Source organism: Poromitra crassiceps, assembly GCF_964638095.1.
Source record: "Poromitra crassiceps genome assembly, chromosome: 18".
Taxonomy (NCBI): Eukaryota; Metazoa; Chordata; class Actinopteri; order Beryciformes; family Melamphaidae; genus Poromitra; species Poromitra crassiceps.
Window position 1 is genome coordinate 301,497 of NC_139636.1, and position 72,089 is coordinate 373,585.

Below are 72,089 nucleotides of genomic sequence, written 5' to 3' on the forward strand. Positions count from 1 at the left end.
CGGGTCCAGACACGCAGCCGGCTTACCCCACAGATAAGAGTAATTTTGGTGAAAATGGTTCAGGTTATATATAGACCAGTGGTTCTCAAATGGGGGTCCGGGGACACCCAGGGGTCCTTGAGGGGGTTTCAGGGGGTCCCCATCCAAAAGGAGGGGTCATTTATTTGATCTAGAATGCCATTTATAAGTAACACAATGACTATTTTGGTCATGGGTTTTATACACTTTCTGGACCATGGGTGAAAATCCTATCAAATGGGGGTCAGTGGTCTAATTTGTGTCAGTTTAGGGGTCCTTCATATGAAAAAAATTGAGAACTACTGATATAGACTAACTACGGGGCCTTGCAAACCTAGTGGTCGGCAATTACTATACATTCTTAAGCATGTATTGTTGTAACAAGTCAAACAAAATACATTTTTCACAAATCTCTTGACCAGGGTGGGAGAATCTCTTGACCAGGGTGGGAGCTGCAGGCCACGGCCTCCGTTGCCCCTCCCTCTGGCCGTGGTGCCCTGAGATCCTTCAGGCCACCTTGGCAGTGCCCTGCTACCAGCCTGCTGCTCAAAGAGATCAACACTGACCTCTCTGCTCTAGACACTGAGGGCGTCTATGAAGCACAGCTACTATATACCATTTCTCGCTTAGGGGGCGTGCTCTGTAGGGCGTGCTCCACAATCCCACCTTATCACTAGCTATTTACTGTAGCCTACATTTCAAACTCTTATCAAATCCAAATCAATCTTAGTTTAGCTAGCTGCTAAATCAAAAGACGTGAGTGTACTACTAGGCTACTGGATGTGGAACAGTCTCCTGCCTCAGATGATATGCCTCATCCTCTGAGCTCTCTAAGTCTTCATCTTTCAAACAAGGGCCGGTGAATCCAGATGTGGGCTACAATATTTATACTGTAAAATGTATATTTTATTTATTATTATTATTATGATTATATATTTATACTGATCTGAAAACTGGATTGGGGGAAAAAATATTTACTTTTTCTCTTTTCTCAGGTGCTCATAAGCTAGACAAAACAAAGCCCTATTAAACTCACAAACACCTTAATTAAATCATTATCAGACTGACTAGGTTAAATTTCCCGCCCCAATAAAAAGGTGATAGTGAACCGGCACAGGAGGGATTGGCCTGTGTTGTTATGCGTCTTCTCAAATATTATCCAGCTCCAGCCGGGACCAGTACAGAGCACGCCCATAAGCGAATCCTTCTCTATCCAAAGAGCACCTCAAACAAACAGTAGTCCAAAGCGCTCCTTCCCAAACAAGAAAATGTCATAAATAAATAAAATATGGCATGTTTTACATATTCTCACAAAGCGATCTAGATGGATAAATAGCACTACAGGTGAGAGGAAAATGTAGCCTAAGTATGTTTGATTGGGTGAGGTGCTCCTTTTTTTAAGATGAAACACAGCTTTTACATTTGTATATGGTATATCATAATTATTACATCTTTATTATAACACTATTTTATTATCGTGTTGTTACTAAGCTGTAATGTAAAGTGCTACCAGTCCAGTAGTTCCTTGACAGCCTATTTGTATACTGCTTGTGTTTTTGCCAATGCCGTACAGGCACAACATGTAATGCTGACAGTTAATAAATGTGAAGGAAACACTGGGGGAAACAGAAGGATACTGCCTCCACAGAGAAACCAGTGACACACAGAGATTTCAGAATCACTTTAACAACAGCGCTCTCCTTAGACACATGAGAATAGTTCACTGTGAAATCAAATCATGAAAACCTGGCTCACTCATTGGTCTCAGAACTTTAGAGACTTGTCTTGATTGGTCATGGGCTGACTAGTATGAGTATGATGGGAGCTTATGATGGGGCTGATAAGGCTGCTATCCGCAACAAAAACATGGACTGTGCAATAGCAAGACGATGCACAGGCGCTCCATGGCTCTGCAGCCACACTCAAATTTTGGGGTATTGAAAAAAATCTCCCCCTCACAGAGAAGGGGAGACATTGTCAACAAAGTGCTTAGGAGAGAGAGGCTTACTGGATATTCACCCTGAACACTGTTGAGCCAATGGGACTGAATGAGCCTCTCATGTTATTTCTAATCTCATTTTGAGGAATGTATGTTGGTGTTTTATTACATCAAGACCATGTCATTTACATGGTCTGTTACTACTTGTTGAGTATTATATATTACTGTGGACGCCGGAGTACTGCTTTAACACAGCACCTCTCCCTCGATCTTTTTTCTATTTTTTCTACGGGTGCTGTCATGTTATTGGCTTATTGATTGATCACCTCCCTCCCTCTATATATGGCTCTGCACCTCCCACTCCCTTGTAACCACTGAGAAACCATTGTCTCTCTCTAGAGGACACTAGACTGGAGAGAGTGGCATCAGCGGAGGACCAAAATACGTGACTCATTAGCCAAAGAACAGCCTGGAAAGGGTCTCGCGCTACTTTTGAATGCTAAAATAAAGCTGATAATGTACGATTTGATAAAAAAAAAAAAAAAAAAAAATTCAAAGTACAACACAAACTGTCCATTTTGCTTCAACTCGACAACGCTGCTTAATCCAGGATCTTACTTCCTGGAACTCTTGAGAGTAAAAGAACTGGTCCATTGGAGTGAATGGAGATGTCGTGACTCTTCTATATACACGACTCTGGAGTGGAGGCTTTTTAAATTGTTGGAAGATTTGCCTGTTAGCTACTGTTTGACTCTGAAGAAGACGCAGTGTGGGTCGAAACATCTTTGCACCTTATAAAATGTATTTGAAGTGATTTTGTGTGCTGCAGTCCTCCCTTTGGGTTCAGTCTTTATTGAAGTGGCCCATTGAACTGTTCCATCTATTTAAGGCTATTTACTACTATGAATACAGGAGGCACAAAGAATTGTCTGGCATCATTTGTTACATTGAACTACAGATAATTTCAGTTATATTCCAGAGAAATACAGGATATGTACTGCCAGTGTGATATAAAGACACACACAAAAATAACAAGTTGCCATGCACGTTTTCTTTATTGCAGTAACTTTAGAAAGTTCCCATTGCAATGCTTAAGATAGAACTGACCAGTCCAATTGAATCACAATTTATCAAGTTTCTGTGTTGACTTTGAATTGAAAAAATTGTGAATGCAGACATCAATTGATGATCAGATGTTGTTGGCACACACAAATGACTTCTGCCCTGCGCACTCTGCGTCATTCCACTCTCTGTCTCCGTGACCTGGAAATCATGCCATGAAGAAAAACATCACATTCAGTAACAATAGGCATTGTAGCTCAAAACATAGTTACAGTGGAGGCCTACACCTTTTGGCATTTTGGTGGAAAAAAACATGATACAAAAGCTCTCCACAAAGGCAAAAGATAACTACTTGAAAAAGCTCTCCACAAAGGCAAAAGATAACTACTTGAAAAAGCTCTCCATAAAGGCAAAAGAGATAATCACATTCTTTCCTGCATTTAGTTTGTGGGTTTCATGAGCCAACTGTCTTTTGTTGTTGTTCTTCACACGTCACACACATTGTTTTTTACCATCATCGTCTCTTTCTTTAATAATATCTAATTATATTATATATCATATATTAATATCTTAATTAAGATTAATTAATATAATGCTCTTTCTTCTTCTTTGATCATCATCTCTCTTCCTGTCTCCTTATTTTCACTTACCCCAAGAGTTCATCTCCGCACATTTCTCCCGCCCCCTATAGTTGTCTGGCTGGCTAGGCCCCGCCCCCTATAGTTGTCTGGCTGGCTAGGCCCCGCCCCCTATAGTTGTCTGGCTGGCTAGGCCCCGCCCCCTATAGTTGTCTGGCTGGCTAGGCCCCGTCCCCTATAGTTGTCTGGCAGGCTAGGCCCCGCCCCCTATAGTTGTCTGGCTGGCTAGGCCCCGCCCCCTATAGTTGTCTGGCTGGCTAGGCCCCGCCCCCTATAGTTGTCTGGCTGGCTAGGCCCTGCCCCCTATAGTTGTCTGGCTGGCTAGGCCCCGCCCCCTATAGTTGTCTGGCTGGCTAGGCTTCCAATGGGAATAGTCGTATGGAGTTCCGTCGCTCCAGCCAAACTTGCCATTTTGCTGTACGAAGAAACCAGGTACAGGTCAGTGATGAACATTCATCCAGCCATCAAGTTAGCCTTCCAGTCACTCAGCTGTTTAATGATTGCTTGATTGCTCACCTGTCTTTGCAGACCGATCCAAACACGTCTGTCTGGGGCCGAGGATTTTAGTGAGTGACACCAGGTCACCACCGTGAACATCACAACAGTATTTCTGGAGAATAAACAAACAAACAAATAAATAAATAAGTGTGTGTGTGTGTGTGTGTGTGTGTGTGTGTGTGTGTGTGTATATATATATATATACAACACACACACAGTCCCAGTGATGATGTCATCAGTGATGTCATAAATTGTGAATTGTGAGTGTGGGTGTTTTGTGTTTGTGAGAACATGTATCAGTCTTCACTGCCATTTCATCGTGACTATCATGTGGTGAGGTTACTTTAGTGTCTGTATACAGTACTCTGTCTGTGTGTGTGTGCGTGCGTGTGTGTGTGTGCGTGTGTGTGTGTGTGTGCGTGCGTATGCGTGTGCGCGCGCGCGCGGGTGTGTGTATTACCCGTGCTGAATTGAAGGTGCTTGGCGCATTGAAGACAAGGAAACAGCGTTTGACATTACGGTCTTTGCCATTGATCATGTAGTAATCCCATCCCTGATGGACAGAACATTTATGGACTGGCCAATTATGACAGAAGCCCGAAGCAGCATCTGCAGAAACATCAACGGTGTGAATGAATACATGTGCTTCAACATTTACATGAGCTTTTCACATGCTCCTCCCTGCAGTTGCAAAGGATTATGGGTGTTGATCTCCACGTAGGGAACACAACTGTTCTATGGGTTGCAGCAGTTGTGTCTGCATGGTACTCACGTGCGTCACAGCGCACTGCAGCGTCCTGGATGATCAGCAGTGACAGCAGCAGGCTGGCAGCTCCTCCAACACAACGCATGGTTCACTTCTCTCCAACTCTCACAGTTCACTCTCAAACTGGAATAGCTGAGAAAGGCAGACAGTTAGTCTCTATTCACAACAGCTTTCAGCTTTCAGGCCCATAGCATTTGACATGTTAAAAGGAGGAGATCCTTTATCTCAGGTCTCTTTTCTCAAAAGTCAGTCCTGCTCTTACAGACATGCCCAAGAAGACCAGGCTAACATAGCCATTAAGTACTTTTAAATCACTTCTTAAATCACAGACAAAACCTGGGCACTTCAAAAAGACTACACTGTGACACTGGAGACACTCAATCACTTTATTCACACCTTTATCAACTGGCTTTTACATAATTGTTTTGGTTGTTAATTGTGATGTAATTAGGTGTTCTTGTTACTGTTTTTTTTCTATAATTGATATATCAATTAACATGCTTTTTAGTAATTGTATCTACCGTATTCGTCCATTAATCTTACTTGCTGACTTTTACTTACCGTACTTCTTAATAGGGCTGCACAATTAATCGTATTTTCATCGTCATCGCAATATGAACATGCGCAATAAACACATCGCAAAGACTGCCTGAAACGCAATGAATAACAAAGGTGGTTTTATTGACATGCGTCATGCATTCCCACTCAGCATCTGATCAGTTTGTCTTGTGTTGTAAATCCAGCGTACACCTTTCCCTTACAACAGTGCACTCCGCCCCTCTGCCGAAGCCCAAACACGCTGTGTGTAGTTTCAGCTAGAGTCAGTGTGTATTTCATTTCTTTATTCAGTGGGCATAGGCTATGTGTGTGGTCTATGTTAGCATTATTAAAGCAGAAAGACATAGGAACTGTATAGCTATATGCATACTTTAATATTTGTTTATTTATCGCAAGTCATATCGTCATCGATATATTGAACAATGTTATCTCACATCGCAGATTTTCCTCATATCGTGCAGGCCAGGTTGTTATATATACAGTAAATGCAATTTGTGATGGTATGACATATTCTGTGTATCATATGTACGTGGACGACATGGTCCTGTATTCGTCTGCTCCTTCCTTTTGAGGCTGCGGTTACCAACCTCTAATCTGACTGGACCTGTTTGCAGCATGCTCTCTTTAGCTCAAAGCTAAACTAAGGCTACAGTATGTTGTTGTTTGCATAAAGTAACACTGTGGCCCCCTCGCTTCTAATGAATACACTTGAAGGTGTCTCCATTGAGTTTGTTGATACGTATAAATACATAGGCTTCTGGCTGGACAGAAATCTTAATACTATTTACAGATTTGCATGTCCCCACCTCCTTGGCCAAGCTTGACCCACTCTATCATGCTGCTTTGAGATGTATGTCTAACTCAGGCTTCAGGACTCATCATTGCACACTGTACATCACAGTCTGGTCAGATGGTCCTCCCTTGCTATGTGCACGATGCAGCATTGGTATATTTTAATGTATAAGGCCATTTTGGGCAGGCTGCCTTTGTATTTATGCTCTTAAGTTTGTATCTGTTAATAACTCGTACAACCTCAGATCCAACAGTTGGTTACATTTTAAAATGCCACCTGTGCAGACTGAGGCTGGGAAAATGAGTCTTATTTTATTTTGCTCCTTGGTCTTGGATGACCTGCAGACTTGTCTCAAATTGCAATATGCCCGTGTTCTTTTTGTTGGTTTCACTTCTGCATTTAACACCATCGTTCCTGTGAAGCTGATTCACATTTTACAGGAGCTGGGTGTTCATGCATTTCTGTGTAAATGGATTTATAACTTTTTATGTGACAGAAAACAAGTTGTCAAAATCAGTAATCTTGTCTCGCTGTTTAGGCTTCTGAACACCGGCGCCCCCCAGGGTTGTGTCTTATCCCCTCTTCTGTACTCTTTATACAGAAATTACTGTCAATCACACACTAGATCTGTTTTGTTGTATAAGTTTGCGGGTGACACCTCTGTGGTGGGTCTTATTACCAACCGTGATGAATCGGGCTACTGCAGAGAAGTAGAGGAGCTGGTGAGATGGTGTAAGAACAACAACCTGATACTTAACACATTCACTGCCAGCCATTTTTTTTTTTACTGTAGGTAGGTTCTGCCAGAGGGTTTTTTTGAGGATTCTGGCTCATCTTTCAAGACCCGAGGATTCTTTTCTGCTAAGATTTTGTGAACACACAATATCTCAAAAGAACTAATAGCATGTGTGCTTTCTCTGTCTAAAAGAGTTAGTTTGTAGAGTTAGTAGTTATGTAAGCATTAGCAGTTGAATACAGCATGGTTTCAGCGTCAGAAAAATTATTTTGAGATAAACGGCTTTTTGTGAAATTCGATAGAACAGTCACTTTAACCATTCATTTTTGGCATCAGTAAGACGTCAGACATCTAAACAATAGTTTTGAACAGTAATTTCCTCCATAACAGCAGGAAACCCCCCTCTGCTTCCAACTCCTCCCTCCGTGGGCGTTCTTCTTGGCTGCAGCGGCCGTGTCACAAGCTTGTCACCAGTCTCACTGCTTTGCTGCTGCTGTCCTGTGCCTGTCTGCGCTCTTAGAGGAAGTCTGGATGGACTCGCTCGCTTCTTGGAGTTTTGGTTGAGAGCTTTGATGAAGCTTTGTGCGATTCTAGGCTTTATGCTGCGTGTTTCAAAGTGTTTTCCACCCAGTCTATTTTTGGAATCCCCCACCGCCAGCTCCCAGCGCGATAATGCGCAAAAGTGAAAGCGTTTTCGCCAATCCATTTTACAGTAGAGAATGGTTTCCTCGCGCGTTACCCTACAGTTTTGGCTCTGCGTTTCCTAGTGTGGAGAGCACTGTCGCCACTTAGTGGGTCCGTGGAATGGGTTGTACACGTTCGCTGACTCCAATATTTTTATAGGAGACGTGGGGAGCGTTGATCCACGTCCCACCGTCAAAAAAGATTTTTTTTTTTTTAAGCCGAGATAACTCGTCTTTGGCAGTGAACCGTCGGATTCTGTAACCCGAGATAACTCGTCAATGGCAGTGAACGTGTTAACATCTCAAAAAAAAAAAAAAAAAGTGTGTGTGTGTGTGTGTGTGCACTGTGCGGCAGTCTGTATTTTAGCCAGGGGAGGAATCAGATTTGAACATGTATACTAGAGATGCATCTTAACGTCCGGCCACACTACACACCTCGTCCTCCCACACCAGGTAAATGACTTCACAGTCAGCATCCCACCACGGGGAGTCAAACTCCACAAAGATTTTGTCATTCGTTCCAAAACCAATTCTCTGGATGGAGTGCAGCTTGTGTAGCGGGAGAGGCGGACGGAACACGGTTGAATGGTGCTTCTTTAGGTATCCTGAGCAAACAGAAGAGAACAGAACAGATAGAACAGAACATTAGAGAACAGAACTAGTTTCTATTCACGGTCCAGGGACGACCAGGGGTCCTTTAGTCAAGTTTAAATGTTAAACTTCACCATTATACATGGTGACTTCACTTATAGATCTATAAGGATGTATAAGGATGCATATTTTGATCATAGTTTCACTGAAAAATCTAGACAAAATTGCATGTGATAAAACTATTCTCAGATTTGTGTTTGACAAACTCTCATCAGATGGGGGTCCACGGCCTAGGCAGGGCATTCACGACAACTACTGCATTTTAGTAGTGGACTACTCCCAAAAGGTAGTTGACTAGTCACGCGAGATATCTCTTTTTCCCCCCCGACCCAATGAAAACGATCAATTCTCATCATGGTCTCAAAAACAGCCAAAGGGTTAAAGGAACACTCTGCCCATTTTCAACCAGCTTTGTATCATTAGAACATCAGTAGTATATCAGAAAACTGCAAACGGTTTTGAAGTCTGTCATTTAATTTGACAGTTATTGAGTGTTAAAGTGTGGACCAGTGACATCACTGGTCCACACTAACTCAAATTAATAACTCATTAACTCAAATCAACTCTCAATAACTGTCAAACTATTCATCATTCATCTAGTTTGACAGTTATTGACAGTATTATATGCTACAACACTTTTTGATTGATTGATAAGATTTTGTTATCAATGTCTTTATGCTAATAAATATCCCTTGTTTACACAGTGTCAGTTATGTGCTTCATCCATTCTAAGAGTTAGACTGAGACAATGAACACGTCTCACAGTACCTGACTCAAATTGAAGATGTTTATTTACAAAGGATACAGCGTTCTGGTGCCTATTTAATAAGTCAGCCTGCCATGACCACAAAAGACTGCCACACAAAGTGGGACAGAGTCAGACTACATTCCCCCTCCATGTTTGTAGCAGACGGTGTTTGGATCGTACCTGTAAGTGCTTCCAGGTTTAGGGGAAAATTGTCAAAATACCCGAATGGCTCTTTGGGTCATCTTAGTCTGAGAGTTCAGTCCAGCAGAACTTGTCCCAGCTCTCCTTTCCTGAAGGCTCTTATGAAGTGGTAAGCTGCTGCTGTGTAGTTTGGGACCGTGATGGTGATGTTGCCTGAGGGAGAAAAGGACCAGTGATCTGAGTGATCCAGTGATCTGAGAGGCCATTTACACCTGGCGCTAACATGCGTTTTCTGTGATCAGATTGCAATCAGATTGTGTTTTATCACTTGAAATGCCAGGTGTAAACACCCCCAAAACGCATTGAAGAAGGATTGCAATCTGATCGGCCAAACCACCTCCGGAGGTGGTCAGGGATGCATTGTGTACAGATTGAACACAAGTGTAAATGCAATGTGTCCTCTCAATCTGGATACAGCAACTGTATGCGGATTGAGAGGACAACCATTTCTGCCATCAGATTGCAATCTGATGGCAGAAAACGCATGTTAATGCTAGGTGTAAATGGAATCAGGTTAATGTGGTCAAGCACAATCTGATTGCAATCTGATGGCAGAAAACACATGTTAACGCCAGGTGTAAATGGCCTCTGAGTGATCCACTGATCTCATTGCCAAGCTGAAGTCCAAGTGCGTAATACTGTATGTTGTTTTACACTCATCTTGTGAAGGTAAACAACATGCTTCAGGGGCTTAGCCCTTGTTCACACAGGACGCCAAACATAGCAGAGGTGAAGCTTGAGACAGGCACAAGCTGAACTGACTCCTCACCATTCACACAAGAAGCCTTCTCTTTTCCTCTCAGCGCCTCCTCGGCGCGCCTTGAACCCGCCCACAACTCCCATTGACTTCATGCCTGGCAGCTTCAAGCTTCACGCGTCAGGCTGGGAAAATCCTGAATGATCGCTTGAGCAAGGCTTCAGCGTGGCTTCAGCGTTGCTTCAGCGTGACACGCGCGCGGGTGGTGTGAACGGCCTCGCCTGTTAACAAGGACGCCTAAATGAAAACTTGTGGGTTCAGCGTAGGTTGAGCATTGCTTCGTGCATAGTGTGAACGCGGGCTAACCCTAAGCCTAACCTAATGTAAACAGCATGCTTCAGAGGCAACGACAGTCTTGTGATGAGCTACAAACTGCATGAGAGTATCACCCAGTTCAACATGCAACATGCACTGCTTCAACTGGTTTGTCTATGGTAATATTGCAAGAATTGTCCGATTTGCTCCCTATCATTTTAGAATAGTGTTATTTTTGTTTGAAGAGCCTCCAGTTTGGAGGACACATGAGTTATTTCATGTAAATGGCTCTAGGCAGGGCTCTTTAAATCAATTAGACTGATGGATATCCAGCTACTTAGGTTGTATGTAGCACGATTATCTGATTATCTGATCATTATAATCTGATATTATTGTGATTATCTGTCGGAGTAGGGCTTTCTTACCCACTCCAGTTATGGCTTTGACCCATTGAGTCTTTCCTAGTTTGACAGCGATGCGTTTGAGGACGTGCTGGATGTCATCACTAGGCTCCTCCAACTCATACTTCTCAACGTGCTGGATGTCATCACTAGGCTCCTCCAACTCATACTTCTCAACGTGCTGGATGTCATCACTAGGCTCCTCCAACTCATACTTCTCAACGTAACTGCAAAGGCACAACAACACACAGAGAAAAATGAGTGCAGAGATCCTATAAAAGCCCAGTCAACCATAATGTAGGGGAGAGAAGTCACACCTGAACTTCTCCAGCCTGTTCAGAGAATAGAGCAAGTAGTCAGCGATGATGTCTTCCCCCACTAAATGGTCCAGTATAGTTCCTAGGAAGAGACAGAGATGGGCAACTTTGTACAAGATTTCTTGAGTGCATTATTAAAAAGAAAAAGAAAAAGAAAAAGAAATCACTCCAATAGGTTGAGGCCACGTCTCGTCATAGACAGTCCGCATGTCTGGGAACGCCCACAAAATGTTAAACGGCTGGCGCGCGAGTGGGGTAAAACCGCCCATATATCTCATGGGCTGACTCACCAAAAGACGGTGCTGCGGCTCTAAACTACAGGTTTGGGGGTTCTAGAGCAGAACACAAGACGTCTGCTCAGATGTGCATTTACTGCGCTGGTTAAATCCCCGATCGTGTCTGCCTGGGCTGGGCTATCAGCTAAATTCTAACTTTGCTGAATGGATAGAACGGGGGAATTTACCCCACCCTGACCCCACCCCCAGGCTAACCCAGCGTCTATTGTGGGCGTTCCTAGAGCCTGTATGGGCGTTCCCAGACAGGCGGACTGTCTCTATTATGTGACAGAAAGGAGATTGAATGTAGTTAGTTTCCAGCAGGTGTTGCTGAAGGATTCTCTTTCCCTTTTGCTGCAAAACAATACATTCAAATGATGCATTTCTGCTCACCACATAAAGCTAGCTTCATGCCAGTTTCAATGCTCCTGATCTTAGGAGGCAGGACACCTGGTGTGTCCAACAGGTGGATGATGGGTCTTTCACACACCTGAGGACAAGCATCACAAACATCAGAAAGTGCATTATGCACATAAACAACACCCCCATAAACACACAAATACACAACGCCCCCATAAACACACAAATACACAGAGCCAAAAATGAATTGTACACCCACCAGAATTTTGGTCAGGACTGCTTTGGTTATACCTGGCTCTCCCCCCACCCTAGAAGCACGGCCTGAAATCAGTTTATGAACCGTTTACTGATTAGAGAGGGAATGAATAATCCACATGTATCATATGAAATCAATCAATACGCAACCATTTTGCATACCTTTTTTCAAATTTGTTCTTCTTAATGAGTTGATCAGAGACGACTTCCCCACGTTTGGCACACCGATCACCATCACGCAATAATTTGTATTCTGAAAGTTACATTAATACATAACATAATTTACCCTCAATTATCCTCTAAATCTGTAACCAAACTGAAAACACATTTCTACAGAATGACAGAAATGTATCAGAAACGTCAAAGTGAAAATAAATGATTCCATAAGTCTTCACCTTCATTGAGTCAACACCTTCTGAACAGGCTTGATTCATTTTGCACTAGTGGACGTTGCAAAGAGCAAAGAGCTCAGGCTCCAGTTAACTGTTCAAGTTAGTTGGGAACCATGATGAGTGAAGTAGAAAAACCACCGTGCGGTTGTATGCCTCCGCCAACAAGTCAAGTCACAGTGCAGTCTACATCCACGTCTGTCCAGACTCACACACCTCTCTGCTATGTGGGGGAGGAGGTCTACATCCACGTCTGTCCAGACTCACACACCTCTCTGCTATGTGGGGGAGGAGGTCTACATCCACGTCTGTCCAGACTCACACACCTCTCTGCTATGTGGGGGAGGAGGACGTCTTGAACCAAATGTTCTCACAAGAGATGAGACTTGGCAACAAACCACGACAAACCAACACCTGTGTAGCCGATAAGACCCTTTCATGCACAACAGCATAAGTGTCTCATAACCCAGCTGGAACATTCCTTCTACCCTTCTATGCCACTAGATACATGTAGATATTAGATGTAGATACATTGTAGAACATCAAAACACAACAAAACAAAACAAGAAAACTGCATAAGATACACAATAATCCAAGAACAAGACTATTGGACAAACAACCAAACAAAAACAACATAAACACAAAAACAATGCATTCAGCTCCTATCCTGATAAGCCTAATGACACTGGGGTAAAACGTTCTCAAAGTCAAACTCTGTATGTGGTTGCCATATTTTGGGGATGTCTAAGAATCTGCCTTTGCTCTTGTAGTAAATGTTATCCAACGTATGGTAGCTTGAGAGTTCATTCCACCAGTGAACTACAGCTGGGGGATTGGATGCTTTCCAATTTAAAGCTATGCATTTCCTAGCTGCCAACAGGGCAAGATCTATGTATTTACTTTGAATGCATTGTTTTTGTTTGGTTGTTTGTCCAATAGTCTTGTTTGTTCTTGGATTATTGTGTATCTTATGCAGTTTTCTTGTTTTGTTTTGTTGTGTTTTGATGTTCTTTGTGGGGGATATGGGATATGGGATATGATAGTCCATGTATGTCATGTAAATACCTCATGTTCTTTCTTAAAGATAAAAAAAAAAAAAAAACACGACTAGTCGACTACTAAGCACAGTGTCGACTAGTGGTTTTACTAGTCGACTAGTCTGTGAATGCCCTAGTAGATACATGTATGTAGATAAATGTAGATAATACATGTAGATACATGTAGATACATGTAAGGCACAGATGATAAATGATAAAATTATCTGACGCAGCTCACCTCATCTCTATTAAAGCGTAGTTTGCTCTCAATCAGCTGTTTCACCATGGGCACCAACTACAACAGACACAACAGGCAGAATGTGCAGGTTAAAGTTCATAATTGTATTTCATCTCATCTGAGGACTCATTTCTGAGAAATCTCAAATGCTTAGTCTCTCACCTGTTTGACTTTATCGTCTCTCTGCTTGAGGCAGTCTGTGAAGAGAACGTTTCTTGCCCCATTTTTTTCCAGTTGCTTCAGGATTCCCTGCAGGGAAATTGTGAGATATTGTTGTCAGTAATTACAAAACGCTGTCATATTTGCTACTAACAGGTCACTACAGTATGCAGTAAGTAGCAGAGTAAAGGCTTTACAACACAGAGTCCGTATTTTTTGTCCGAAATGGTCGCACATTTAAAAAATAAATACGACCTCATGTTGTGTCACTCGCCTTTACACACTGACTCCAAACCCTTCGTCCGTCATTAAAGCTTTTGGAACAGGTTAGATTTTCTGTGTTTTTTCGTATCAGTCAAAAGCCTTTTGCGAGCTGTTTGACCCGTCTGTGTGTCTGTGTTTGGGGGACAGAGACAGAGGAGCGGCCGAGCGGGACTCCGGTCTGAGCGGAGAGGTAGCGGCTCACTCCACCTCACTGGCCCCTCTCTGCGCCCTCTCCCCGGAGAGCTCCACCTCACTGGCCCCTCTCTGCTCCCTCTCCCTGGGGAGCTCCACCTCACTGGCCCCTCTCTGCGCCCTCTCCCCGGGGAGCTCCACCTCACTGGCCCCTCTCTGCTCCCTCTCCCCGGAGAGCTCCACCTCACTGGCCCCTCTCTGCTCCCTCTCCCCGGAGAGCTCCACCTCACTGGCCCCTCTCTGCTCCCTCTCCCTGGGGAGCTCCACCTCACTGGCCCCTCTCTGCGCCCTCTCCCTGGGGAGCTCCACCTCACTGGCCCCTCTCTGCTCCCTCTTCCCGGAGAGCTCCACCTCACTGGCCCCTCTCTGCTCCCTCTCCCCGGAGAGCTCCACCTCACTGGCCCCTCTCTGCTCCCTCTCCCCGGAGAGCTCCACCTCACTGGCCCCTCTCTGCTCCCTCTCCAAGGGGAGCGGCGCTGCAGCACTCGACCACAGCGCACCACAGCCGGCTTGGCAAGGTGTCCAGTATGATACGCTTCCCCGACCTGCTGCCATCTGTCTTCTCCAGTCCACATCACCGCTGGTGCGGATCAGCCGCTGCTGCCTGTCAGTCATGTTGTAATGTGGATACAGGAGAGGACGAATATTTGTCTCGTATTGCGAATAGAACGAAGAACATAATAATAACAACGCATCGGACTCGGTGTGCAAAGTTTCTGTGCGTGATGATTTTCTTTTTGGATGACGGATTAAAAAAACGCATATGAAAAAAAACTGTGTGCAAACTCATTACGCTACAACAAAACTGACTTGCTAGAGACTACTTGTTGCAGGCGTACAGTACCTGCTTGTTTGACAGATCAGCCAGGTCCATTTTGTTGAGAATGAGCAGGTGCGGTCTGACATCTAGACTCTCCTGAAACAGAGGGTTCCTCCCAGAGAAGGGGATGTGCTCATGTTTAAGAAAAATGAAAAATCAAGTTTGACTTGATAGCTTCTGCAGATCTGACATTGTGCTGAACTGCTGTGTTTATTTGCCCAACATGCTAAACTGGATTAGCGTAAATCCGTAATAGAAAGAAATTAGGCATTTCTCCTGCTTAACCCTACAGCATTGAAAAAGGATATTCTGGCATCATGAATTTCTATGATACAGTCCACATCCTTCAGGCCGGCTCTCATCTGCTTCAGTCCTGCAAACAGTGATGATATATTATGTACAGTATATGTATGCAAAGTCACAGCTTGGTTTGGTTTTCGTCATTGTCTTTCTCTTTGTATGAACAACATAAATAAATCAATAATTAAAAATATCAGCTCAGCAAGGTCTCAAAGTGGCAAATAGCAGTTTCAGGGTTCAGTAATAAGTAAAGTGAAAACTTGTAAAAATCTTGGTTATGCTACATTTTCAAAGCTTTATGATGCATGTGTGTCACCAGTTTTGTTTTATGCAGCTGGAGTTTGGGGAAGAAAGGAATTTTCTAAGGTGCCATCCAAAACCGTACAATCCGATGTTTTCTGGGCGTGCATAAATTTACACCTGTGTTGGCTTTTCAAGGGGATATGGGTTGGGAGCCTTGTTTGATCAAACAAAAAGGTGAAATGTTGAGATTGTGGAACCGTCTATCTAATATGCCAGAGAGTAGAGTTGCAAAACAAGTGTTTCACTGGGATAAAGCACATAACTATCCATGGTGTAATGATATCAATGATGTGTTCAGGGAAGCTGACCGGCAATTTATTTTCAGAAACAGTTTACGTTGTAGTGTTCGCTATATTAAACATAGGCTATTTCTTGACTATAAAGAAAATGGGCTAATGACATCTGGCTCAAACTCAAAAAAACTCAGAACATAATATGTTCAAATTAAAAATATGTTTACTCCAGAACCCTATGTTACTTTACCCCTGGATAGATCCAGAAGATCTTTATGTGCCCAGTTGAGAACGGGTACCCTCCCTTTGGCTATTGAGGTTGGCAGGTTCAATTCTATTGCTAAGGAGGAGAGACTTTGTACTGTATGTGAATTAGGTGTTGTGGAAGATGAATTTCATTTTTTGTTTCATTGTACGCTATATGAGGAACCAAGATTGTCTCTATTTCAGTTAATGCAAAATAAGAAACCTGGACTATTTTGGTCAGGAGATGATGCTAAGTTGGAATGGCTATTCAGAGATGAAGTCTTCAGTTTGGCCAGGTTTATTAGGAGTGCTTGGAAACTCAGAATGGAGAAGTTGTTCATCTGAATATACAACTCTGTCTTGTCTTGTTTATGTTTGAGCTTTTTGTAGCTTGTTTGTTGATTTGTTTGTATTGTTGAACTTGAATGATTTGTGTCTTGTAAGCCCAGACGGGTTGGGCACCATGAATATGGTGCATGACACAGAAATAAAAATGTATCTATCTATCTATCTATCTAGCAGATTATTCGGTTTCACTGGAATTCTGTTGCTAGGGAACAGTTTGGACCCTTGTTTATTTCCACTCAGCTAATGGTATTGTATTAGGCTAATACTATTAGCACACACTGCAACAGGAAGTACACTTTGGTACATGTATTATTAATGCTGTCAAATGGTCTTATTGTGTGTGTGTGTTGGGGGGTGGAGTGTAACTTTGAATGATAGCTAATGTCCAATTTATCCATTTATCTATCCCATTTGGGAAGTGTCATTTTAACTGGTAACTCCGTTAGTTAAATAACAGTTCAAAAATGAACTGATAAGGTTAATGACTGACGTGACGTTGTTGGGAATTTGACACAACTTCGTCTCCATTAGCCTAATACAGTTAAAGCTATCATATCCGGGTAGCATACAGGCACTAGTCAGTTTCACATATTGTGTAGTCTCGCTGGCCAGCATTCTGTGGATAAGACTGAAATGAAAACGTATTCCATCAACATTGAAACAAGGCGACCTTTAACGTGAAACATGAGCTCCTCACCTTTAGCTATGTGTCCGGGGAACCAGTGGGCAACTTCGCGTTCAGCAAAGTCGAAAACTGGTCGAAACCTCCCGACATTGCAGAGTGCGTGGTACAGCTTCATTGTTATAGTTTATTATAAAAACTAGAGCGGATTAAACTTGAGGTTGATCTGGCAACAGTCAATGCTCCTCAGATCTTCTGCACAAGCCAGCCATGTTGTTGTGTTACAATGTTTACATGCCGACCCGAATCTGGCGTCAAACAACTTGGTTCCTACCCTTTGTGTGCAGTTACCGTTACAGCTGCATGATAGTGTTCTATAAACGTTTACACTATTCATTGAAAATAGCATGGCATTGTAGTACTGTAGTCAAATAAGATACAAATAAAAGTGAAAGCCTGAATTGTGAGGAATCAAAATCCTCAAGCTTTCAGTCTCATTCTTGATTGATTTTATAACTTAAAATAGCCTATATCAGCTGTAAGTTCAATTTACATTACAATATTTATAAAACAATTATTGTGATATTTCATCAATTAAGAAACTTAATTTAAATCCATTTGCACAATTCATCTCACTGCTTAACTTAATTTTATTAGATGTTGGTGTTATGCACCCAATCTGGGAACCCAGAGATTCACAGATTGTGCACCCAGTGTCTCTTTACTGGCAACAGATGCTGTAATGTTATGTTACAGACCATGGCGAGTGTGTTCAATTTAGAGGCTAGATTCTCTGCCTGAACCCCAGACTGGCCCGAATTTCTCCTCTATTCCTCAGGCACGGGTCAGTCTCGTGGTCAGATATAATAATAATTATACTGAAAGCTGAAAACTCAGGTCATAAGCAGTGTTGTAAGCAGTGTTATATATACGTATATATATATATATTAGGGCTGTCAGCGTTAACGCGCGCCGATCATAACGCGTTATTTTGTTTTAATCGCGTTAATCGCATGCCGCTATTTTGTCCCTTCGCGCACCCGTACTTGTAGTCAAGCAGTTCGGTTTCCTGTCTCCTGCTTGTGCAGGCGAGAACGACAGCAATACGCTTTTAAATGGCTCGTTTTACTTCCCAGATGGCACAGTGGATAAGTCGAGAGCCGTAGTTTGCGCCTTGTGTAAAACGGAATTAAAATATCACCGAAGTATCGAGTTTGAGGCGAGCGATCACCTAAAAGTAGCTAGCGGCCAGCTAGCAGTCAGCTAGTTAGCGCGAGACTCGTCACTCATTCTTCCTTCAGAGTCTCGGATGCGCGGGTCCTAACCACTGGGAGGTCGGCTCCAATGGCTTCACGCGATATACACGTTATCAATACACAGTTTCCAATATCGAGCCATTATTCACATGGAAGTGCCAAAGTTTTTAGCTCAGATACAGCCTTCTTCGGCTGTGTCATTTTGGGTTTCGACTGCTCCACAGCGCCGCCGCCGGAAGTATCGGTTCTGGAGCGTTCTGGAGTGTTTACAATTATTGTGCATTTATTTTCTATTCAAGATGCATTTTGTAGACATTTTGTGACCTCCTGTCTACATTGCACTTCTATTGAATTGAAAATAAATCTAAAATTCAAGATCACAAAGTACATTTCTTTGCATTCATTTGATTCCCAATCACGACACACTGGTAATAATGATTAATATCTAATTAAAAATGCTTTGCAATGCAAAATATAGCATTTTAAACATGCGATACAAAGATGCGATTAATCGTGATTAATTATAATTAATCGCGATTAAGAAAATTAATCGTTTGACAGCCCTAATATATATATATATATATATATATACAACACTGCTTACAACACTGCTATATATATGTATATATATATATATATATATATATATACATACAGTATATATGTATACGTATATATAACACTGCTTACAACACTGCTTATGACCTGAGTTTTCAGCTTTCAGTGCTCTTGATAACTAATGTAATTCACTGAGCCGCCCCTGAAACTGTTTGGAGAGTGTGGTCATAGTCAACTAAATTACTTGCCATACTTCATAAACACCACAAAAGTTAATTGAATTACAAATAACTGAAATATTTTGGTAATTCTCTGGATGTGATTTATCTGATTGTGAGTGAGCAGAAATGAACACTTCATTCCCCTCTGGAGTCTGTAACATAGGGCAACTTTGAAGTTGTTGTGTGAGCTCTCAGTGTGGAAAACCATGGCAGCCACAGTCTAACAGGTTTCAGTGGAACAACCATGCCACCAAGAGGAAAGCTGGATACTAGCAAGCATTGTGATTCTCATTTGCAATGTGATGTTAAAGGTGTTGCTGCTGGATGTTGAGTTGGTATGAATTGGAACGTACAACGCAAATGCAATTCAATGAACACTGAGATATCCTAAAGTGATTTTGTCATGTTACTAGAACTGGAAACACAAATGATTGGTGTCAGCTCCATGATGAGAAGCCCTTTTGAGCCTTTGCGGCGACGATTTAACTCATGAAAACCTAACAGTATAGATTGTTATTTTATCCAGCATAGACAATCAACAATTGAGCCAAGATCGCCTGATATTGCTGTTTGACATACTAAATACATACAAAAGGTTGGTCTGAAGGCATTTATAGTTTCTGACTCGGGGGATGTGGGAATAACTGTAAAATTCCACAAAACTGTATCTCTGAACTATCTCTTTATCCAAATCGCACACATTTAGGCTATTATGTGATCTCCTTTTGTTAACTAACGTAATATGTTTTCACTTCCATTCACTGAGCCTTCCCTGAAACTGTTTTTGGAGCCCCCCTGGGGAGGCCAGCCTCCCACTTTGAAAAGCTCCGTCCTAAACAATTTGCTGTGAATGGTGACCAACTTTCAAACCTATATTAAAAAAAAATCCCCAGAAGCAGGGTGGGAATTACACGGAGGCCATCAGGCCATGGCCTGCATTGCTCCTCCCTCTGGCTGTGATGCCCTGAGATCCCTAAGGCCACCTTGGCAGTGCCCTGCTAGCTGCCTGCTACTGTCAGTTGCTTTAAAAGCATCAGTGGTCTCAGTTTAATGTAGCTGCTCTATGCAAAGTATGTGTCATTAGCTCATTTGAACACACACATTTCAGAAAAATCCATCTTCATGATGTCAATAGATCTTTGTCTTTGTGCCCTGGCATGTGGCCTGGCATGTGGCCTTGCATGTGGCCTTGTGCCCTAAAAAAAACATTGTGATGCTGATGCCCCTAAAATGATGAAATTCTCACCCTGCCCTGAAGCCCTGAGATGAGATGCCCAGTTGACTTGAAAAGACATCAAGTTATGCTCAGTTTATAGCTGAACATTTCACCCACTTTCAGCTTCATGTAAGTGGACATCAAGAAAGAATAAGAATATATGGAAAATCCACAATCCCACCTTATCACTACTTATTTACTGTAGCCTACATTTCAAACTCTTATCAAATCTTTATCATGATCTCTACAGATTTTCACAGGAGTCCCTCAGGGGCTTTTAGGGAACTTAATTTTGCAGCCTTCAATGCCTCATTTAACAAAGGCACCTGTCTACTTATCCTCCTGCCTATTTCCCTATGACAGGTACATTTGATTAAAATAACATGGGTGTATGCTACATGTCATAACTCCCCACTTTTGCTCTTACACCCTTCCTGAAATGATCAATACTGTGGCCTTTGAGACTTCCTGTCAAATGCTCTCTGTAATGAAGCAGCATCCAAGGATGAAATAATCTTAAAGTCATTTAGGACAGAAACAGAACATTTTATTGAAATACTGTACTTCCTCATAGGGTGGCTCTTCTCCCCGAAGATCTGCACCAGGAGGACCTTGGTCTCCACGTTGGGCATGATAGCCTACCTGCTCACACACACAAACAGAATTAACTAAGGAGGATGTGTGGTTTCCAGTCAATGTGTACATTTTGAAGAGCATTGTATTTATGGTAAATGGTCAGCCTTTTATAGTGTTTTTATCCAAAGCGCATTGTAATCAGTATGTACATTCACCCATTCACATAGACATTCATATATCGATGGCGACAAGCTGCCATGCAGGGTGCTGGCAGAGTCATCGGGAGCAATTTGGGGTTCAGTATCTTGCCCGAGGACACTTCAACATGCGGACTGGAGGAGGCGGGGATCGAACCACGGACCACTTTTATCCAAAGGGATAAAAGTGACAACCCACTGTACCTCTAGAAAGAGCTGGTCATTATGTCTGCCAGTGGGCCATTCTGATAAGAGCAGGTATAATAATGTGTTAATGACACTACAGGAGAGACGATGTTCTCTGACATTAGGTGTGTGGGGGGGGGGATGTGCACACTATATATATATATATATACTGTGTATATATATATATATATATATATATATATATATATATATATATATATATATAGATGATGAGAGATGAGATGAGATAAACTTTATTGTCCCAGAAGGGAAATTTGTCTTGGGCAAAAAGTGTGCATAGCCACATCCGGCGTTACAAAAACACAAGTAAACACAAACAGGACAGACACAGCATTGCACTAGGACACAGTGGGGAGATGCCAACTGAGACATGAAATTGCACAGCCCTATTGCACAATTTGTTTAAATCAAACATACCCGTAGGTAGAAGAATATAAAATCAACAATAAACAAAACCAGCAGCGGGATAATGGATAAAAGAATAAAAGAGTAAAAGAATAAAAGAATAAAACATTAAAATAAGATCAAATGAAAAATCAAAGAAATAAAATAGGAAGGTAAAACATGGGGCTAAGATTACCGTTCCTACTTAAAATGCCTCCACCTACAAACTATGGGTTTCTACAGCCTGGGGGAAGAGCAGGCTGTTTGTTAAGAAATGCAATCGAGGTGGGGAGGAAGGAGAGCTTGTAGCGGTTGCTCCTGTATCTGCTCGCTCTGAATCTTCTGCCAGAAGGTAACAACTCATATTCAGTAAATAAAATGTGAGAACGGTCGGTCAGAGCTCTATGAGCCAGGCTGATGACCTTTTTCTCGAAGATGGACTGGAGCGTCAGTGATCCTTTCTTGCCGATCACTTTCATGGCTGTGTTCACCATTTTTAAAATTCTAGATTTGAGCTTGACTGTGAGAGACCCAAACCATGCCGCCATGCCATATCTGATCAGGCTTTCCAGCACAGCATTGTAGAATGTTGACATGATTTTGGTGCACACTCCAAAAAGTCTGAGCCTACGTAGGAAGTGCAAACGTTGTGCCAGTTTTGCACACAGATAATCAACGTGGACGTCCCATTTTAACATGTTATCCATTTGTATTTAAAGAGCACAGGGTCATGTGCTCTCACTGTTCTCGGGTCAAAGATCATTTCTTTGGTTTTGCAGGTATTTAAAATGAGGTGGTTCCTCTCGCACCACTCTTTAAAAGTATCTATCTCCCTGTAGTAAACAGAGGGGCATTCATCACCCTGCAGCAAGCTTCAAATAATAGTGTCATCTGAAAATGTGATGACAAAGTTGCTTGGCTGACTGTTCCTGCAATCGTTGGTGTACGCAGTGAAAAGAAAGGGTGAGCTCACCCCCCCCCCCCCCCTGGGGGACACCTGTACTGCAGTGTTTAGCAGTGGAGAGGGAAGAATTGACCTTGACCTGTTGAGTCCTGTCTGTTAAAAGAGAGTAGAACCATTTAATTATGAACGGATTAACGTTCATATTAATTAGCTTCTGGACTAGTGATGTGACGTTCGCGAACGACCCGAATCTATTGAACGGCTCTTTGCTATGAACGAAGGGAACCGAGTCCTACTTGAGAGCCGTTCGTTTTAATGTTGTGCCCAAATGTCACTGCCTGCCACTCCCTACCACACACACAGTGTAGACCTCCCTCCCTCCCTCCCTCTGCTAGTCCACTGAGCAGGGAGGATAGGTGCACTCGTTACGGGCGCATGCTGTAACTGGGTGGCCTGGGTGGGCGGACTCAGCTTAATATCAAAACGGGCTATCTGCCGACTTTCTGGGCAGCGAAGTGTTGCATGAATTGCATTCAAGGAAAACCAACTTTATTTACACAACACATCATTTCATAGAAGAAGTAAATTCACTGACTAAGCAGATGATATGGCGTCACCTTGTGTCATGTTTACAATGCAGATCATTGACATGAGGTCTGGAATATGAGTAATTTAGTGCTGCTGCAGTTCACCAAAATTAAATAGTGGTGGCTCTAAGATCAAATCTGATCCAAATCATACCATATCATTATCCTAGTGATTTCGCAGATAAACAGTAGGGGTGGGGGAAAAAATCGATTCACCTAAGTATCGCGATTTTTAATGTCACGATTTTTTGAATCGATCTTTTATTCCAGAATCGATAATCGCAAAAAAAAAAAAAAAAAAAAAAAAATTTTGGTGCTTGCAGTCAGGCCACTCACTGAACAGCAGGCCAGGCGCCGCCTACTGGTTTACTAGTGGTTTTATTACTTTATTAGTTAGTCTGAAGTAATAATTACACTTCAGGGTTAAAGTGGGTGCATCTCATTGTAAAATTGGACTTCAAACGGCCCAAATCCGGCTTCAAACGGCCCAAATTGGGCTTCAAACGGCCCAAATTTCACACACGTCGGCCCATATCGTCCTGGCCTGCTTGGTATCTAATGCCCGGCCTGAATTATGATCCCAGTCCGCCCCTGTTTTTAACTATATCGCCCAGCCCTACTCATGATAAATAATATACAGTCTCTAGTGTATGATTCAACTTTTCCCATGTTCTAATCTAGTGTAAAAAAGCAAACAAACTGAAAAAATAAAAGAAAAAAATAAACAAAAATCGCAATAAATCGTAATATCGAATCGCAATAATCGTAGAATCGCAATACTTAAGAATCGCAATATAAATCGAATCGGCACCCAAGAATCGTGATAGTATCGAATCGGGAGATAAGTGAATCGCCACAGCCCTAATAAACAGTAGTGCACGCCCCCTAAAAAAAGAAGAAGAAAATAAAAGAACGAGGATCCGCTATTTTGAACGGCTCTCGGAAAGGAACGGAGCCATAAGATCCGGCTCCCTTCAAAGAGCCGTAATTCCCATCACTATTCTGGACAAGCAGCTGAGGTCGGAGAGTGTCAAATGCCGAACTAAAATCGGCAAATAAGACGCGTGCATAGGCTTTGGGGTCTGAGTCTAAGTGTTTACTGATCAAGTGAGTCACACAGTCTGCTGTATATATATATATATATATATATCCCATATATATATGGGAGGCTCAGGCTGGCTCCCATAGTTGGACTCCTCCTCTGTTACATCCTCCTGTTGTAGAGGCAAAAAAAAAACATATACACCGAACATGCAAGAAAATCACAAAAAGTAACACATGACAATTGCACAAATAAAAGGTTCCTTAGTCTCCTGTGGAAGGCAGGTAAATAACCATATAACCTAGAAAGTACTGTGTTACACTAGTAGCTTAAGCTCACACTCCCCACCCAGACTCCTACCTTCCTGTAGGAAGGCGGCTGATCATCTTCAGTCTGCCAGTCTCCAAACAGAGGCAGGTCGTTCTCTTCCTTCTGCTCATCCAGCCCTTACGGAAACCCCTCACCCTCTGACAGGCAGAGAGAGAGAGTAGAGAGAGAGAGAGAGAGAGAGAGAGAGAGAGAGAGAGAGAGAGAGAGAGAGTTACAAAAGGATATAAAACCACCACATTTCCACCACCAAAAAAAACAAGAGAGGGACACTTAGTGAGAGAAGGGTGAAGGATGTCTCTCTCATTTTGTACGGCTCCTCTCCCAGTCCGACAGTCCCAGGTTCTTCCAGCCAGGTGTCTCTGGAGAGCAGCGTGTGAATACAGTCTCTGCAGACAGGATGTGACATCATATATTCAACTATTAAAAAACGTAGAAATGCCAAGTCCAAAGACAAGTCAGATGATCAGATTTGGGTGATGATCTGGATCGGGGATTTCTGCCATTAGTTAGACAAGTATATTTTCTCTCTCTCTCCCCCCTCTCTGTCTCTCTGTCTGTCTCTCTCTCTATAACTGAGATAGAAAGAAATCAGTGTCACTTCAAATGTGTGTGGGTGTAACAGCAGATGTTGTTGGAGGTTTGCACTCTCTCAGGGCCTCCGTTTTTAATCAGGATATCATGTAAGATGGCAAATTGGTATCAGCAAAATATATCAGTATGGAGGAGACAGACAGACATGTCAACCCAAACCAAAAGGCAACTGTGGACAGCGTGGGTTGCTTTCTGGTTTTCCATAGAGCGTTTTCGTTGAGGCTCACAGTAACCAGTTGTGCTACGTCGGTAACCCTTTATTTTACAGGTACCCTAGTTACATATGAACTATTTGTAATTACACATGAACACCAAATGTAATTACACAGTAATTACCAATAGTCTCCCCGGAGAGCTCCACCTCACTGGCCCCTCTCTGCTCCCTCTCCAAGGGGAGCGGTGCTGCAGCACTCGACCACAGCGCACCACAGCCGGCTTGGCAAGGTGTCCAGTATGATACGCTTCCCCGACCTGCTGCCATCTGTCTTCTCCAGTCCACATCACCGCTGGTGCGGATCAGCTGCTGCTGCCTGTCAGTCATGTTGTAATGTGGATACAGGAGAGGACGAATATTTGTCTCGTATTGCGAATAGAACGAAGAACATAATAATAACAACGCATCGGACTCGGTGTGCAAAGTTTCTGTGCGTGATGATTTTCTTTTTGGATGACGGATTAAAAAAACGCATATGAAAAAAAAACAGTGTGCAAACTCCTTACGCTACAACAAAACTGACTTGCTAGAGACTACTTGTTGCAGGCGTACAGTACCTGCTTGTTTGACAGATCAGCCAGGTCCATTTTGTTGAGAATGAGCAGGTGCGGTCTGACATCTAGACTCTCCTGAAACAGAGGGTTCCTCCCAGAGAAGGGGATGTGCTCATGTTTAAGAAAAATGAAAAATCAAGTTTGACTTGATAGCTTCTGCAGATCTGACATTGTGCTGAACTGCTGTGTTTATTTGCCCAACATGCTAAACTGGATTAGCGTAAATCCGTAATAGAAAGAAATGAGGCATTTCTCCTGCTTAACCCTACAGCATTGAAAAAGGATATTCTGGCATCATGAATTTCTATGATACAGTCCACATCCTTCAGGCCGGCTCTCATCTGCTTCAGTCCTGCAAACAGTGATGATATATTACGTATATGTATGTATGCAAAGTCACAGCTTGGTTTGGTTTTCGTCATTGTCTTTCTCTTTGTATGAACAACATCAATAAATCAATAATTAAAAATATCAGCTCAGCAAGGTCTCAAAGTGGCAAATAGCAGTTTCAGGGTTCAGTAATAAGTAAAGTGAAAACTTGTAAAAATCTTGGTTATGCTACATTTTCAAAGCTTTATGATGCATGTGTGTCACCAGTGTTGTTTTATGCAGCTGGAGTTTGGGGAAGTAAGGAATTTTCCAAGGTGAATGCCATCCAAAACCGTGCAATCCGATGTTTTCTGGGCGTGCATAAATTTACACCTGTGTTGGCTTTTCAAGGGGATATGGGTTGGGAGCCTTGTTTGATCAAACAAAAAGGTGAAATGTTGAGATTGTGGAACCGTCTATCTAATATGCCAGAGAGTAGAGTAGCAAAACAAGTGTTTCACTGGGATAAAGCACATAACTATCCATGGTGTAATGATATGAATGCTGTGTTCAGGGAAGCTGACCGGCAATTTATTTTCAGAAACAGTTTACGTTGTAGTGTTCGCTATATTAAACATAGGCTATTTCTTGACTATAAAGAAAATGGGCTAATGACATCTGGCTCAAACTCAAAAAAACTCAGAACATAATATGTTCAAATTAAAAATATGTTTACTCCAGAACCCTATGTTACTTTACCCCTGGATAGATCCAGAAGATCTTTATGTGCACAGTTGAGAATGGGTACGGTCCTTTGGCTATTGAGGTTGGCAGGTTCAATTCTATTGCTGAGGAGGAGAGACTTTGTACTGTATGTGAATTAGGTGTTGTGGAAGATGAATTTCATTTTTTGTTTCATTGTACGCTATATGAGGAACCAAGATTGTCTCTATTTCAGTTAATGCACAATAAGAAACCTGAACTATTTTGGTCAGGAGATGATGCTAAGTTGGAATGGCTATTCAGAGATGAAGTCTTCAGTTTGGCCAGGTTTATTAGGAGTGCTTGGAAACTCAGAATGGAGAAGTTGTTCATCTGAATATATGACTCTGTCTTGTCTTGTTTATGTTTGAGCTTTTTGTAGCTTGTTTGTTGATTTGTTTGTATTGTTGAACTTGAATGATTTGTGTCTTGTAAGCCCAGACGGGTTGGGCACCATGAATATGGTGCATGACACAGAAATAAAAATGTATCTATCTATCTATCTATCTATCTATCTAGCAGATTATTCGGTTTCACTGGAATTCTGTTGCTAGGGAACAGTTTGGACCCTTGTTTATTTCCACTCAGCTAATGGTATTGTATTAGGCTAATACTATTAGCACACACTGCAACAGGAAGTACACTTTGGTACATGTATTATTAATGCTGTCAAATTGTCTTATTGTGTGTGTGTTGGGGGTGGAGTGTAACTTTGAATGATAGCTAATGTCCAATTTATCCATTTATCTAGCCCATTTGGGAAGTGTCATTTTAACTGGTAACTCCGTTAGTTAAATAACAGTTCAAAAATGAACTGATAAGGTTGCTGGCCAGCATTCTGTGGATAAGACTGAAATGAAAACGTATTCCATCAACATTGAAACAAGGCGACCTTTAACGTGAAACATGAGCTCCTCACCTTTAGCCATGTGTCCGGGGAACCAGTGGGCAACTTCGCGTTCAGCAAAGTCGAAAACTGGTCGAAACCTCCCGACATTGCAGAGTGCGTGGTACAGCTTCATTGTTATAGTTTATTATAAAAACTAGGGCGGATTAAACTTGAGGTTGATCTGGCAACAGTCAATGCTCCTCAGATCTTCTGCACAAGCCAGCCATGTTGTTGTGTTACAATGTTTACATGCCGACCCGAATCTGGCGTCAAACAACTTGGTTCCTACCCTTTGTGTGCAGTTACCGTTACAGCTGCATGATAGTGTTCTATACACTTTTACACTATTCACTGAAAATAGCATGGCATTGTAGTACTGTAGTCAAATAACATACAAATAAAAGTGAAAGCCTGAATTGTGAGGAACCAAAATCCTCAAGCTTTCAGTGTCATTCTTGATTGATTTTATAACTTAAAATAGCCTATATGAGCTGTAAATTAAATTTACATTACAATATTTATAAAACAATTATTGTGGTATTTCATCAATTAAGAAACTTAATTTAAATCCATTTGCACAATTCATCTCACTGCTTAACTTCACTTTATTAGATGTTGGTGTTATGCACCCAGCAATCTGGGAACCGAGAGATTGACAGATCGTGCACCCAGTGTCTCTTACTGACAACAGATCCTGTAATGTTATTATGTTACAGACCATGGCGAGTGTGTTCAATTTAGAGGCTAGATTATCTGCCTGAACCCCAGACTGGCCCGAATTTCCTCTCTATTCCTCAGTCTCGTGGTCAGATATAATAATTATATATATATATATATATATATATATATATATATATATATATATATATATATATATATATATATATATATATATATATATATATATATATATATACAATACAATATATATATTCAAGATTATTTGTATTTGTCCCCAGGGAAATTGGTCTTGGACATACATACAGACTGCCACATACAAAGCTTTGGACAAATTCCTGGATGCCTATATATTGGATCACGATTGTTATTTTATCCGGCATAGACAATCAACAATTGAGCCAAGATAGCCTGATATTGTTTGACATACTAAATACATACAAAAGGTTGATCTGAAGGCATTTATAGTTTCTGACTCAGGGGATGTGGGAATAACTGTAAAATTCCACAAAACTAACTGTATCTCTGAACTATCTCTTTATACAAATCGCACATATTTAGGCTATTATGTGATCTCCTTTTGTTAACTAACGTAATATGTTTTCACTTCCATTCACTGAGCCTTCCCTGAAACTGTTTTTGGAGCCCCCCTGGGGAGGCCAGCCTCCCACTTTGAAAAGCTCCGTCCTAAACAATTTGCTGTGAATGGTGACCAACTTTCAAACCTATATTAAAAAAAAATCCCCAGAAGCAGGGTGGGAATTACACGGAGGCCATCAGGCCATGGCCTGCATTGCTCCTCCCTCTGGCTGTGATGCCCTGAGATCCCTAAGGCCACCTTGGCAGTGCCCTGCTAGCTGCCTGCTACTGTCAGTTGCTTTAAAAGCATCAGTGGTCTCAGTTTAATGTAGCTGCTCTATGCAAAGTATGTGTCATTAGCTCATTTGAACACACACATTTCAGAAAAATCCCTCTTCATGATGTCAATAGATCTTTGTCTTTGTGCCAGCTGGCATGTGGCCTTGTGATGCTGATGCCCCTAAAATGATGAAATTCTCACCCTGCCCAGAAGCCCTGAGATGAGATGCCCAGTTGACTTGAAAAGACATCAAGTTATGCTCAGTTTATAGCTGAACATTTCACCCACTTTCAGCTTCATGTAAGTGGACATCAAGAAAGAATAAGAATATATGGAAAATCCACAATCCCACCTTATCACTAGTTATTTACTGTAGCCTACATTTCAAACTCTTATCAAATCTTTATCATGATCTCTACAGATTTTCACAGGAGTCCCTCAGGGGCTTTTAGGGAACTTAATTTTGCAGCCTTCAATGCCTCATTTAACAAAGGCACCTGTCTACTTATCCTCCTGCCTATTTCCCTATGACAGGTACATTTGATTAAAATAACATGGGTGTATGCTACATGTCATAACTCCCCACTTTTGCTCTTACACCCTTCCTGAAATGATCAATACTGTGGCCTTTGAGACTTCCTGTCAAATGCTCTCTGTAATGAAGCAGCATCCAAGGATGAAATAATCTTAAAGTCATTTAGGACAGAAACAGAACATTTTATTGAAATACTGTACTTCCTCATAGGGTGGCTCTTCTCCCCGAAGATCTGCACCAGGAGGACCTTGGTCTCCACGTTGGGCATGATAGCCTACCTGCTCACACACACAAACAGAATTAACAAAGGATGTGTGGTTTCCAGTCAATGTGTACATTTTGAAGAGCATTGTATTTATGGTAAATGGTCAGCCTTTTATAGTGTTTTTATCCAAAGCGCATTGTAATCAGTATGTACATTCACCCATTCACATAGACATTCATATATCGATGGCGACAAGCTGCCATGCAGGGTGCTGGCAGAGTCATCGGGAGCAATTTGGGGTTCAGTATCTTGCCCGAGGACACTTCAACATGCGGACTGGAGGAGGCGGGGATCGAACCACGGACCACTTTTATCCAAAGGGATAAAAGTGACAACCCACTGTACCTCTAGAAAGAGCTGGTCATTATGTCTGCCAGTGGGCCATTCTGATAAGAGCAGGTATAATAATGTGTTAATGACACTACAGGAGAGACGATGTTCTCTGACATTAGGTGTGTGGGGGGGGGGATGTGCACACTATATATATATATATATACTGTGTATATATATATATATATATATATATATATATATATATATATATATATATATATATATATATATATATATATATATAATATATATATAGATGATGAGAGATGAGATGAGATAAACTTTATTGTCCCAGAAGGGAAATTTGTCTTGGGCAAAAAGTGTGCATAGCCACATCCTGTGTTACAAAAACACAAGTAAACACAAACAGGACAGACACAGCATTGCACTAGGACACAGTGGGGAGATGCCAACTGAGACATGAAATTGCACAGCCCTATTGCACAATTTGTTTAAATCAAACATACCCGTAGGTAGAAGAATATAAAATCAACAATAAACAAAACCAGCAGCGGGATAATGGATAAAAGAATAAAAGAGTAAAAGAATAAAAGAATAAAACATTAAAATAAGATCAAATGAAAAATCAAAGAAATAAAATAGGAAGGTAAAACATGGGGCTAAGATTACCGTTCCTACTTAAAATGCCTCCACCTACAAACTATGGGTTTCTACAGCCTGGGGGAAGAGCAGGCTGTTTGTTAAGAAATGCAATCGAGGTGGGGAGGAAGGAGAGCTTGTAGCGGTTGCTCCTGTATCTGCTGGCTCTGAATCTTCTGCCAGAAGGTAACAACTCATATTCAGTAAATAAAATGTGAGAACGGTCGGTCAGAGCTCTATGAGCCAGGCTGATGACCTTTTTCTCGAAGATGGACTGGAGCGTCAGTGATTCTTTCTTGCCGATCACTTTCATGGCTGTGTTCACCATTTTTAAAATTCTAGATTTGAGCTTGACTGTGAGAGACCCAAACCATGCCGCCATGCCATATCTGATCAGGCTTTCCAGCACAGCATTGTAGAATGTTGACATGATTTTGGTGCACACTCCAAAAAGTCTGAGCCTACGTAGGAAGTGCAAACGTTGTGCCAGTTTTGCACACAGATAATCAACGTGGACGTCCCATTTTAACATGTTATCCATTTGTATTTAAAGAGCACAGGGTCATGTGCTCTCACTGTTCTCGGGTCAAAGATCATTTCTTTGGTTTTGCAGGTATTTAAAATGAGGTGGTTCCTCTCGCACCACTCTTTAAAAGTATCTATCTCCCTGTAGTAAACAGAGGGGCATTCATCACCCTGCAGCAAGCTTCAAATAATAGTGTCATCTGAAAATGTGATGACAAAGTTGCTTGGCTGACTGTTCCTGCAATCGTTGGTGTACGCAGTGAAAAGAAAGGGTGAGCTCACCCCCCCCCCCCCCCCCCGGGGGACACCTGTACTGCAGTGTTTAGCAGTGGAGAGGGAAGAATTGACCTTGACCTGTTGAGTCCTGTCTGTTAAAAGAGAGTAGAACCATTTAATTATGAACGGATTAACGTTCATATTAATTAGCTTCTGGACTAGTGATGTGACGTTCGCGAACGACCCGAATCTATTGAACGGCTCTTTGCTATGAACGAAGGGAACCGAGTCCTACTTGAGAGCCGTTCGTTTTAATGTTGTGCCCAAATGTCACTGCCTGCCACTCCCTACCACACACACAGTGTAGACCTCCCTCCCTCCCTCCCTCTGCTAGTCCACTGAGCAGGGAGGATAGGTGCACTCGTTACGGGCGCATGCTGTAACTGGGTGGCCTGGGTGGGCGGACTCAGCTTAATATCAAAACGGGCTATCTGCCGACTTTCTGGGCAGCGAAGTGTTGCATGAATTGCATTCAAGGAAAACCAACTTTATTTACACAACACATCATTTCATAGAAGAAGTAAATTCACTGACTAAGCAGATGATATGGCGTCACCTTGTGTCATGTTTACAATGCAGATCATTGACATGAGGTCTGGAATATGAGTAATTTAGTGCTGCTGCAGTTCACCAAAATTAAATAGTGGTGGCTCTAAGATCAAATCTGATCCAAATCATACCATATCATTATCCTAGTGATTTCGCAGATAAACAGTAGGGGTGGGGGAAAAAATCGATTCACCTAAGTATCGCGATTTTTAATGTCACGATTTTTTGAATCGATCTTTTATTCCAGAATCGATAATCGCAAAAAAAAAAAAAAAAAAAAAAAAAAAAGATTTTTTTTGGTGCTTGCAGTCAGGCCACTCACTGAACAGCAGGCCAGGCGCCGCCTACTGGTTTACTAGTGGTTTTATTACTTTATTAGTTAGTCTGAAGTAATAATTACACTTCAGGGTTAAAGTGGGTGCATCTCATTGTAAAATTGGACTTCAAACGGCCCAAATCCGGCTTCAAACGGCCCAAATTGGGCTTCAAACGGCCCAAATTTCACACACGTCGGCCCATATCGTCCTGGCCTGCTTGGTATCTAATGCCCGGCCTGAATTATGATCCCAGTCCGCCCCTGTTTTTAACTATATCGCCCAGCCCTACTCATGATAAATAATATACAGTCTCTAGTGTATGATTCAACTTTTCCCATGTTCTAATCTAGTGTAAAAAAGCAAACAAACTGAAAAAATAAAAGAAAAAAATAAACAAAAATCGCAATAAATCGTAATATCGAATCGCAATAATCGTAGAATCGCAATACTTAAGAATCGCAATATAAATCGAATCGGCACCCAAGAATCGTGATAGTATCGAATCGGGAGATAAGTGAATCGCCACAGCCCTAATAAACAGTAGTGCACGCCCCCTAAAAAAAAGAAGAAGAAAATAAAAGAACGAGGATCCGCTATTTTGAACGGCTCTCGGAAAGGAACGGAGCCATAAGATCCGGCTCCCTTCAAAGAGCCGTAATTCCCATCACTATTCTGGACAAGCAGCTGAGGTCGGAGAGTGTCAAATGCCGAACTAAAATCGGCAAATAAGACGCGTGCATAGGCTTTGGGGTCTGAGTCTAAGTGTTTACTGATCAAGTGAGTCACACAGTCTGCTGTATATATATATATATATATATATCCCATATATATATGGGAGGCTCAGGCTGGCTCCCATAGTTGGACTCCTCCTCTGTTACATCCTCCTGTTGTAGAGGCAAAAAAAAAACATATACACCGAACATGCAAGAAAATCACAAAAAGTAACACATGACAATTGCACAAATAAAAGGTTCCTTAGTCTCCTGTGGAAGGCAGGTAAATAACCATATAACCTAGAAAGTACTGTGTTACACTAGTAGCTTAAGCTCACACTCCCCACCCAGACTCCTACCTTCCTGTAGGAAGGCGGCTGATCATCTTCAGTCTGCCAGTCTCCAAACAGAGGCAGGTCGTTCTCTTCCTTCTGCTCATCCAGCCCTTACGGAAACCCCTCACCCTCTGACAGGCAGAGAGAGAGAGTAGAGAGAGAGAGAGAGAGAGAGAGAGAGAGTTACAAAAGGATATAAAACCACCACATTTCCACCACCAAAAAAAACAAGAGGGACACTTAGTGAGAGAAGGGTGAAGGATGTCTCTCTCATTTTGTACGGCTCCTCTCCCAGTCCGACAGTCCCAGGTTCTTCCAGCCAGGTGTCTCTGGAGAGCAGCGTGTGAATACAGTCTCTGCAGACAGGATGTGACATCATATATTCAACTATTAAAAAACGTAGAAATGCCAAGTCCAAAGACAAGTCAGATGATCAGATTTGGGTGATGATCTGGATCTGGGATTTCTGCCATTAGTTAGACAAGTATATTGGTAACCCTTTATTTTACAGGTACCCTAGTTACATATGAACTATTTGTAATTACACAGTAATTACCAATAGTTATAAATGATGTTCATATGTAGTTACATTGTAACATACCTGTAAAATGGAGTGAGTCTGTTCAACTGCAGTTCATATGTAGTTACATTGTAACGGACCTGTAAAGTGGAGTGAGTGTATTCAACTTTAGTTCATATGTAGTTACATGGTAACAGACCTGTAAAGTGGAGTGAGTCTATTTAACTGTAGTTCATATGTAGTTACATGGTAACAGACCTGTAAAGTGGAGTGAGTATATTCAACGGTAGTTCATATGTAGTTACATTGTAATGGACCTGTAAAGTGGAGTGAGTCTATTCAACTGTAGTTCATATGTAGTTACATGGTAACAGACCTGTAAAGTGGAGTGAGTCTATTTAACTGTAGTTCATATGTAGTTACATGGCACCGGACCTGTAAAGAAGCTCTGGCCTGGGACAGAGATAGCTAAAAGCCAGTGGGGGATTCGAACCACTGAACTTCAGATTGCAAAGCAGGCGTCTTTAACCACTCAGCCACAAGGGCTTTCCAACTTGTGGAGTTTGGGATAACTGTATGTCAGTCAGATGTAGTTGTCACTTCCTAGCTTTGGTATTATAAGCATAGACTTTGTTAGATACTTTGTTAGTTGTAGCTTGAAAGACAGGCAATATTGATTAATGTGAATGCATTTCTGCAGTGTGACTGTGCCAGACCCCCCCCCCCCCCCCCATGAGCTGTAAATGGCTCATGGGACTATTTAAACCACAATTCAGAAAATTATTAGAATGCATTTTTTTTATTTAAAATCTTTAAATATAACTAAATGTTTCTAGAGCACAGTGCATACAATTTATTTAGCAAATAGGGGGGAGTTCCCCCCTTATGCGGATTAGGGGATTTATAGACTGGGGGGGGGGGTATAGACTTTGGGGAGAGATGATCCGGGGGTCTGCTGACCAAAGGGGTCTTTGAGGGGCCTCGACTGGGTCCCCAACAAATTGAGAAATTGGGAAATTGATGGGGAAATGACTAATTTACAATAAGCTAACAATTAGAATGTAGAAGAATGGCTATTTTGATTATAGTTTCACTGTTACCTCTATATCTACAATACTTTTATTATAATTTTTGTATTGGAATTCTGGACAAAATCATACCTACAACTAAATAAAGTATCAATATTTTCCCCCAAGTCTCTGTGTATAATAACAAAGCTATGAAGTGACAGCAACTACATCTGACTGACATACAGTTATCCTCTTAAACTCCACCATGAAATTTGGAAAGCCCTCGTGGCTGAGTGGTTAAAGCCGCTTGCTTTGCAATCAGAAGTTCAGTGGTTCGAATCCACCACTGGGTTTTAGCAATCTCTGTCCCAGCCGGGAGCTTCTTTACAGGTCCGCTACCATGTAACTACATATGACCTACAGTTGAAAAGACTCACTCCACTTTACAGGTCCGGTACCATGTAACTACATATGAACTACAGTTGAACAGTCTCACTCCACTTTACAGGTCCGGTACCATGTAACTACATATGAACTACAGTTGAAAAGACTCACTCCACTTTACAGGTCCGGTACCATGTAACTACATATGAACTACAGTTGAACAGTCTCACCCCACTTTACAGGTCTGTTACAATGTAACTACATATGAACTACAGTTGAACAGACTCACTCCATTTTACAGGTCTGTTACAATGTAACTACATATGAACTACAGTTGAACAGACTCACTCCATTTTACAGGTCTGTTACAATGTAACTACATATGAACGTAATTTAGAACTATTGGTAATTACTGTGTAATTACATTTGGTGTTCATGTGTAATTACAAATAGTTCATATGTAACTAGGGTACCTGTAAAATAAAGGGTTACCCTTCAGGCATTTAGTCGCAGGTAAGAATTTGCCACCCCGATAAAGCGGCTGGTGCTTGGCCCCAGTTCCAGTCTTTGTTTTTCAACGTTAAAACGTTTGAACGTTGAAACGTTCAACGTTCAACGTTTTTCAATGTTTTTCAACGTTTTTCAACACCCAAAACCGCGAAGTTAATCCGTTATTAACGGTCTTCCGCGACTCTCTTCCGTCTTCAATAGTACGGATGTTATTGGCCGTCTTCACACCTTTGCTAACAGAATAGTAACACTTTGAAGGATATTGTGATTTGCTTTTTTTTTTAATATGTATATATATCGAGCGGTGAACTTCAGAAAAAAAAGAAAAACTCAACAACAATGTATTGTGTAATGAAAGTAAACTTCTCAAATATCATCTGGCTTTGTTAACGCCTGTGAGGTAGTAAACCTGTGAGAGAAAAGACAGATGCGAGAGGGAGCAGAAACAACAAAAGAAAGCAACAACAGATTAACTTGGGAATTCCTCAGCGAAAAGCTTCAGTTGACACTCTTAACTTAGTGGGTCTTCACCAGCTAATTGAAAGCAAGCTAACAGCTCACAACACCTTTATTTTGATAAGCATGTTGAATATTCATTTATTGTTCAAATATACAAAAATACAAAAGCATTGGACCGAGTCCGTCACCATTTTCATTTTTTTTTTAACCCTTCACCAAAGAACTATCCCTCAACGACCATAAAATACACAAACGGCACAAATAAACAGTATGGAAACAAACAAAACGAATGTAATAGCAGGATAAAAACAATTTGGTCACAGCACCTCTGCGCTTACAAATAAAATCGTGACATTTCAAGAGACCGAGTGGGGAGGAAGGTTTTGGGGTGGGGTGGTGACGATGTATTAGGGGTGGGAGAAAAAATCGATTCACCCAAGTATCGCGATTTTTAATGTCACGATTTTTTGAATCGATCTTTTATTCCAGAATCGATAATCGCAAAAGCAAAAAAAAAAAAAAAAAATTTTTTTTTTTTTTTTTTTTTTTTTTTGGTGCCCGCAGTCAGGCCACTCACTGAACAGCAGGCCAGGCGCTGCCTACTGGTTTACTAGTGGTTTTATTACTTTATTAGTTAGTCTGAAGTAATAATTACACTTCAGGGTTAAAGTGGGTGCATCTCATTGTAAAATTGGACTTGGCCCAAATTGGGCTTCAAACGGCCCAAATTGGGCTTCAAACGACCCAAATTGAGCTTCAAACGGCCCAAATTGGGCTTCAAACTACCCACATTGAGCTTCAAACGGCCCAAATTGGGCTTCAAACGGCCCAAATTTCACGCGCGTCGGCCCATATCGGCCTGGCCTGCTTGGTATCTAATGCCCGGCCTGAATTATGATCCCAGTCCGCCCCTGTTTTTAACTATATCGCCCAGCCCTACTCATGATATAATATACAGTCTCTAATGTATGATTCAACTTTTTCCATGTTCTAATCTAGTGGAAAAAAGCAAACAAACTGAAAAAAGAAAAGAAAAAAAAGAAACAAAAATCGCAATAAATCGTAATATCGAATCGCAATAATCGTAGAATCGCAATACTTAAGAATCGCAATATATATCGAATCGGCACCCAAGTATCGTGATAGTATCGAATCGGGAGATAAGTGAATCGGCACAGCCCTACGATGTATCAAGTGATATATAAAAACTACCTTTTTGGGTAAATGTCACCGGCACCTTCATAAAAGTAACAAACAAAATATCCAACCCCCTGCTCACCAGACGTGTGGTATCCAGTTAAAATATAGCAGCGCTAAAATGTACACAAGGGTGCCTTGAGTCAGATGTTTTGTCTCGTCTGCTACGTGCGGCGATGCTAGCAGAGGTCATGGCAGAGTAAGGTGCTAAATAAAGGTTTCTCTTCCTTCTCCATTAAGCTTGTATTTACAGAGACACATGTCCGCTAGCATAAGAATAGATCCCTCTGAGAATGAACTGCAGTTAGGGGACTTCAGCTTGCAACATTTAGTCGCAGGTAAGAATTTGCCACCCCGATAAAGCGGCTGGTGCTTGGCCCGTTCCAGCAGTCCACAGTCTTCATCCCAATATGGTTCTGATTTGGTTTCTGTGACTGAAAACCGCAGTTCAGAGGAACTCGAGGACAGAAGTCAGAAAATGTGTGCTGTCCCCGCACCAGTCTATATAATACGCTTCCTACAAAGTGAAGACTTCTGATTAGTTCTTCGCATGTATCAGTGACCTCAGTCTATCACAGCAGTCGCCTTTCATTCAAGTCTATCGTTAATACAAGTACTTCAAACAGGACGTCTGTTGGTAGCGTGTGTCCGTGTTGGTTGTACTAGTTGAGGAAGCCCCGGCAGTGCCTCGCCCCGCAGTTGCAGTCTTGCTTTTTGTCCGCATCCTCGATGCATAACTTGTAGTCAAATGTGAGCTCTTCACCCCTGTACATCTTCCTCAGGGCGAAGATCACAATGTGCTTGTGGCCGTCCACGTTGATGATGATGCGAGAGTAGCAGTTGGGCTCGCACGAGTGGTTGATGAAACGGGCCGCGTTGCCGTGCATCGTCGAGTCCACGCGTTCGTCGGCGTCGTCGTCGTCTTCGTTGATGCGGAACATGTAGCAGCCGATGCCCTGGTGGATGGCACGTAAACAACAGGGTAAGAAGTCCAGCTTGTGTAGAATGTTTTTTCCAAGTAATTTAATCGCCATGTTACACAATGTAATTTGGATTTATTTTCTTTATTTCTTTACCCCCCCCCCCTCCCCCCGATACACACGAACACATTTTCACAGAAAGCCACCAAGTACCATGATAACAGTATTATATATTATGTTTACTGACCTTGCTGTCGTAATATTTTTCCCGCTTATCCGCCAGCACAGCCCGAATGACGTTACCAGTGTACTCTATGACCATCTCCCCAGCCTCTATGGTCCTCTTACAAAACAGGCCACGCCGGTGAATTGCAGATCTGTGAAGCGAATGGAGTAAATTAGTTTGAACATACAAGAAAAGAAAAAAAGCGTTTCTAAACACTCATGTTTCTTCGTCATTTGTTATAGATTACCTATACACTCCCACTGCATCTTTAGCCGTTTCCTTCAGCCTTTTGAACTGGATTAATTCAGGAAGCAGTCGGACTGTCCTGTGGGAGTGGAACATGGAAAACGTGGTGACGTGGAGTGGCACTGAATTAAAAACCCAGGGTGAGGATCAACAAAGCAGCACAACTATCAATACCTGTTCTCTTCACAGGGGGCCGCCATCTCTGGGAGCGCTCTGTGCTGTGATGCCAGGAAGTTGAACATATCGAAGCTTGACTTCCTATAAGGTGAAAAACGAAGAAAGTTTGTCAAAACATCAAATCCAATTAATTTGAAGTGTATATAATAACTTTAATTTATATAGCGCCTTTCATAAAACCCAAGGTCGCTTCACAAAAGTGGGATACAGATAGGGGAGAGAGGGGGAGGAAAACAAACAAACAAACAAAACAAACAACAGGGATGGTTGAACTAAACTGAACTAACTAATGTGGAAAGGCCATGGAAAAGAGATGTGTGTTTTGAGGTGTGTTTTGAAACTGTTCAGGGTCGGGGCATTACGGATTTCGGCAGGGAGAGCGTTCCAGAGGGTGGGGGCAGCCACGCTGAAGGCTCTGTCCCCAAAGGTTTTGAGTCTGGTACGGGGGATGGATAGCAGACCCGCGTCTGAAGACCGCAGGTTCCGGGATGGAGTGTGTTGGTGAAGGAGGTCGGACAGGTATTGGGGGGCAAGTGCGTGAAGGGATTTGTAAGTGAGAAGGAGGAGTTTGTACAGGATACGGAACTTGACCGGGAGCCAGTGGAGGTGGATGAGGGTGGGGGTGATGTGCTGCCAGGGCTTGGTGTGAGTGAGAACCCTGGCAGCTGAGTTCTGCACATACTGGAGCCTGTCCAGGGCTTTGCTTGGAACCCCGGACAGGACTCCATTACAGTAGTCGAGCCGGGAGGTGATGAATACATGGATGAGGGTTTCTGCCACGGAGTCTGAGAGTGAGGGACGGAGACGGGAAATGTTTTTGAGGTGGTAGAAGGCGGACTTGGTGATGGATTTGATGTGGGACTGGAAGGAAAGGGTGGAGTCGATGATGACGCCCAGGTTGCGAACTTGAGGAGATGGTTTGATGGAACAGCCCTCGACGTGGAGGAGGAGATCTCCAACCTTCCGGAGCAGTGGCTTGGGGGCCACAACCATGAGCTCAGTTTTACTGCTGTTGAGTTTGAGTAGGTTGGTTGTCATCCAGATTTTTATGGCGTGGAGGCAGGTGACCAGAGACTGTGGGGGGAGCTGAGTGGATGGTGAGGTGCTGAGATAGAGCTGAGTATCATCAGCGTAGCAGTGGAAGTTGAGCCCGTGGTGACGTATGATCTGGCCGAGGGGGAGCAGGTAGGTGATAAAGAGTATGGGACCCAGCACAGAGCCTTGAGGGACGCCATGGTTGACTGGGGCAGGGGGGGAGGAGGAGCCGTTGATGGTGACAAACTGAGTTCTGTTGGAGAGGTATGATTGAAACCATGAGAGAGCTGTACCGGTGATGCCAAGGAGGTCAGATAGGCGTTTGAGGAGGATTGTGTGGGAAACTGTATCAAAGGCAGCGGAGAGGTCGAGGAGGATGAGGATAGTGATTTTACCGGAGTCTGCAGCGATGAGGAGGTCGTTAGTGATCTTGATTAGGGCAGTCTCTGTGCTATGGTGTGTTCTGTAGGCTGACTGAAGGGGTTCGTAGAGCTCATGGTTGGACAGGTGTAGATGGAGCTGGGCAGCCACTGCTCTTTCCAGGACCTTGCTGAGGAAAGGAAGGTTGGAGATCGGCCGGAAGTTGTTCAGGTCATCAGGGTCCAAACCAGGCTTCTTTAGGATGGGAGTGATGGAGGCGATTTTAAGACTGGGGGGAACTGTACCAGAAACTATGGAGGAATTGACTATGTCTGTGATGGAGGGGCAGAGGGTAGGAAGGCAGGCTTTAACCAGAGCTGTTGGCATGGGGTCCAGGGAACAGGAGGAGGCTTTGGCTTTAGTCACTAGTTTGGTTACCAGTGCGGCATCAACTGGGGAGAAGGAAGAGAGAGAACATTGGGGGCGGAGGGGGGGGGGCGCTGAGGGTGTCTGTGACACGTTGGGAGGAGGGGGGGCAGGTACGAGGAGTTGCTGGTGAATGGTGTCCACCTTAGCCAGAAAAAAGTCCAGGAATTTAGAGCAGAGGTCAGGGTCATCAGGGGTGGGGGATATATGCCACAGAATTGATGCAAAACAATATAGAAAGTGAGGTCAATAAAGAAATCAAGCAAAAAGAAAATCTATAATAACAGCAATCGTAAAATCATAAGCATCTAACAAAAAAACAGACCAAATTTCAAAATTACATAAAAATCTGTAATCCTTCAAAATCCATGAAAATCTTCTTGAAACAAAAGCGAAGATTTACGGCCATTAGTCCTAATTGACAGGAGATACAGGTGAAGAGGTTGTGTGTGTACCGTTTGAAGATCTCAGCCCGGGCACAGCCGCTGGGGTTGGAGGGCACCTCCAAAATCTCTCTACTGACCTCGGCTACGGGTTCGCCTCCATCTGTTCCCAAGTACACAAATCAAGCAACTCTTGTTATCTGATCAACAACACTGAAAAGCCTTCAGACCTGTGAAACACAAGTCGAATCCCTCAAATGTAAAAGCACCAGCGACAAAGTCATCTAAGAACTAACTAAACACCTGAAGCAATTATTTTTCATACTTTGAAAGACATTTCTATGTATTTTCAACACAATTATAAAGTTTGTGGGGCATCCTGATGGCTCATTTGGATAAGGCTAAATTATATTCAAATCAACATTTGTCTTTCTAGTTTGACCTGTCTAATAAAGGCTAAAATGCATAAAAAGCTGCACCATGATCATTTTATAATAAAATCAGAGCCCCATGAATTTAAACTGAAACTCTCAACCCTAATGTTTCCTATAATAAACTCGGTATTCCCATTAAAGATTTAAAATATACCACCCACATCCCCCCAACCACTCCCCCTACCCACCCCTCCAACCCCGAATCTCGATTACCTTCCTATCCCTAGCTACTAGGGATGGGCATCGAATTTCGAATTTTTGAATACCGTAAATTCCGGACTATAAGGCGCACCGGTGTATAAGCCGCACCTGCAAAGTTGACTATTTTTTACATATATAAGCCGCACCGGACTATAAGCCGCGGGTGTTTTAATGTTTTTTTTTTTTTGTTGTTTTTTTATTTTTTATGTTTAATTACCATATGTAAGGGTTTATGCACAGAGGGGATTGTCGGGAAAGAGATGGCTGTTTGAGGAAGCTCCCATTTATTAACATTTCAACAAAACAACATAACACAACACCACCTGTGTTGTTTTTTACAGTGCACACAGTGTCCGCGGTGTGGTGAAAAGAGGGCAAGAGAGGAAATTAAAACAGAAGTGGATTTATAGTTAGAAAGAGTGCTAAAAAAGAGAGATTTTTTTTTTTTTTTTTTTTTTTTGAAAAAATCCATAGATAAGCCGCACCGTTATATAAGCCGCAGGGGCCAAAAAAGGCCAAAAAATGGGAAAAAAGGTGCGGCTTATAGTCCGGAATTTACGGTTATTATCAAGGTCGACTTTTATTATTGAAAGTCGAAATTCGGAAAGAATTTTTTTTTTTTGTGTGTGAGTGAAATGTTGCATTGTCTCCCCTGATTCTAAGTATAGTCGAATCGCTTGGTTTGAGCAAGTAAAACAATTTTTATAACCATTTTAAGCAAGGTTTATGGAAAAATGAATGGCGGATGAAATCCCATGAAGAGGGAGAGGGGGTGACTTTGGCACCCCTTTGGCACTCAGACCTGAGCCTACTAAATTTTAATGAACCACTCATGATTGTCAAAACTGTTTTTTATTTTCGAAAATGTCAATGTCATGTAACATGTTCTTTACTTCAGTGGTGCAATGCTTGTTTGAGCTAAAAATCCACAGCAGAAGCTTTTTCTATTAATTAATAAAGCCTTAGACTTAGAATCAGGGGAGGCAATGCAACATTTCACTCACAATGTTTTTTTGTTTTTTTTACATTTTTAATTTTTTTTTACATTTTTTTTTAATTTTCGAATTTCGATTAAAAGTCGACTTTGGCCAGCGAATTTCGAATAGTGTTTTTGCTAGAAATGCCCATCCCTACTAGCTACGGCCCCTTTCCCCTAGCCCCGCCCCTCACCACGGTCCTTCTCACCACCCACAGTCCCCTATCTACGTTATTTCGAATCGCACATAGGTTACGCAAAAACCACGCCCTGTGCCCGCCTATGCAGCAGTCAAGCGCCGGGATTGGCCAGGCGCTCATGCTCAAGTTGGGCTCTCTGTTATAGGGACACCATTCCTGTGAGAAGCAACAACACCAAGCGAGGCTGCAGCAAGGCTGCAATGAGGATATTGAAAGACAAAATCCTACATCGCACCAAAACATACAATGTATTTTAATGTTATTTGACTTTCTGACCACCCGCCTCAGTGCTTATTATGAGGCCAGAATAACAGATGCTGCCCTTGGCCATTGGGAAGGCTAACCCTTTACTTTTGGTTTTATTTATTTTGTATGATTACATTTTTTATCTATGATTTTATATTATTGCATGTTTTTGTAGATTGTTGGGACTTCACTGGCCTGGAACAAACGGCTGGCCTGGGGGGGGAGCTAGGACTATGTGCTGTAGCCTATTGTATTTTTAATTTTATGTTTTTTATATTTTTCATTTGCAGGTTATACTGTCAGCTGAGCTCTGTTATTGAAGCTTTGGCTAAAGCTTGCGTTACGTTTTCATTTGCGTTATTAGGCAGTCATTTATTTTCAATGTCCGCTATCAAGAGCAATTTGGTTAATAAAATCGCTGGGCTGGGCACAGTGTTTGTGGTGTGTGGGAAATGTTTGTTTTAAAAGCTTGTGTGTTACGTTTTCATTAACGTTAATACACTAATAATTCCTTTCAATGTCCGCTATCAAGAGCAATTCAGTTGGTTCATGAAATCGCTGGGCTGCGTGCCGACTCTCTACGAGCTTCCTATCACTTTTCCCTGGTCCCGCCCCTTTACTGATCACACCCCCTCACCACCTACATCCCCTAGCCTAGACATTCTCCCAACCCACCACTCAAATCCCGACTCTATGACCTTTGTATCGCTAGCTACAGCCCCTTAAAATACCATTAAACAGTAATAAAGCAGCAACAAAGTCAAGATTCATTGTATGAAAAGATGAGGTCCTTACCATTTTCTCCTGTATTGTCTGCTCCTTCTTTTTTCATGCTTGGTGGCATATGGGAGGATGCTACTACATTGGTGTTTACCGACACGGATAGTTTCCTCACCACACCGGAAGAGTCCAAATCCTCCAGCATTAGTTTGGTACTCTGCCTCTTCCTGATTGGAGAGGTCAAGCTGGGCCCGTGACCCATATAATCACCCAGAGCGTTGGATTGGCCTTTGTTCTTTTCTGCCTGTTTGGAGATCAATGCTTTCAGGTTCTTGAAGACCTCTGGGTGGCCGGAGCCTGGACTGAGGGACATCTTCCTCACAGCAGATGGGCTGCCAACCACAGAGACAGACTCGTCTGACTGCAAGGGGCTGCCATCATAGTTTGACTCATGACATGATGACCTCTGCATGCCCTCCTCACTTACATGACTCTTCAGCCAATTTTCTGAAAAATGGCCCTTTGGAAAGGCGATCATTTCCTGGTCCAGGAACCTCTTGGGGACCTTGATGACCCGGGAGGATCGTGCCCTCACCACAGGCGTAGAGGCGTTGTTGGAGCTGTTTCGGACCTGTTCAGAAGATGAGCTAGGCTCGCTGGGCATCGCTGCCTCCCGTCCACTCTGTGCCTGGGCTTCAGCTCCAGCTTCAGGAGAGGCACTCATCCTCTGCTGCTCAGTTAAGGATTTGAGGGGCACAGCGACTGCTTGAGATGTGCCACAGACATCTTTGGTGCCACCACATTGAGACCCCTTCATGCTTTCCACAGACCTCTGCGGCTGGGCTTGGTCTGCTTCCAAGTCCTCCGACACCTCACCTGGCTCTTTGACCCTGGACGCCTTTTCTCTGCCCTTCACTCCCATCGCTGTCAGGGTGCACACCAGCTTATCCTGCTTGGTGTGGTCAGCTGAGGTAGTGGCTGTTTGGTCTTGCGCGCTGCCTGTGCAAGTTTCTAAAGTTGAGTCCACCGTTTTTCCTCTCTTCCTGACAGAGCCTTCTGATTTTGTAGTGCTCTGTGTACCTGATGCCTGTTGACCTGCATGTCTGCTCCCTGGACTGGGAGCTATGGAAGAAGGAGAAATATCGGTAATACTTTATTTGAAGGGGTTAGGGTGACACGGAGGCTTTATGAATGTTTATGACTGTTGTCATTAAGTGTCATTCAGTAAATTATGTCATTGTTTTGTTTTTTGTTTTTTTAGCAATTTAAATTTTTTAGAACACAGAAAAACAAACCAAAAACAAACAAACACAGATACAGTAAAAGAAAAGAAAAGAAAGAAAAAACATACATACACTAGTGCCACCAGTTACAGCTTGTAAATATACATAAATTATGCTTGTAAATATATATATATAAATGAGTGGGATCCCACACGAGGGAGGAAGACCGGCCGGGCGAGTCACCCATCACCCCTAACCTCGTCAAGGTAGGCCAGAAACGGGTCCCAAATAGTTTGAAATCTCCCAGGTGAGTTGGTCAAATTATGTCATTGTTAATGTAAAGTTGACATTGTTTGAGATGTCTTCGTTATGACAACTTGACATTAACCAAGACAACATAACCAAAATATCTACTAGAATCTTGGAATCATGTCTGCAATGAACCTTTTGGTTTACTTGAGTAAACTAAAATAATTGACCTATAATAAGAATATTTTTTTAAATCAGCAAAAACAAATAATATAATTTTTATGGCATTTCTGCTTCACTAGTCATCTCGCGCTATGCGCGCTCAATTCTCAATCCTAGTCCTGCAGCTTCCCGACCTGGCTCCGCAGCTCGCCCACTGCGCGGCCTCGCCCGCAGCTCGGCTGCTGCGTCACCTTGCCTGCCCTATTGGTGCGCGCGCAATGTCTCTCTCTCTCTCTCTCTCTCTCCATCAGTCTCTCTCCCTCAGTCTCTCTCCCTCAGTCTCTCTCGTGAGCCTCAGACTGATGACATCATCACTGATGACATCACTGATGACATCACAGTGACACCATCACTGAACTATAGCCTCAGCATTAGGGCAATCAGCCTTTGGGCAATTAGGGCAATTAATCTGCCCTAATTAACAACTAGGTTACCTGTCAAAAACAATGCATGCATAATCTTACCCTTTGTTACTATCTCGCATATATTTCCATGTTGCCAGATCAAGGGCCTCTGCCTGGCCATGTTTGTGATGACATCATCCTCTGGCAGGCCAGAGCGGGGAATTGTGGGTTGGTCGGGGGTTTGGGAAAGACTCGACGCTACAAGTGAACACGACCACAAAACATGGTTACCGTACATTAAAACTGACAAGCAAGACAGATTGCTAAATGTGAATGTTTCAAGTTTCAAGTTGATTTGGATCCCCATTAGCTACAGCATTGCAGCATTGTCAAATGAAGACTAGTCTCGCAGTAGCCAGCCATAGATATGTCTACATCTACGTCTGGAACACAACTCTTGAAAAGTAGTTAATGCCCACACCCAAGACATAAAAAGAGGCATGACAGACATATCAATTGACCAACCACCAATTCATGTCAACTCAATCATATCTTTGTCAAGTGTTTGATATTTGAGGGTTGCTGATGTGGTGCCTCCTCTGGTCGTTAAGGGCGCCTGTTCAGAGGGAGGGGAACCCGTTGGAATAGCGTGATCCTCCCACGTGCTATGTCCTACCGGTGAAGCTTACCCTGTCAGGTGAAAAGAAGCGGCTGGCTAACTGCCCATGTGGAAGCATGGAGCCAGTTTTCGGCTCTCCCCAGATCGGCAGAGGGTGGAGCAGCAACCAGGATAAATAAATAAAAAATTAGCACTAATGGGGGATTAGCACTAATGGGGGATAAACATTTGATTAAAAAAAAAGAAAAAAAAAAAAGAATATCGGCCGATATTATCGGTATCGGAATTTTTTTACTCCCCAATATCGGTATCGGCATCGGCCTCAAAAATCCAGTATCGGTCGGGCTCTAGTTCAAAGGTCATGAAAATTGCTCTATGGAGGCTTGACTAGGCTGCTTTACATGTAGATGACCACTTTCAGTGAGAAAAATGGCTGCTATTCTCTAGAACCTCTCATATAAATGAAAATCTGAGTATCCGCACAATGCAGGACGAACCAATTGCTTGTGTTTCTTCATATAAATATATTGGTATTGTGTTGGATGCTAAACTTTCTTTTCGCATTCACATTGAACATTTAACAAAGAAATTGAGGAGGAAAATTGGTTTTCTATACAGAAACAGATCTTGTTTTTCTCTTTGTACTAGAAGAGCAATTGTACAGCCTCTATTATTGTCTGTTCTGGATTATGGGGATGTTGTGTATATGCATGCCCCAACTACCATCCTGAAATCCCTTGACCGCGTGTATCATAGCGCTCTGCGCTTTATAACAGGTGACGGTTATTTAACGCATCATTGTATTTTGTATGATAAGGTGAACTGGCCCTCCCTGTCATCTAGAAGAAAGCAACATTGTCTCTTGTTTATGTACAAGGCTCTGATTGGACAGCTTCCTTTGTATTTGTCTTCACTTTTAAACCATGTTAACACAAATGATCAGACACGCTCACGATCTCACATTAGACTGTCAGTCCCGCGAGTGAGATCTGAGCAAGGTAAGACTGCATTTTCTTTTTATGCACCGGACGGATGGAATCGGCTCCAGGACACTTTAAAATTGGAGCAACTGATCTCCGTGGAATCATTTAAAGTACTCCTCGAAAGCACTGTACGTGAAGAGTGCACTTGTTTTATCTAAACTGTTTTATCATCTCTGTCTGTACATTTCTGTATGTGTTCTTTGTAACAGGGCGCTCTTGTAAATGAGAGTTCGCTCTCAAGGGCCTTTCCCTGTATAAATAAAGGTAAAATAAAAAATAAAATAAAATAAAATAAATGCCATACTTCCACTTGGATAGTAACTCTCAGCTGCTCCATGTGGCTCCCTTTCCCTGTCACGGTCTCGGCTCTGATCCAAGCGTCTGTATCCCTCGCAGTATCGTTGGTCAAAAGGCCGGCGCTCTGTTGAGTGAGTGTCATAGCTACCACTGCATCAGAGGAAAGAGTCATACTGTAAAGCCTGAAAACTGACAATCAACTGATTGTCCAAAAGCACAATGAGTGTACATCCACAGGATTGTCACTACTTTCAGCATAGAGAAACCCACAGAAACACTCTGCAACCACACAAACATACCTCCTTGAGCGTGCATCACTTCCTTCCTGTCTGTGTCCCCGTCCCTGTCCCCTTCTGTCTCTGTCTCTGTCTCGGTCACTGCTAGAGGAGAAAGAAGGCCGTGGGGTGCATCCTCTGTCCCCGCTGCTTGGAGTCCTGTCCCTGTGAGGCATCTAGGACATTTGAAGGAACATAAGCGAGGCGTTATCATTGCAGTTATGGCTTTTTATTTGAGGGAGCAGTATGTTTATCGGGGTGGAAGCAGAACTAGAAGAGCTTGGAAAACAAATGAGGGTTAAGAGAAAGACATTCTGGTGAGGAATAAGGTTGTTTAGGAGATCTAAATTTAAATCTAGCAGCGAACCACTGAAAACATAGTTCAACACTGCAAGTTTTGAGTAGGAGCATCAGGATATAAAAGTAGTGGGCCTGGCAGCTAAACTGACAACTGTTTGTATCAGACAAAATCCAGTGATGGGCAACTCTTGTTTTAAAAGTTAGCATTATATTTTAATCTCTGGCTCAAACTCACAAAGGAGTATCCCCTACTATCCTAGTTTGTGCGATACTCAACACCCCAGGGATCAAGACCCTAATGTGGGGCTGATCCTCTAGTCTCTCCACCTGTGGCACAGAGGGACCAGGCATTGCATCCTCTATCCTCCTGGGAATGTCCTCTGGAGCTAGAGGGACTAGGCCGGGTGCTGGATTGGCCCTTTCTGGGTTTGGGGCTGGAAGAGTTGAGGAAGACCCGGGCTGTGGCTGTGTGTGTCCAGATGTGCTAGGCTGAGGCTGAACCTGTATTCGCATGGGTGGTCTTTGCACAAAAGTTTTGGCCGAGGGCTCCGAGCCGGGGTCTCCTGTGGGAGCCCCAGAGGCCACGCCGCTATGACCTGTGACTCTGGGTGACTTTTGTTGCGTCCATGCCACAATATGCGAGCGGTTGAAAACAACCCATATGTATACAGCGAGTCTTCTATATTTTTTGTGACTTTACTTCACAGCCAAGAATTCCCAGGAAACAATCACATGACATGACACATAACAAGCCTTTCTGTGACTCTTTTTCCGCATGTGGCTACTGGCTTTGGTTAAACGGCTACAGTAATCAATTGCCAGTCAGGAACAGTGTTGGACAAGTTACTTTCAAAATGTAATATACTACATATTACTAGTTTCAATCATGAGAGACCAGAGGGTAAGGTTAATCAGCAAGCTTTATTAAAGTATGGCATGGCGATGAGATTCATGGCCTGAAGCGGTATGGCATTAATTCTGATGGCGTGGCAGCATGGCAACTGATTCTTTGGCGTAGTGACTCCGTGGCAAGATGCCTCTCTTCTTGAGGCGGGAGGGCAAGTCAGTTTGGGGGGGGGTTCAACGCCGAACTGTGCCAACGCCGAATTATGCCGGACTGGTCGATCGTCCCGCGCCCGCGCATCGCGGCGGCGCCGAACTGTGCCAACGCCGAATTATGCCGGACTGGTCGATCGTCCCGCGCCCGCGCATCGCGGCGGCCTCGCCCGGCGATGGTTTCCGTAAGTCGCCGTGCTGCCGAGCCAACCGGTCGGCGACAAGCGTCGCCTTCCGCCCAGCGCCCGCTGTATCGCGAGGCGAGCAGACCGGTTGGCCTTTCGGTTTCTCTCTTTTGGGGGGTTCCCTATTCTAGCCCGGGCAGATGCCCTCCCGCCTCAAGAAGAGAGGCATCTTGCCACGGAGTCACTACGCCAAAGAATCAGTTGCCATGCTGCCACGCCATCAGAATTAATGCCATACCGCTTCAGGCCATGAATCTCATCGCCATGCCATACTTTAATAAAGCTTGCTGATTAACCTTACCCTCTGGTCTCTCATGATTGAAATGATGGTCTCGACCTAGTTTCAAGATGAAGACCAGACACGCTGCCACACGCCACACGTAAACTAGTGACATAGCGACCTCATCATCACATGTAATCCTAGCGTGACGACAAGTGCAGTAATCCCAGCGTGACGTTCGCGTGACGCACTTGCCTAGGTGACACCTTTAACGTCGTCAGTGCAGTAATCCCAGAGTGACGTCCGCGTGACGCACTTGCCTAAGTGACGGCGTTAATGTCGTCAGTGCCGAGGCTATGACGCGGCAGTATTTATAGCCACGCCGGGCGCACCACCGTCCTTGTTCCCTGTCCTCTGGCCGCTGCACTGAGTGATCTAATTCCTTCTCTGGAAGCCGCGTTTCACCCCACCCACCTCCCCAGTCCACCACCAATGTATTGACTCCCGAAGAATCCCCTATGGGGGGGGGTTCCCTATTCTAGCCCGGGCAGACGTAGTGACTCCGTGGCAAGATGCCTCTCTTCTTGAGGCGGGAGGGCATCTGCCCGGGCTAGAATAGGGAACCCCCCCCCGTAGGGGATTCTTCGGGAGTCAATACATTGGTGGTGGACTGGGGAGGTGGGTGGGGTGAAACGCGGCTTCCAGAGAAGGAATTAGATCACTCAGTGCAGCGGCCAGAGGACAGGGAACAAGGACGGTGGTGCGCCCGGCGTGGCTATAAATACTGCGGCGTCATAGCCTCGGCACTGACGACATTAACGCCGTCACTTAGGCAAGTGCGTCACGCGGACGTCACTCTGGGATTACTGCACTGACGACGTTAAAGGTGTCACCTAGGCAAGTGCGTCACGCGAACGTCACGCTGGGATTACCGTAAATTCCGGACTATAAGACGCACCGGTCTATAAGCCGCACCTTCAAAGGTGACTATTTTTTTCTTCTATAAGCCGCACCGGTCTATAAGCCGCGGGTGTTTTGATGTTTAATTACCATATGTAAGGCTTCGTGCACAGAGGGGATTGTCGGGAAAGAGATGGCTGTTTGGGGAAGCTCCCATTTATTAACATTTCAACAAAACAAAAGTCAGGTCACTAATCCCCAGACAAAATCACACATTGTGGTATTTTTTGTTTTTTTTACAGTGCACACAGTGTCCGCGGTGTGGTGAAAAGAGGGCAAGAGAGGAAATTAAAACAGAAGTGGATTTATAGTTAGAAAGAGTGCTAAAGAAGAGAGAATTCCGTTTTTTATTTTTTTATTTTAGTTACTCACAGTACTATTGACCAGTCCAACTCAAAAGATATTCGGCAGTTTCACTTTGAGCTCTTGTTCCGCCGCTGTCCATCAATGGTTATGACGAGTCTCGCTGGGTACAGTACGCCAAAGCGATATCCATTGACTCGATGATGCTGTTGTATGTTGCGCGTTTCTGTTGCACCAACGCGGAGAGGTCCTGCCGGACGAAAAAGCGCGTACCCTCCCAGGTGAGGGGCTTCTTCCCCGCAGCCTGGAGGATGAGTTGACGGTCGGGCCAGCGGAGTAGGCAGATGAAGATGGCCCTCGGTGGCAGGCCGGGGTCTGGACGTGGCCGAGGCGCCCGGTGTGCCCTGTCCACCTCTGGTGGTTTCTCGCCTTCCTTCAGGTCCAGGATGTAACACAGGATTTTGCCACGAAAGCGTCCATGTCACCAATCTCAGCTCCCTCTTTTACATTGATCAGGCGAATGTTATTTCTTTTACTCCTGCTGATTAAGTCATCAACCTGCGTGTGCAGGGTTTCGATTTTGCATTTTATCCATTTTCGGACTCACTGTGTTGTTTTTGTCCTCCAGTGCGCGGATGCGCTTTTCCGCATTATAAACTCTGTTCACGGTTGCCTTAGTTTCTTTAGTGAGTGAGTGGATGGACTTCTGCACGTTTTCAAACTTGTTTTCAAGCTGCTCAAAACCTCTGAGCGATGTCGGACTTAATCGATAGTGTTTCACGGAGTAAAAGTTTAGCCCAAGCGGTGTATCTCCAGCCTCCAGCAGGTGAGTCATTTCCTCATTCATGGCGTGATTGCTTCGTCTTTTTCTTTCTGCTTACCTGTGTTGTGTTATGTTATGTTATGTTGTTAAAAGAGGGCAAGAGAGGAAATTAAAACAGAAGTGGATTTATAGTTAGAAAGAGTGCTAAAAAAGAGGGATTTTTTTTTTTTTTTGGAAAAAATCCATAGATAAGACGCACCGTTATATAAGCCGCAGGGGGCAAAAAAGGCCAAAAAACGGGAAAAAAGCCGCGGCTTATAGTCCGGAATTTACGGTACTGCACTTGTCGTCACGCTAGGATTACATGTGATGATGAGGTCGCTATGTCACTAGTTTACGTGTGGCGTGTGGCAGCGTGTCTGGTCTTCATCTTGAAACTAGGTCGAGACCATCATTACTTTCATTTGAAAGTAATACGTTACTTTACAATATTACTGTCTGTGTAGAGTAACTCGATACTTAGTTACTTACAGTACTTTTGCCTTACTTTCACCAAAACAACAGCAGCAGCAGAATGACATTGCCGCCCCGGAACCATCCCGAAAAATAATTTCAACCACCTTGAAGTCAGTGTAAACAATCCAACATTCTAAATGTTATTATTTTCCTTTGTTATTGTCATCTATAGTGGTTATTTGCATTAAAAAAAAACAGTTTGATTAGGAAATGATTGTATCTTTTTTTAAATACCTGCTTTGATTTAAAAATAATAATAACTCAATTTGTAACTTGTGTTACTTGACAAAGTAACTGGTATAATATTACTAAAATCCTATACGTAATGTTATATTACTGAGTTATTGCTAAAAGCAATATATTACATGTAATATGTTACTTTTGTAATGAGTTACCCCCAACACTGGTCAGGAGTCATACAATCCACTACTAGAACTCAAAATCCTAAAGCTCGCACACAGTGGTCCCTATTTACTGTGCCATCATATTAAAACATACTCAAGCCATGCAATCATAGTATGCAGAATGAAGAATCCTGAAACAGGACTGTCAGGTACCAGTGTCTCAGCTTCCTCCTCATCTGAGTCATCAGACAGGGTGATGACCTCGATTTGACGGACGGGAGCTGCAGTGGCTCCTATACTAGAAACAGAGCAAAGGGGAGTTACAGGTTACAGATACAGGCCTATGAGAGCTCATAGAAATGTCATGTTAACAGATCAACTGCATGTGAGTACATCAAAGGTGCAAACAAAAAGCAACTGCATGGCCACTTTACAAAGTACATAGAATACAGTTGTCAATCTGGAAACGTAGAATTTCTTTGAGCTATTCACCTCATGTAGCCCCGCCCACTTGACCCAGTTGTGTGATGACTTCCTGTTCAAAACACCGTCTGTTTTACCTGCTCACTAGTACTGTACTGTCACAGGAAGTGTAAAACACAATAGGAAGTAGTGTAACTGGCTGACCCCTGTGTTGGAACATAAGGTGAATAACTTAAAGCAGGACTAAACCCCCAAACACTTTTTTTCAGCTTTTAACCAACATATATGACTTTGGGGGTGGTGTGTGAAGAATTCTGGTCAAAATTTCAACATTTGAGACCAAACTGTTACCATTGTACCATTTGTATCATTTTCAGCTGCATAAGTGCCCTCTATGGGTTGGTTGAACACTGCTTTTCCTTTTGCCCTCAAAACTGCACAAAATGTGGTACAACCTGACGTCACGATGAACCAAAGACTATGGGATTTCAAGATAGTAACTCCCCTACTGCCCCTGTACCCTTTCCCGGCTCCTCACAACTCCAAGCCTATTCCCATGATGTCACAAGCATTTTCCTACCAATATGGCGCTACAATACACACAGCTCATTGGCTGTTTGTGTCACTTGACCTGTTAATCACCTGTTAATTGATTACAATCGCCTGTTATTTTCCTACCAACACCTATGTAACACAATACTATCAATAATCGCCACTATAATCATAAAAGGAAGGAAATGGCATTGTTTCCCAACCTTTTTCATACTAAGGAGCCCTAATTTAGTTCACATTGGGGCAATGGACCCCCATATGATATTTGGTCTCTCAGTTGCAAATCTGATTTATTTTTTATTTTTATGTAGCCTAGATATGATTTTGTCCAGAATTGCATTAGGTTGAGAGATAACAGAGAATCCTGGAATCCTCTCAAGGACCACATTGAGAACCACTCAACCACTTTGATTGTGCAGAGAGAAGAGAGAGGACTCTTCTGTGCCCCTTTTTCACAAAAGCAGCCTACAGCCTAAAATGTATTTTCCTGGTTCACTTTTGACGGGGAGGAGAAGGCAGGTGAAGTGACACTCACCTCCGACTTATAGGCTACTCAGCTGCTGCAGCTGCACTATGAGCTGCACTGACGCTCTGCCCGCCTGTCTGTGACAAGCGGCTTGTCCAGTCGTTCGTGCAAACAGATGCGGGATTCCCGCAATCCTGTACCCAATTTCAGACACTGATTGTGCAGAAAGGGGGGGGGGGGGGCACCTGGATTTTTGTTTGTGTTTGTTGTTTTGTGAGGGCTACAGAGCGCCCTAGCCAAACTGGCGCCCCAGGCAGGAGGCTGTTTCGCCTGTACTGTAGGGTGAGCAGCCGGGGCCTGAGGAGGAGGGAGGGGGAGAATGTTCTGCAGCTCTACTCTGCGCTCGAGAGTAAAAAGGTGCACTACACTTTTTGACAAGAATCACGAAAAAGGGAGAAACGAAAATGAAAAAGGGACTTCATGGCGGTGTAGAGGACAAGTTGGACAAGGGAATAACATGGACAAATCTCCCATTGTGATTACATGAGCGTGTTGAGAGCGGGGGGTTTGTCCTGACTATTGTCAGGACAAACCTATACATACGATACATACATGGGAGTCAATGGAGTCAATTTCTAGTTCGCCACTGAATGACCAAAGCAAATTGATATAACTTTCAACCATTTTGAGCAACGCTGTTTCCATACAGGCCACCAGCGTTGGCTAGTTGTTGATATTTATAAAGATTTTGTAGCTCTCATATAACTTATTTTTTAGGCGGTGATCAAACTGTCATGGTAGCCATATACAACATGACGTGCTACAGAAGAAAGTGCTCCTTACACATTCAAGTCTTTCACAGTCTGCTGTTGGATCAGGTCTGCTACATACCTGTAGGCTCCCGGGACAAACAACAGCAACTGCAGGGGAAAGCCGGGAGAGATACAGGAAAAATAAGATGGGAGGAGGAGACAGATATGGTTATACCACAATTAAAAGCATTGGCCTGGCCTTAACAAGAAGTGACTCCTCAATGCTGTGAGCACTCTGAGTCTCGGTCAAGTTGCTTGTGTGCAAGGCATGTGCCATGCTTGGCTGGGTATATGTGACAGTTTGTGTGATACTCACCACCCCAGGGATCAAGACATTAATGTGGGGCTAGGCATGGGTCGATTTCCGGTTTTACCGGTTCGGCTCGGTATACGAGCCCAAACCGGTTTGATCACGTGCAAACCGAAAAAACCTAAAAAAAAAAAAAAAAAAAAATTTTTTTTTTTTTTTTTTGCCAGTCCATTCTGATTGCACTATTGTTCGTTTAGCCTCTTCTCAAATTGCACTAGTAGGCAAAAGTCTTATTTTGTTTATTATGTTGATGTTTGAAGAAAAGTTAAGCTGAATAGTTATGAGAAATAAAAACAGTGTGTTGTTACAGTTAAAAGGTTCTGCTTATTTGTATTCAGTGTTCGTGCTGGTTGGCAGCATACCAGCTTAGAGGTGCATTATCGCCACCAACTGCAGCCGCTTTGATACGTTTTTTTGGGGAATATCGAACCGGTTTCAAAATGTTCAAACCGACCCATGCCTAGGCCCTATATTGTGTGAATTTGTGAGTTTTGAAGTTTATAAGGCAGCTCAGGTGTAAGCCAATCCATTCTGATTGCACTGCTTGTGTTTTTATTAGCCTTTTCTCAAGTTGCACTATAGGCAGAAGTCTTATTTCATTTATTATTTTGATGTTTAGAAGAAAAGTTGAGCTGAATAGTTATGAGAAATAAATACAGGGTGTGTTTGTTACACAGTTGTCCTGCTTCTTTTTATTCAGTATCATTGCTGGTTGACAATACCAGCTTAGAGGTGTATTATCGCTATCGGGTGGACTGAAGTTGCACTACAGACAGTTATGGGCCACACTCGGGAGCCCTGCTTAAAAAAAAAAAAATAATAATAATATTTTTTTTTTTTTTTTTTTTTTTTATTACAAAAAAAATCGGTATACCGGTTCGATCCGGTTTAGACGGCAATATCGAACCGGTTTTAAAATTTTCAAACCGACCCAGCCCTATGTGGGGCTGATCCTCTAGTCTCTCCACCTGTGGCACAGAGGGACCAGGCATTGCGTCCTCTATCCTGGGAATGTCCTCTGTGGAGGTAGAGGGCTCAGAGCCGGGGTCTCCTGTGGGAGTCCCAGAGGCCGCGCCTCTATGACCTGTGACTCGGGTTAGTTGTCCCGAAGCTCCACTCCATGTCGCTGCTGGGTGTATCAGGCATCTTGGCATCTATCAGATGCAACACAGAGAGGCACAGGAAATCATTCCTGCCTGTGGCCATTGTACTCTTTAACGCCTCACTTAGAAGAGCACCTCGGAGACACTCAGTCTTCCTCAGACTCTCTGAGACTGAGTCAGCCGGTTAACTGTGCCTTAGCTAAGCCACATGTAATGTGCAAGTTGCTTAATATAATTCCAGTGTGCAATAACTGCAATTTGACACGTACTGTACATTCTACTTTATTATACTTTATTTTATTCTACTTACTCTACTTTATTCTAGTTTACTCTATTGCATTTTACTGCATTTTACTTTATTGTATTGACTGTTTATGTTTAGGGAGATATTGTGTGATACTGTGTTATGCTATAGCCACTTCTTAACATGCAGTGGAATCCGTATTATAACCCGCTCCTAGCCGGTTGGCCTGCATGTTAAACAACAATTAGCTGGCCTACGCGCACTCCCGCGAGTCCGTATCATATTCATCTCGGTCCCCGGTGTAGGATCCGCATTAGCGCAAAAGCGGCTGCTGTTTAACTCTGGCAGCTCATGATCCAGATCATCTAGCTGTTATGTGTGAGTGGGCGCGTGGTGGCACTTTACAAACCATTAATGTCCCATCATTATTTTCATGAATGGACATAGCGTTAGTTACGTGGCTGGATTATTTGGAAGAGAGCCAATTTAGGTGAGTAAACAACTAAAAATTGAATCCCCCATGTGCCAGTTTAAAAATGCAACAAGAGAGATGATAGCCTACTAGAGTTGCACGATCTTGACCTCAGTCAGATCGTCAATCGCCACCCTTTGACATCGCCAATACATGATGACATCGCGCAAGCACATGGCTATATATTATAATGGATGTTAACGTCCATATTAATTAGCTTCAGCTGCGCTCTTGCTGTAGGCAACTTTGCTAACTTAGCATCGATGCTAGCGGGACTTACCCAGCTATCGTCATTGCCTGCTTTTACTGCCGCTTGCTGGTAATAATCCCATCATTCCCATGTCAGAAAAAGTCTCCAGATTTGTCGCTAACGTTAGTCTCTTCTGAGAAGTTTTCTCGAGTTGGATGCAGCCAAGTCTATTGTGTGAGGCAGCCATTTGAGGCAGGCAGTGTTGTGTGACTGTGCGTCCACACTGCGGAGAGGAGAGGAGCTGACTGACTGACAGCCTATATCGAGACATAGGCCTAGCCTAACTTTTGTGGGGAGAAATAAATTTAAAACTAGTCAGATATGACTTGAATGCCACTTGTAAAATAAATCACCCACAGTGATTGACGACGGTGCGACCACTATTTTGACTGCGCTCATTTTTGGCACAATGCCACCCTTCGTTATTGCCTGAATGGTTGGAATGGACCTTCTGTTAAAACGGCATATTTTGGAATGGAGTTTGGTTAAAGATTCGCTAAAGCTGTTTCCTATCACATTTCTTGTTATCGATACATGCTACCGCACACCCCCCCCCACTGGCAGAAAAAACGTCTCATATCCAGTTGTTTCTAAACAAAGACCCCTCATGTTTAAAAAGGTAAAACCGGAAAATCTCCTGCTCTGGATAGCCAGACATGATCCAGACTTCATGTTTAAAAGCCACTTATGTGTATTATGTGGATATTCATGCCTGAGTGCGAGCAGCTGTAACGATTTCCCCCCGGGGATCATTAAAGTCTTTCTGATTCTGATCTGATTCTGATTGGCGCAGGAGTTGGAGGCTGTGGGCCACAGTGGGCGAAGACGGAAAGCAAAAAAGAAAACAGACACATTGATGTTTGATTTGTTGCGTCCACTGCTGCTCCTACGACGAACAGTAATTTTCAGCCATGCCACATTGCCACAATATGCCATCGGCTGAAAACAACCCATATGTATACAGTGAGTCTTCTATATTTTATGTGACTTTACCGCACAGGCTGCGGCGACCAACTCGGCGCAGTCAGCGCCGGCGATTTCGCTCGAGCATAATTTGCGCTTTACAAGTCTTTCTGTGACTGTGACTTTTTCAGCATGTGGCTACTGCCTTTGGTTAAACGGCTACAGTAATCAATTACCAGTCAGGAGTCATACAATCCACTACTAGAACTCAAAATCCTAAAGCTCTCACACAGTGGTCCCTATTTATTGTGCCCTCATATTAAAACATACTCAAGCCATGCAATCATAGTATGCAGAATGAAGAATCCTAAAACAGGACTGTCAGGTACCAGAGTCACAGGCTCCTCATTGGAGATGATGATGCACTCCTCATCAGAGTCATCAGAAAGGGTGATGAGCTCGCCTCCTCCTTCAGCCATTGTAGCGGTAGCTGAAATCAAAAGTCAGACCGTCAAGGAGAGGATCATAATAAAAAAATTAAAAATTAAAATTAAAAAAAATCCACCTTCAGTCAGTCAGCCTTCTCAACTATAGCCGCACATGAATGGAATGTTATACCAGCCCATATCAGAGAACTTACCACCTACAGGTCTTTTTCCAGAGCATTAAGGACATGGTTACTAAGTCACCAAATCTGCCCGCATTAGTTTAGGAAACCATTCTGTGTGCCCCATTGTGTTATGCTGCACATGTCTGCATGTCCTCATATGGTGCTGCTGTCTCCTGTCGCTTGTCCCTACAGTAACTATGTCTGCGGTGCTGCTGTAATGTTGTCTTGCTGTTTGTACTGTATCTACCTTACTGCATGTCTATTATTATTATTGTAAACTTGTCTTTTGTTTTTAGGATGCCATCTTTACACCTGGCCAGGGACTACAGATGTAAACTAGCCCCCGGGCTAACTCTGGCATATTTATGGTGTTTGTTAACACACACTGTTTATTAATATGCACTGTCCCTGTGAAATAAATAAATAAAATGAAAAAAACAACGAAAAAAACAACAACACTGTGCTTAGGGATTGGGCCGATCCGATCCAATATCGGTATTGGGTGCCGATATTGGCACTAATTCACAAATCGGATCGGGGAAAATGTTTTGCAATTCCAGCCCGGGCCGCACAGGGCCGTAATTCGCCCATGTATAATAGTATCCTTCTTTGCCTTTTATATTTTCTTAATTTTGTCTGCTTTTTGCGAGGTATATTTAAAAAAAAAATCTTTAATTGTCCAAATCTTTGCCTATACTGTATATTCAAGAAAAATATTGGTATCGGCATAATATTGGTATCGGCAGATATCCAAATTCAGGTATCGGAATCGGATCGGAAGTGGAAAATTGTCGAACGGTGCATCCCTAATTGTGCTTTTCTTCCCCCACGCACACATTTAAGACCCCCACGCTGGATCGGTTTGCACGTCGAATTATGCACACCTCTTTTGTGTAGTAAAAAGAAAGATGACTAAGTGAAATCAAGTGTTGCAAACGCATTTCTATCTTGTGGCCATCTACAATGATATGTAGGCTATCGATCTGATCTGAAGAAACATTTACACCTGGCATTAACATGTGTTTTCTGTCATCGGATTGCAATCAGATTGTGTTTTATCACTTGGAAGTATAGGTGTAAACACCCCCAAAACGAATTGAAGAAGGATTGCAATCTGATCGGCCAAACCACCTCCGGAGGTGGTCAGGGATGCATTGTGTACACATTGAACACAAGTGTAAATGCAATGTGTCCTCTCAATCTGGATACATCAACTTTATGCGGATTGAGAGGACACCCATTTATGCCATCAGATTGCAATCAGATGGCAGAAAACGCAGGGTAACGCCAGGTGTAAATGGAATCAGGCTAATGTGGTCAAGCACAATCTGATTGCAGAAAACGCATGTTAATGCCAGGTGTAAATGGCCAAGGTCTCACAGACATGAGAGAGAAAGAGGAATAAACAGAGGCGGATTTGTGGGGTCACGTGGACACATTGGTGAGTTGCAAATGTTTATATATTATGTTCATGTGAGGAAAATACGCCCAGGTCCCGGCAGAGTAGTTCCGGAGCAGCGGATTGAGTGGCCCTGACCGCGTGACCACCTTCGACCCTCCCTATAGGGCTGACCGTGGGTAGCTACTGGGACGTAAGTTGGGGCTTGGCCAGCCCCGGCTGGGTCACCTGGGCGAGGGTGTATGATGTTGCGAGACCCGAAACATCCTATGACCCCAGGGTACATCACTGAGGATACGTCCCAGTTATGCATCCATGCTATGTTTTTTTTTTCTTTATTGATACTGGATCCAAAAGTATTAACTATGCACTATGCGTTTAATATCCATTAAATCCTAACCCTTAACAATGGCAAACATTTTGATGTAATGTGGGGTCAATTTTTTATCATTCAAAAAATCTGCTTATTACGTGGTTTGTGTAGCGGGTGCAGATGTGAACGGTTGGTGTTGATTGAACAAAAACATTTGGGAGTACGGTTTTAAAAATGTTTGCAAAAAACAGTGATGATTTCATAATTCCTGCCAGTTTGAAGCATCTGAACTTTTCTCCTGTCTTCTACATTTTTGTGAAAGTACCAAAGCCGTAGCACGTATGACTGATATGTTATGTTACTGTAGGTTGTTAAGAATATCTTAAAATGTTAAGATATCTTATATCACAGCTGGTAACCATATAAATGCCTTCTTATATTATGTCTATAAAGCCTAAATAGAACATACTAATGTAATATTATTACCATTATATCATTAAAATGATACAAATACAACCAAGGCCTCCATATTCTACATCACTTCAGGTCAGTTTATTTCAGGATATCTTACTTTTTTCTTTTTTTAGGGTGTTGTTGTCGTAGAATGTTAATTGACAGCCAAAAGGTAAACAGTGAACCAGCTGATCCCTATTGAAGAGATCAGAGGCACTCAAGAAGGTAGTATGTTAAAAAGCCTTTATTCTTAGTTGGCTATCATTTACAGAAAGTTAAAAACATTGCCTATGCGTTTCGGCCTCACGGCCTTCATCAGGGCAAGTCTGAATGGTTTGGGGGTGTGGCATTCTTTAAAAAACAAGGCAGGCTACTCAAGGCAATCAAGGACAAGTGAGTAGTCACATGGTGCAGGTCTAATCAGATGACACTTCAAATCATATTCAAACGAGAGTTATACATTGAGAAACACTAATCAGAACATCAATAAAGCAAGCTAATCTTCATATTTACAGCAATCAGTAATGCAAACATCTTTTATCATTTAATAATAATAAAAATAATAATTCATTTATTTTATATAGCGCTTTTCAAAACCCAAAGACGCTTAACAGTAGAACAAAAGACAAGCAACAGAAACAGGCAACAGGCAACAGATACAGGCAGACAGATACAGGGAACAGGTACAAATAACAGTGGCGGTTCAGGGTAAGGTTGTATGGAGAAGCAGAGGAGAGGAAGATAACAGGAGGGAGGGGCAGGTGGGGGGGGGCGGAGGATGATGGTTTGGAGGAGGTGGTCAGGGGTAGGGGAGGTTGTAAGCTTGGGAGAACAGATAGGTCTTTTGTTTTCCTTTTTATTTTGTGTGTAGGAAAGTGTGAGTTTCCTTTTAGTTTGATTTTGTTTATTATTTTGGTAGTACTCTACTCTGAACTACAAAACAAATAAACCTGCTGCATTGAGAACTTTGATCATGGTCTAGCTTCTCGTCTTTGGGAGTGGGAAGAGTGGGGGCACCAACATGTTATCCCTGGTTTTCCCTTATGCCAGGGCCGTAACAGAGAGAAGACAGAAACTCTGTGGCTGAGCTGATATCTCAAACTCAGGCAACTTAACACAAAACGATATAGATGGATAAATAACACTGCAGGTGAGAGGGAAAATATATTTTGGATTTTAGGGTGAGCTGTCCCTTTAAGCCAGGGGTACATATAGGACAAAAAAAGTTGGGAACATTGATAGGCTAGTTGGGAACCACTGGGCTAGACTGTGGATTGGACATGAATCATGATTAAAAAAAACATAACAGATGGATTAACTTGTTGGGCACCTTTCTGAGAGCTATGGGCCTTTTTCACCAGTAGGCCTAGTCATTGTGTCTAAAAGGCAGGAAGTAACACAGGTGCAACTTGCAAGCAAACAATACCAGAAGATTATATCATTTTTAAGCTGAACGGGTGGGGATGCATGTGGCGGGGATTTAGACTTTACTAGGCTGCTTGATTTTATTTTAGTGTTTTATTGTCAAGACTTGACAGGGTAGCTACATTAGCCTTTTTCACCTCATGGCCCCAGCACTGGAACACACTGTAAGTGCCAGCAGGTCGCAATGCCGATAGCCCAGAACCAGCTGAGCGAGGCGGCGTGCAGCGTGTCGGTAGAGCTAACCTCTCCCAGCCCCCACGCCAAACCTAACCTCCCCCAGACCCTAACCCAAAACCTAACCTCTCCCACCCCCACGCCTAAACCTAAGGTCGGCATTGCGGGTGGACACCTGGTAGACATGTCCTCCAGGCCAAGTAGGGGCCTGAAAACCGCGTCGAGGTGACACTGCTTGGGCTGTCTTTTATGAAGCCCGACTTTGCATGTTCAACGAGTGAAAATAGGCGAATTATAAGGCTAATTCCACTTGTCAGTTATACAACTTAAAACTAACGCCATCCGTTATAATAACAACCTTATAAAACACTGTTTTGACGAACGTACACATTTCTGTGGCAGCAAGTAGACAAAAATATAAACTTACTTTTATCTGACGCGCTTTCACTTTTTCCTGTGTCTGGCTGTCTGCAGATGATGGGGAGGGGAGTGGCCGAGATGAGAGAACCTGGGCGCCAGTAACCTCGCGTCACCAGGCTCTTCTCGGCGAGAAAGAGCCTGGCTCCCGCCCACAATTGATTTTGTCACCCTACTGGTTCCCGCCTAGAGCCCGCCCTAGACCGGATGGCAGCGTTTCTAGCTCGTCAACTTTCACGTTAACTTGACAATTTGACCCAAGTATCAGAATCCTCTTTCACCGTTTTGACCGGTGTGTCAGGCGGTGGTGGCGGAGATGCCATATTGCATAAACGTTTTGTTTTATGTAACGCTAGCTTTGTTTTGATCAGACTCTAGTTTAGGTAACATCACCGCGTCAAGCTAACGGCAACAAAGACGTTGTTAGGCGCATTGCCATCCGGTGTTAATTCTGGGTCCGGGGTTTACGCCCCCATGACAAAAAGCGGGGTGGAAGGTGCCCAGACTAGGGCGCCAGTAGTAACATTTCACTTGTTTATTTGGCTCACATCACAATAGAAAAACCCCTTGTGCGTTTCAGAGCATTTTAACTATACAGGTTCCATTTGATAATATATACACAAAGGCAGATAACACAGTTGGGAGCTGGACCCAATTATTTAGGAACCAATCCACCTTAACCATATGCTTCTAGATACAAGGACCAATCACAGTATGAAGCTTCACAAAACATTGTGTCTATACTGGATGACAATAAAAGGACATCAATTAAACCATCTTAACCTAAAAAGCATTTTACATTTTCCTCAGTTGTTTTTAACCAAAAGCGGTCCTTGATTCGCATTTAACCAAAAGGTCAATAACCAAAGCTGGATTAGTCTTCCTCATGACAGACCTGCAATACATATCCTCTGAAATAAGGCTGTTACTAACTTACTATATACTGCATGAGTTTGTAATTTCTAAATCAATATTACAAATATTATACAATTATGCACTGAGTCAGAAGTTGATTCAGAAATATAAAAACTAAATGATAGTCCAATAAACACAAAAATAACCAGCTGTCTTATATATATATATATGTTATACTGCCTTCAGGTAGCCTGGGTAAACCCAGCCTCCACGTGACCTCTATGTGCTATCAGTCACGAAGAAACCTACGTTACAGGCATAGCCTGTGGTGTCATATTGAAGGCTGGGTTCACCCAGGCTAGCCTTCATGTGCTACTTGTAAACTCCTGCTTCTCAGTTCAGAGGTCAAATACAACTTGGTGCACAAACAAAACAAAGGTAGTTTTAGTTTTTGTCTTTGTTTTATTACAGCACAGAAATGTTTTGTACAGCAGCAACATAATTAAGAGGAAACAATGCGTAACAGGCATGTAACTGATGTCTAATGAATTTATTAGTCAAAATTGTCTATTTGTTCACTACAAATTATTTGCACACAATGCATTAAAAGTAACACATGTATGGTCAATATTAACAGCTGAGTGACTAAGTAGTAAAATACAGCAAAAAATTGCATTTACACTTTCCAGGGCACTTAGAATCCTATAACCGTGACCCATTTATAGAAGAATCAACTCAAACTCCTGAGAAAAGGACTCCTGCTGAGAAAAAGCAAACTTCATGGACCAGGGGAGCTACTGACCCCAAGGGCAGAACAGCTGCTGGGACAGGCGAGGACGAGCTACGGGTGAGGCCGCACAGCGGCCGAGCCCAGGCATCGAGAGCACGCAAGCGCGCAAGATGCCTAGTTTGTTACAATTACATTTGACAAATTCAAGGTGGCGATTGGACTTGATGTCTCAACTGTAATAAATTATGCATTATGATGCCGGTGCCACGAGCAGCCATCCTCTTGTTCACCCCAGGCACACACTTTCTGATCCCAGTTAATGTTTCTATGTGTGTGCGTGTGTCTATGTGACCTCCTGGCTGCTGTGGGTAGTGCTATCACTAATTAGCCATTTGTGGTAATTTAATCAGCCATAATGACCTAATTAAAATATCCAACCCCACCGTCTGCTTGGGACCTCTGCCGGTACCCATACAAAATGTGAAAGTTGTCAGCCAGGCAGACAGTGGCCAAGAAAATGGGAATAGGAATACATATACAGACAGATGTGCGAGATAAACTTTTTTATAGCTTATAACTTTTTATTTTATACAACTTTCAAAACAGACTTACACGGTGCATTATAATAAAAACAGAACACATGCTATCCACCTTATTTTTGGCGGCCATTTTTGCCTGATCTAGCTGATGGGTGCTTCTTCCGGTGTGATCCTCCCAGCCTTGTTGCTGACAGCTTGACACCCGTCTGGGCGAACGGAGCAAATCACTAATCAGGTCCAGCTTGGCAAAAATCTCGTCGATAAATATCCCTTTAAGAGCGCAGTGCATTGATTCATGGGTAATCGTGGCTAATATTAGCCGCTAGTTAGTTAGTGATGTTACATGGCAGTAAAACGCCACTGAATGACCAAATTGATATAACTTTTAACCATTTCGGGCACAACCGTTTCCATACGGACCCATCAGCATTGGTTAGTTGTTTATAACGAACGTGGTTGGCTATATTTCTAACGTTCTATCTATCTCTGCACACTGAGAATACTGGGAGGCGGGCCATAGCATCTCTGTCGATGATTTGATTCGACAGTTCTGGGCACTGGCGTTGGCGTTGGCCAATCCTGGCGTGTTCCACCCCCAAATCGATTGTCTTCTGGTGCAAAGCGAGTGGCTTCTAGGACGAACAGGCTCTCTGAGCCTCGCGCCACTAACGTTATTTTAGAGCAGCGCAGTAAATACAATATTCCTGGAACGCGAGTTTAACTTAACAGTTACATGTCCTCTGCATTCTACATAAAATTAAGATATTACGGGTTGTTTTATTTGGTATGTTACATACTTATTGGCCAAGTTATGTTCAATTCAGCCAGGGTACAAGGGACTGAGTGTAGGTGGCCATATTTTCAAATCAAGTAGAATACATTAGGAAATGGCAAGCTGCAACAATGAGTCACGTTAAACCGGACCTTGTACGCACAATTATTTTTTACAGTGGGGCATTCAAAAATAAGGTGGATAGAAAGAGACACATTATGAATCATAAAGGGAGTACAAAAATATGGACGTAGCCGCCATAAGATCACCCATTGGTTAGTGGACTGTTCTGATGACAATCAGACTTCTTTTTTGCAGGCAGTGGCACTGCTGGCCACTAGAAAGAATGCAGGTTTAAGGCACTTCTGCATTGGCTTCATTTTTCAGCACCGGAGGTTGCCCCTTGGTAAAAACAAACAAACAAACACACAAAAAATAAACATGAAAATAATTGTGAGATATATCGGACTGCATTTGTTTCAGGTAATGTTCCTCTACAAATCCATCACCTCCAGCTGATTATGAATGAGCTTTATTTGTCACTGTTACAAAAACAAGTTAAGAACAACGAAATTGAAGCTATCCCCTAGGTGCGTTAGACAAGACAATACAATAAGTCAACGTAATAAAGATAAGGTATTAAAGTAACAAGGTAATAAGGATAAAAGTGTTCAGTGTGTAAAAGTATGAGGTAATAAAAAGTGAAAAAAGTAAAAAAAGTAAAAGTGTCTAGTTTCAAGTTTGTTTGGTGTACACTCCTGTACACGCTATACATTCGAGACGGTCATTCCACTTAGCATATTTCACAGTCCTATATACATTAAGGCATCGACAATTTACTTGGTTCTGTGTGCACATTTTTTGAGCATTCTATTAAGGCACAGTATATCTAAGATAACTGAGGGCGGTCGCTATACTTTTAGCATATTGCACATTCTTATACATTAGGCACAGAGTATCTATGATAACTGTGTTAGGGCATGTTGAGCGCAGCTATGGCTCTTGGAAATAAACTGTTTCTGAACCGGCTCGTTCGTGCCCTCATCGCTCTCTAGCATCTGCCCGAGGGCAGCAGTTCAAAGTGATTATGATGCTTTTATATCTTTTTCCAAACCCAAGTCATGGCCAAAGAAAAATAATCATCAACCCAAGACAGATGATTATTTTCCTGAAATAGATTATGATTTACCTGTGTGCCTGGAGGCAGCTTTGTCCTTGTCCTCCTTCAATGCATGTTTCTTCATACCGCTTATGTGCTCCAGGCGATTGGAACCTCGGTAGACCATCTCCGTATGGTGATCATCCTGAGTATGACACACACGCACGCACACACACACACGCGCGCGCGCACGCACGCACACACACACACACACACACACACACACACACACACACACACACACACACACACACAGAGCTTTTAAATTACAGCAATAAAAACAACAAGAACAGGAAAAGATCCCGTGTCATAAGTGGAAATAAATAATACTGTCAACAGGTTAACCCATTGATACCTGATGCAGCATTTGCGTGTATATCCCTCATTTGTGTGTGCACAAATGCTGCATCAGGCATCAATGGGATAAGTTCACCCAAAAATGAAAATTCAGTCATTATCTATATCTACTCACCCCATGCAGATCGAAGGATGAGTGAAATTCAACCAACCCCCCCCCCCCCACAAACACACAAACACAAACACAAACAACAGTCCTGGATTTTCACAGCAAAACACCGTTGCAGCATTCTCCTAAACAATTGAATGGATGGTAACCAACTTTCAAACATAAAAACAACAGGGGGGGAAATGGCTGCATAGTGAGATGCCAGGTTGACTTGAGAAGAGGTCAATGACAGCCTGTTTTTAGCTGAGATCTTCACTGTAGCCATAGGAAGGAGGAGGGAGGGAAGAATGCGGGAGACAGCAGCTCAGTGAAGATTTGGGCTAAAACAGGGTGTAAAATCAAGTGAACGTGGCATCTCGGGGCTTCTCAGGACTTGGATTATGGCAGTATGGAGGCTTTTTCAATGTTTGAAAGTTGGTCACCATTCACTTAATCTGTTTAGGAGAATTCTGCAACAGTGTTTTGCAGTGAAACTCCATAAAATTTTTTTTTTTTTTCACATACAAAAGTTACAAAACTACATAAAATCCAGACAATAATAAAGGCGAAAGAAATGTGACAGGAGAGGCCAAGAAGCCATATGCTTATACAATGGGCCTCCCCTGAGACAACTAACCAATCAGTAGACAACAAAATAAATACATGGAAAACAATATTGGGGGGAAAAAAAAGAAACATAGACCTATAACAAGAAATGAATTAAATGTGACGACAATTTCCTTTTCAAATTTTCTAAAGATACCAAACCCTTAATAATGTGGACTTTGGTGTTCCATATCTGTACACAATGTCTGAGGGAGTACTGGCCATGTTTCCTTTTGTAAAAAAGGAAGGTGAAGATGATCAACCCGTCTAGTATTATATTATATTAATGAAGCCGTTTTCATTATTGGGTGAACTGATCCTTTAACAGCGCTGTTTGAAGGCTCTGACCTGAAATTCAACCTCGACCAAGCTGCAGTCGATACCCTTCACCACAACCGTCCTCTGGATCCCATTGAACTCCACGTTGGCGCTCTGTTTGACCATGTACTGCGTGAGAGGCGGGTTTGGCCACGCATTCAGATACTCCTGAACGAAGGTCCTGTGCAGAGGCCCTCTGGAATGTCCTCGCATACGTCTTTCACTGCCACAGACAAGAGAGAGACACAAGGGCTTTACTCACTGGAATGTCCTGTTAGTGCACATATGAACATCTGATGTTTGATTCCAACTGGGGCGACCCATGCTTCAAATGTAAACACTCAAGAGGAGTGCTGTGGGTCGCTTTGGATTAAAGTGTCCAAATGCACATGGACATACATTTTACATGGACATTATCCCACGAACACTATCCTACCCCCCCCCCCCCCCCATTAAATGTCACTTTAAAGGACTTTGCCTGGACATTTTACATTGACATTATCCCACTGAGCCTATCCTACCCCCCTACCCTATGTCACTTAAAGCAGTGGTTCTCAACGTGGGGTCCTTGCGGGGGGTACCAGGAGGTCCCTAGCAAAAAAGGGGACCATTTATTTTCACTATCCCATCCTTAAGTAAAACCCCTTTTACAGGCCATTTACACCTGGTGTTAACATGCGTTTTCTGCCATCAGATTGCAATCAGATTGTATTTGATCACTTCAGCCTGATTCCATTTACACCTGGCGTTAACATGCATTTTTTGCAATCTGATTGCAATCAGATTGCAGAAATGGTTGTCCTCTCAATCCGCATAAAGTTGCTGTATCCAGATTGAGAGGACACATTGCATTTACACTTGTGTTCAATGTGTACACAATGCATCTCTGACCACCTCCGGAGGTGGTTTGGCCAATCAGATTGCAATCCTTCTTCAATGCGTTTTGGGGGTGTTTACACCTGGCATTTCAAGTGATAAAACACAATCTGATTGCAATCTGATCACAGAAAACGCATGTTAGCGCCAGGTGTAAATGGCCTCTTAGAGGCCATTTACACCTGGCGTTAACATGTGGTTTCTGCCATCAGATTGCAATCAGATTGTATTTTATCACTTCAGCCTGATTCCATTTACACCTGGCGTTAACATGCATTTTATGCAATCTGATTGCAATCAGATTGCAGAAATGGGTGTCCTCTCAATCTGCATAAAGTTGCTGTATCCAGATTGAGAGGACACATTGCATTTACACTTGTGTTCAATGTGTACACAATGCATCCCTGACCACCTCCGGAGGTGGTTTGGCCGATCAGATTGCAATCCTTCTTCAATGTGTTTTGGGGGTGTTTACACCTGGCATTTCAAGTGATAAAACACAATCTGATTGCAATCTGATCACAGAAAACACATGTTAGCGCCAGGTGTAAATGGCCTCTTAGATTGGCCAAAAAAGCCACCAATATCCACAAATGACTGTCTTTTTCTCCGGTCTAAAAGTTACCAAGCCGATCAGTTTAGCCAATAGAGCGACTCTCGAAACGACCCAGGTAGGGGTGTCACGATACACTCAGTTCACGATACGATACGTATCACGATACTGGGTTCACGATAACGATACGATACGATACGATTTTAACAATATTTTTTTTAAACTTGAATAATGACAATATATGACTGGAAAAGTAGTATTTTATTTGAAATGCACAAATACAAAACATGCTGTTGTGGGAAATTGTTATTACAGTAACAACTAGAAAAAACATGAGATTGGATATAAGGCTTATCTTGAAATAGAATGAGTTACTGTACACCGTCACTTAGATTTACTTTGAACTAAAAGGTTTCTCAGCAGTATAAATTCTCATTATGCATCTTCAGTTTTTCTTCAAACTCAAACAACAAGACTTTTCTTAATCTATTTTTTATGCATCTTCAGTTTTTCCTGTCAAGTAAACAGTTTTGCCAGAAACTCAATTGAATGGTTTCTCTCCTGTATAACTTCTCATGTGTCTCTTCAGAGACTTGTTCAACTGAACTACTTTCCACACATTGAACTTCAACAAACAAAGACGTTTCTTAGTCTATTTTTGAAAAAAAAAAAAAAAAAAACGCGATATGAGATTTCATCTCAACGATACATATCGTGACGTTTTACTATCGCGAAATTTCGTGGGACGATATATTGTGACACCCCTACTAGGCAGCTGGAGAGACGCGGTGCTTGCTCCACTCACCGGCTCTATACATGAATATTATTGTCCGGGGCGTACGAGCAGGCGAGGAGAGAAAGAGAGAGGAGCTGCAGGGAGGCTCACTCTGCACACACTTTGAAAAACCCCTGGCTTAGACACTTAGCACTCTCGTCACCTTTAGAAGAAATCCCACCATTGTGTGTTCCCCATTGACTTGACTGTAAAACAGAATACTGTGAAAACGCAAAGGTTAGACATAGGTAATATTATTTCATTATGTGTACTTGAGATATTAATACAGATTACTGGAGGTGTTGGTGGCAACAGTGGATCCCCAAGGTACAGTAGGGCACATTGAAAACGGATTCCTCTTAAACCTCTGTGGAGGCAGCGGACACGCTAAAATGTTCTATGAAAATGTTACAAAATCTGTCCTCATATTTTGCCATAGTCACTCAACTTCTGTATGAATCCTGCTGCCTTGGTCCACCCTGACTTGTGTCATAATTGTGGTTGATATGGAGTCTTTTCTGTAGACTTAGGATGCAGATGAGTGTCAGTTTCAGGGCAGATGAATGGATGAAGCAGAGGAGGAAGAGCAAGAACAGTCGATGTGTCGAAAGTGTGTATTCTGCAGACTAACTTACGTGGTCGCAACACCAGGCGAAGACTAGGCAAGGAAACGTAGAAGGGGGCGTTATCGTCATAGAACACCAGGAACCTAGAAAATAAATTTGGCATCAAACCATATCTTTACTGAATCAATCTAACTGCATTTTATCTGAGAAATTGTGATGCATTAATTAAACACACA

The 72,089-nt window shown here is 42.8% G+C and overlaps 1 protein-coding gene and 1 long non-coding RNA gene across 2 annotated transcripts in view; both read right to left on the reverse strand.

Moving 5' to 3' along the window:
- Positions 1-3,065: 3,065 nt before the first annotated feature.
- LOC310792570 (mitochondrial ribosome-associated GTPase 1-like) lies at positions 3,066-27,992 on the reverse strand (the record flags this gene model as incomplete). The annotated part of the gene is made up of 16 exons (XM_083654271.1): positions 3,066-3,220; positions 4,174-4,267; positions 4,616-4,764; positions 4,928-5,053; positions 8,127-8,296; positions 9,271-9,444; positions 10,729-10,931; positions 11,022-11,103; positions 11,690-11,786; positions 11,916-11,977; positions 12,074-12,164; positions 13,576-13,632; positions 13,738-13,824; positions 15,035-15,142; positions 15,301-15,383; positions 27,890-27,992. The coding sequence occupies 11 exons, from the start codon at positions 27,990-27,992 to the stop codon at positions 9,347-9,349; spliced, it is 1,071 nt and encodes a 356-aa protein (XP_083510397.1). The 3' UTR covers positions 3,066-3,220; positions 4,174-4,267; positions 4,616-4,764; positions 4,928-5,053; positions 8,127-8,296; positions 9,271-9,346.
- A 43,933-nt stretch (positions 27,993-71,925) lies between these two features.
- Positions 71,926-72,089, reverse strand: part of LOC310792903 — a 2,830-nt gene continuing 2,666 nt past the window's right edge. Inside the window, exon 3 of the long non-coding RNA XR_014553505.1 lies at positions 71,926-71,996. This is a non-coding gene — a long non-coding RNA (uncharacterized lncRNA). The remainder of the gene's footprint in view (positions 71,997-72,089) is intronic.